General features: G+C 39.1%; 2 protein-coding genes across 5 annotated transcripts; one reads left to right on the top strand and one right to left on the bottom strand.

Annotated features, from left to right (window-relative positions):
• Positions 1-17,808: 17,808 nt before the first annotated feature.
• Positions 17,809-44,260, bottom strand: plekha1b (pleckstrin homology domain containing, family A (phosphoinositide binding specific) member 1b). Of its 4 annotated transcripts, none has more exons than XM_044337319.1 (13): positions 44,172-44,260; positions 38,711-38,896; positions 34,560-34,616; positions 34,398-34,443; positions 33,063-33,160; positions 31,623-31,748; positions 30,777-30,914; positions 29,675-29,743; positions 27,298-27,362; positions 27,125-27,188; positions 26,060-26,149; positions 24,063-24,136; positions 18,920-19,277 (listed from the first exon to the last, which is right to left on the bottom strand). In XM_044337319.1, exons 2-13 carry the CDS (start codon positions 38,849-38,851, stop codon positions 19,016-19,018), a joined length of 1,230 nt encoding a protein of 409 aa, XP_044193254.1. In that variant the 5' UTR covers positions 38,852-38,896; positions 44,172-44,260; the 3' UTR covers positions 18,920-19,015. The 4 variants fall into 4 exon arrangements, 3 of the variants coding, with proteins under 3 accessions (XP_044193253.1, XP_044193254.1, XP_044193255.1); XM_044337320.1 differs by having other exon boundaries at positions 24,096-24,136; XR_006399362.1 differs by lacking the exon at positions 24,063-24,136 and adding an exon at positions 21,602-21,780 and having other exon boundaries at positions 19,188-19,277.
• A 6,606-nt stretch (positions 44,261-50,866) lies between these two features.
• Positions 50,867-52,327, top strand: LOC122971639 (E3 ubiquitin-protein ligase TRIM39-like). The gene has a single exon (XM_044338373.1). It carries the CDS (start codon positions 50,933-50,935, stop codon positions 52,325-52,327), a length of 1,395 nt encoding a protein of 464 aa, XP_044194308.1. The 5' UTR covers positions 50,867-50,932.
• Positions 52,328-52,831: the final 504 nt, after the last annotated feature.

Raw genomic sequence — 52,831 nt, 5'->3', positions numbered from 1 at the left:
AGCTGCTGGGATCAATTTCTTTAAGTTTTGTCATGTTAACATCATATGTTCGGTTTTGGGATGTTATAATTGGATAGAATAGAAACATATTATCATAACATAATGAGCTATTTAAGTCATAATCATGACTGGTGTGTTTAGATGACTTGATAACTAAGATAATCTTGAGGTAACAGGCGTAGAAACACAATTTATTAGTTGTTAGAAAGATTGAGATAATTAATAATGATGCTATAAAATGTTATCATCTCGCTGCTTTTGTCTTCCATATATGAAACTTCTCTGAGAACATGAATATGTATACTGTAGGTAACGCTTTAAATCAAGGTCCTTATAATAAGCGTGAATTAATACGTAATGTATAGGATGTTTATTAACATAATTATGTGTTAAAAAGACCATATAAGAGTTAATAATAGCATCATAAACACATTTATTGTTAGATTATAAGACATTTATAAGCACTTACCTGTTAACAGTTTATATGCTGCTTAATAAAAGCCTTATAAGCTTCTTATAATTGTATATAATAGCATTAAAAACACATTTATTGAGTTTATGTCATTATTATGTCATTATTAAACCTTTACTAAGCTTTTTTGTTGCTTTATTAAGATTAAAACATACTTTATTATGCATTTATTAACAGTTAACTATGCTTTTTTGCAGCTCTAAAGCGAGAAGAATTACTCATTAAGGTTAATAAATCCTTTATTATACACTTATTAACAGTAAAGAAGAGCCTTATTATCTATTAACTAATGCTTATTACAAAGACCTTTAATATAAACTGTTACCACATCATATATTGAGGGAGATACCTTATTTAAACACCAGACATCGTTATTTTTGAGGCGACACAGTGAGACTTCAAAATGAAACATGTCAGAGTCCAGGCTACTCTCCATGTCACATTTGTTTCTTTCACCTAGTTAATTCAGATAATTTACAAGATTGATAAAACATCTGTAAAGTTTTTATGGCTCCTTATGTTTCTTCAAGATGAGAAAAATCTACCTCAGAGCTCAGAGTGCTTTACCTGACTTCAAACTGGAGACTCATCACTGGAAAAAACCCCTAATAACAGGTCAGATTCAGGTGCAGAGTTTATGTATCTTTAAGCATAAAAAGCAAAACTTTCCCTCATTCTTAGTCAGCTTAATCTGGACGTTTGCTATTATTAATCTGAACTACTTCTGATTCTGTTTGGTCTGATCATTTAGGATGTTAACGAGGCTCTCTGTGTAATTTCCACGTTTCTTCTTCAGTCCGACTGTTTCGTGATTCTCCATGCTGCTGCTGGCTGTGCTTTCCCGCTGACCTCCAGTCGTCGTTCAGTGCTGGTGTACAACAATTGATTTTTCCAATGAGAGAAACAATTCAGTACAGTCATCGAAAAGTTCAACTCGTTTTTAGGACTCGTCTGTTTCGAACACGTCTGTAGAAGCTGAGTTGTTTTTCAATTAAACACTTTTTTAACGGATGATAAATTGTTTAAGTGTGTTTACTGACTATGTTCTTTATGTGTGTGTTAAACTCACTTTGTCTTGTGCTTTGTGTTGTTTGCTTCCTTTAAAGTGGATGCCACCATCTAGTTTTCAACCAACTCAATACAATATCTAGAAATTAAATTTATTAACTATAATTATTTCATGATTTCATTATGAAACTCACAATTTCATCTGAATACCACACTTACACCAGGAAGTTATGCAACTCATTTTCACGTTATTGTGAACATGAAACAAAGAATAGTTTAAAATAGTTAAAACAAAACTAACAGAGTTTGAATCCGGGCTTGTCAAAAGATTCCTAAGAACTGACAAAAAAAAGCTGAAGATGCCAAAAGAATCAATTTATTTCACTTGAAATGAAACGTGCGTAAACATCCTGCAGAGTGAGACGTCATTCATCTCGTTTATCTTCCCTCAGAACGAGCCGTCTTGCCTTTTATCAAATGATTATTTTAATAATAAAAAAGGTAAAAAGTATTGTTGTTTCAGCTGTGTTTCTGCCTCTCATAATGCTCACAGTTCTCTAAATGTTCAGTCTCGTTTACGACTCACAAACGTGCAAATTAGTGACTTCACGTCAGCGAAGTGAATCGTTCGAAATGACCGAATCGTCCGTGAGTCTCACACTCAGTCGTCACTTCAATAAACTTAATGTAGCGGAAAGCAGAGTTACATCATTAGTAGGATGATGCAAAAGCTCTGTTTTGGAAACTATCAATTGTTCTGAACCCTTGTCACATTTAAATGATATCATATGATTATTATGTCATTATTTAAGTAATTTGTCTCCCTGTCGTGGAAAAGCTTTTAGTTGTTTTTTTTAACAAGAATCTTGTAACAGGAAAACACATTTGTCATAACTAGAAACAATTCATCACTTTAACGGTTATTTATTTAGAGTTATTTTTAATGTCCTCAATAAAATTTTGCATTTATTTCCTAATAAATTTTGTTCTCCAAACTTTTGGCAACGCAGCTTCACTGTTAGACTGTTCACTCTGACTGTAAACTTGACTTCTCTGCTCTCTGTTTCTAGTCTGTTGGTAAATATTTACATACGATTAACAAACAACCAGCTCTTCCTCCTCGCTGTGTTATATGTGTTCAGCCTCTGCGCTGGGCTCATTTCCTTCCCGTCCAGCTTGACTCACCACAGATCTGCTGCTGCTGCTGTTGTGTTTGGGTCAGACGGCTGCAGAGTTTTAAGGGTTATTGATGCAGGAGGAAGCCGAGGAAAACCACCCAGTCTGATTCCTGAAATGTGTGTGTGTGTGTTCCAGTGTGGGTCTGAAATAGTAGAGACATAAATCTGAGTGAGACCGAGAGTTAGAGTCGTTATTTTCACCTGCAAATGTGACAAAGTGTAATGTTGAAACCAACAACAGAGAGGGTGTAATTTTAACGACTGCGGATGTGTTCGTTTGTGTTTACTGTACATGCATCTAAAGATGACAAGTTCCAGGTGACTGTGTGTTCATGTTGTGTCAGAAATATTTTCATGTTGTCCCGATGACTGAATGCTTAAGATGAACACCATATAACGCAATGTCCCTGGTTTGATTCCAGCCGGGAGCCTCTGTTGCATTTCATACCGCTCTCTCCCACCTCATCTCTCAACTATTAACTGGGAAAAGGGGGAAAAAATATATTAAATTTCATTACTAGATTTGCCGAATTGGTAACGTCTCGTAAAATTCTTGGCTGTAACAACTCTTACTATTGAAGAGTTTGCCTCATGTAGATATAAAAGTTCTTCATTTGTAAAGAATGAGGAATATTTCTATAACTCTGATGACCCTGATGAAAGCCACAATCCGAAACACGTTGTTCTGACGATAAAGTTGTTCTATATACTACAATAAAGTTGTTCTGTATACTATATATTACTTCTCAGTGCACTTTGGAAGTAGGTGAAGCTGTGCCAGAAAGCCCTACTCTGCTTTCACATACTGGTTTTCAGAGTTACTATAAAATGCAACGTACTCTAGTAGCGTTAGATTTATGCATTCTTACATTGCTGTGTCAAGATATGCCACCGTCCTGTTTCCCATCATTGTTGCTCCAGATTAGCAGTAGTTTTATTACAATCACTCACTGGATTTGCACATATCAGCCACCCTGACCACTTGATTTGTCTGCACACAAGTCAAATCCATCACTATTTACTTATAACTCATTTAAAAAGTTTCTATTTTTACTGCAGTACAAAAAATGTTTGTCATATGTGTGTTCTTTTCCAATGTAAAGACATTTTTATTTATTTAACCTTTATTTATACAGGATAAGCTGAGCATACTTTACAGCATCACGAAATGTTCATGTTTTGTCACATTTTTCTACTGTGTCACTTTTTGGACATGAAATAAATCAATTGTTTTGCATCTTAAGAGCCTCTTCTACTTTTTTTTTTTGTCAGAGGCAATGATTTTATGAAATGGGACACTTGAGTGTTTCCTTCCATTAGCAGTGAGCAAAATCAAGCACAAGAATTAAAAATAATAAAGGCACTCATAATTAATTTGTACAGTGTGTCAGGAGTTCAGTTAATGAATCTTATTTGAAATGAATCGTAGTAAAATTATAACTACATACAAGTTACTGAGGGGAAAAAGCTTTCCTCTGAGAGAGAGAGAGGGAGAAATTACTTTTTTAACATGATCATCGAACAACCTTTTGATGCATTTTGTTGATGTGATGTAATGATGTATGAGGATACAGCCATGCTATCTTTTGCATCATACAATTTCCATTGCTCCAATGGTGTTCAGTCACAAGATGTTCAACAAGACAAATGTTTAATGACAGGACATCCCAACGCTTCTAATGAAAAAAGTAGAGCTCACATGTGCTTTGTCATGAAAGGTACACATAGGAAATATAGTTCATAACTGTAGTTCCAAAGGTCAGAATACATCGGAAAATACAAAATATCAGAGGATGAATCAATGCAGAGAGCAATCAGGAAATGAAAATAATGGAAATATATATCAGAAGTAATCAAATCGAAAGAAATATTGTACAGACATTGAGAAAAATGTTATAAAGTGCAGTACAACCGTCAAACACATGAGTAACCCCCATTTAAAGCTTCATGCTTATGCCAGAATCTTCACATTTCCAATCCACCCATCCACAAATAAACTTTACAGCTTATGAAACTGTAAATTTGACTTTACCAGGTGAGGAGAAGGTTAAATTGGTTATCTTCAGTATAATGAAGAACATAGAGTTAAAGAGCACTGGTCTTTAAAGCACACTGGTCAGTACTGCTCAGTACAGTTTGGCGTAAGGAGCAACTTGGCCTCTGGAGGCCACTTGTCAGGCTTTTAGACCCTCAGTCGGGTTTTATAAATGTACTGTCAGATGATCTGATGACTGCACCCTCAGGGCCACTCAGCGGCCCCCGCTGCGTCCCATAAGTCCAAGAGAAGACGTGATGCAAAATGGATTTTCATCCATCTTTCTGTCTCTCTGTTTGTGTGTTTTGCCTTTGCCACCCCCATCACCATAGAGATGTACTCGAGAGGATCTGAGGGGGCGCGAACTGCGTCAATGATCTCAGGACTTGCTGACCTAAAAAAGGGGAAAATGTGTATGTGCATTGTAGCTTCTCAGGGTTTTTGAAAAGTTTCCAATGTTCTTTAAAGTGGCCTTTGAGGGGATTCAAATAGAGTGCCTTGAAAATATCCTAATGAGACTTAAATGTGATTCAGTGGTCCTTGAAGAGGTCTTGAAGGGATCTTTGAAGGGGTTGAAGTGATCCTTCAAGGGGTTCTGCTGCTTACTGAAGACTTTCCAGGATGTTTCAGGCACCCTGGAAGTGGTACTTCCATAGATCCCTGCAGGGGTTAGCACCTGAAGCGGCTCCACTGGTCTTTGGAGGCATTCAAGGGGTCTTGAAAGAGCTCCATGGATCCTTGAAATAGTTCCAATGATACTTGAAGATGATTCAGTTGCCTTTGAAGGGATACCTTAAAGGGGTTTCAGGGGGCTTTTAATGAGCTCCAAGGAACTTTGAAGCAGTTCAAAATGATTGAAGGGGCTCCAGTGGTCTTTGGAGAGGTCCACTGATCTTTAATTAGTTCTTTAATTCTCATGGTCACTGAAGGACTTCCAGGAGACTATTAAGGGGCACCACCATTGAATAAGTTCTATGGATTCTCACTGAAGGGGTTTAATTGGATCTTTCATGTGTTCAAGGCATTTTGAAAAAGTTACAAAGACCCTTGAAGGTGTTCCAGTAAACCCCAAGTGGTTTCCTTGAAGATGTCCTACTGGCTCTTGAATGGTCTTGACTCTTGAAGGAGTTTGTTGATCCTTGAATGAGGTCCAGTGACACTCAAAGGGCTCAATGGGTCATTTCAGTGACCATGAAGGGGTGTTACTGGTGACTGAAGAGGTCTTGAAGGGGTTTTATGGATAATTTAAGTGTTGTCAGTGGTCCTTGAAGGAGTTCACATGACCATATAAGGGGTTCTAGGGTTCACTGAAGATGTTCTACTGGCTCTTGAAGGGCTTTGACTGAAATTTGATGGGTTCAAGAGGTCCTGGTGGAGTTTCATGAATCATTTAAGTGTTTTCAGTCATCCTTGAAGGATTTCAGTTGACCATTCAAGGAGTTGCAGGGTTCCTTGAAGATCTACTGTCTCTTGAAGGGCTTCCACTGGTAATAAAAGGATTTCAAGGGGTCTTGGAGGAGTTTCATGGGTAATTTAAATGTTTTTACAGAGGTCCTTGAAGGGGTTCTAGCACTCCATGAAGGAGTTAAGTTGACCATTTAAGGAGTTCCAGGGGTCCTTGAAGATCTTCTACTGACTCTTGAAGGGCTATGACTGGCTTTTGAATGACTTCAAGGGGGTCTTGAAGGAGTCCCATGGATCACTGAAGTGTTTCCAGGGATCCCCTGCAACATAACATTCACATTTACATTTTGTCATTTGGAAGACACTTTTATCCAAAGCGACTTACGAATGAGGCAAGACAATCAAGCCTTAGAGGACAGTGACTCCGAAAGAACTGTGGTACAAACTGACAGGGTACAATGCAATGAGAGAGAGCGCTAGACAGAAGGGATTTTTAAAATATTTTGTATTTTTAATGTAAGAAATAATAGGAAGTAGACACGTGCATAAGAAATACCCTAAGCTACAAGAGCAAAGTGCTAAAAAGGTGTTCACCAAATGTGCTGAGGTGCTCATGGAAGAGCTGAATTAGGCTCTTAAGGAACAATTTAATGAGCGCAGACCTTTCCAAGAGTGCATGTGGTCTAATGTTCTGAAAAAACATGATTTAGATCTGTTATATAATAATAAATGCACTGGGGAAACGAGTATGATGTGATTCTTCTCCTCACACACTGGATGTTTAATTTCCTGTCACATGATACTGTACTGTGGTGTAAAAGTAAAGAACATTTATTGGAGAAAGTCTGGCTGCAAGAATCAAAAAACATTCCAGTTTGTTTAACTAAATTAAGAGCATTTGTGAAGAACAATCAGTTTTTTATGCAGGTCTCACAGGGAGCTGAGTAATAGAACAAAAAGAAAATGACTTTTCGCCTTGTTCGCCAGTTTCCCATGTTATCATTTGTGGTTATTTAACAGCATTTGCAATACATTTTATGTCCTTGTATTTTTAAACCAAATTCTTGTGAAACAGTGTCTCAAAATGTGTAAACGTCTGTCTTGTGTTATCCACAGTGATGGATTGAAATTGATATTGAGTTCATTGTTGACCTTGGAAACAGTATTTGACAGAATAATCATACAGTGTCAAGGTCAATGTAGTAGCTGTTCTGAAGCATTCAATCTTTCTTAGCAGAAGGATATTCAATGTTGGCTTTAAATCTGATATTTCCAAAACGTTTATTGTGAGTCATGCAAGTAAAATGCATCAGAATTAACATTACACAGATATAAGATGTAAAAAATGAGCAAAAGCTCCAGTCCCGGTGGATATGTCCTCTGCCTGCCTCTCCCCGGCTCCAGTCTCAGTTGGACAGCTCATCATTCCTGTTTATGATGTGAAGACTGCTGGATCCCAGTCAAACACTCTGCTCTGCTTTTCCTGGAAACCCATAGAGCGTATGCGTGTGAAATATCAATCAAATTCCACTCATGTTGAGTCAGTCAGCAATATTGATTTGATTTATGCACATGCGTGAGTTGGAGTGCGAGAGCTTAAAAAGACAAAAGAGAGGGCAAGCAACAAAATGAGAGTTGGCGTATGATAATGTGCAGCTGTCAGGCCTGTACTGAGTGTGCTTGTGTATACGTCTGAGTGTGTTTGTATATATGTGTGTGTTTGTCTCTCAGATTACTCAGGCCTCCTCCCATCCGTCCAAACTGTCCAGTGAATTTCTCATGTCAGAGTCACTTGGCAACATTTATTTTCCCGCTGCATCATGTTTGTAGATTCAGATATTGGCTGCGAGTGAGTAATCACAACATCAGATCTTTGATCCTCCTGTTGGCCAAAATTAAGGCAAACAATGATGAATCTGATGTTTCCAGATTGGACAATAAAATCAAGATAAGATCTACAATCTGAAACCGATTAACAAAAGAAACTGTTTATCTAAAATGTTGGTTATCAGTAGCAAAAACGCTGGTTCTGTTCTGTCAGGTTGTTGCATGTTTTTAACTGATTAAACCGCTGAAAATTAAGAATAACAATTAAGAACAACAAATGAGGAATGTTATTGTTTTTAAATAGTGAAAGTTTTAATCTTCCTCATGTCTTTTCCTGTTTTGTGATGTTAGATGGGATTTTGGTTAATTAATGACCTCATCATAATAGAGGCCGTGCCTTTCGGATTGTTTCTTTCAAAACAATGAACTTTGGCCAAGAGGCAGCAACTGCTGTTTATTGAATTTTCTCCTGATATCCACAATATCAGACAAAAATGACCCAATCTGACAGATGTGGAGCATCTGGGAACAAAATTGAGGATTGAGCATGAAGTTTTGTTCTTTCATTCCATGGAGGGATCCCAAGAGGAAGATATGCTGTCTACATTATTTCACCTTTGCTTTGGACAACATAGTCATTGACATTCCTGATCCAATCCCTCTTGCCTAATGTTGTGAAAGCTGTTGGTGTGTTTATCATATGATGTGTCTTGGCAAAGTCAAAGTATAGTTATAGTCACAGCTACAAACAAACATGATACGCTGTCAAATGTGTGCTAACCCCTTTTTCTTCACTTTACCTTTGGGTTCATTCGGCTTTGTGTCCAGTTGTTGTTGGATCTGATCGGATTCAGGTCAGTGTTGTACACATTTTCCAGGTTTTCCAGGTGTCCTTCTTTGGGGGAAGTTTTCAGGCTTCTCTCTTGAGCAGCCCTGCAACAAACAGCAGCTACCACGTCTTGATGCTGAAGTACCTTGAAGTGCTACTGATGACCGCTAGATGCTCCAACTGACTCCCACTCAAAAAGCATCAACTTCTCTCTAGAAATACTGAGTCAATCATTGTTTTCAACGAGTCATTCTGGTCTCAATCTCTAAATTCAGGCCCTCTAATATGAGTGCTGGTGGTCATTTTGGAAATAATTGCTCTGTTAATAAGATTTGAAGACCTATGGTGGCTTTGATGTCTGCTGTGTGGGCGTTTGACAGCCGTGATTTGTCAGTTGGTTAACCTGCTGCTTTCCCTGGCTCCGGGACTCTGACACTGAGTCAGACTAATGACCACACAGTATGTAATTTCTGCTGCTAGGGATCTCTCAATCAAAACAATAACAAAAGACAGATTTTTTTGATGTTGTGAACTAGTGTGGGATCATGGGAGTTGTTGTCTTTGTTGTTAAATAACCACAATTGTCCATGAAAATCAATCTGGCGTGACTGAGACAGAAGAAGAAAAGAAGAGAGGCGAAATCATGTTCACGGATGAGATAATTTATTAAAGTTATATTCACATTATGTCATTTCACTTGAACAATGAAATAGCCACAAGCAACATTAGCTAATGTTTGCTTCACGGGGACAGCTTCGCAATGAAGCAATGAATAATTATGCTCAATCATGAGTAAGCAATACAAACAATAGTAAACAATGGATTGGCTAGTTAGCTAGCTCGTCAGGTTCCTTCCCCACTTTCTGATGTATCATCTGGTCTCTCCTGTGTTTCCTTAAAGTTATAGCCAGTAAAGGTGGTAAAGGGGATATGACGCCATTGACAGGCGACCAAATGAAATGGACCATTACTTTGATTAAAATTACAGATTTCTCTGGGTTGATGGAAACATTTCGCATAATGTAAGTACACAACTCAACAAAATATAGAAAAAAGGTCTAGTCATTTTAATGCAGAAAACTTACATATTATGTCTTTAATGCAATATTTCAAAAAGTTTAATGTTACTTGATTTCAATAGGCCTACCTGCTGTGTTAGCATAATTTAGCGGGCCGTGTTTTCAGAACGTGAAAGGCAACACTCCACACTCCTTATTTGGAAGGTCCTGGCTCCAAACGGAAAAGATGTCGCCAACCATAAGCTGCAACTCTGGGATTCAAACCAGCTCCAATGTAAACCAACGGGTGACATCACACCTTGCTACATCCAGCTTTATATAAAGTCTATGGTCTGCATCCTTCAGACAGAGTAAACTCTCGCTGAGAAGATCTGTTACTGCAGATAAAAGCAAATAGAGCCCTTGTTTTGTTCTTATGTTATTCTTCCTGGCAGCATCACGGCCGTTTTAAAATCCTCAGCTGGCAGCACTGGTTGGTTTCTGTCTCTCTCTCTCTAAAGGAACACTTGGTCCTCTCCTCTGAAGTTTATTATCAGGAGCCCATTTAAAATATGAACTCAGAGCCAGCTCCTTCTTTACTCCCATTTGTCTTGCTAGATACTGAGTGGTGGTGGCTTCATCAGATTGATGAAAGGCGTTTGAGTCCAGTACTGATAAAGCCTACTGTTGAATGTAAATCACAGGGTGGAGATGGCAGGTTATGTAACAGGAGAAAAAGCAGCTTTCTTGTGTTTCAGCAGTGTGTTTGGTTAAAACTGAGTTCAGGACGATCTGACTGGAAGACTCATATGAGATAGAACCTGTAAGGAAAGACAGGTGCTGCCAAGACAAGGTGTTTTAGTTTAGCGTCACTCGTAGATAAATGAACATTTTATTTGTCTTGACTGAAACAGAATTCTTTAGTTTGAGCTGCATCACAATTCTTAGCCTGTCTTCCTGTTTGTCTTTGTTTGTTTGTCTGGCTATGTTTGTTTCTTTCTTTGTTGTACTTGGGTCTCTCTCGTACAAGAGATCTTGATCTCAATGAAAACAAATAAATAAAGGAGTTGTACCCCCAGAGCAGGAACTTTTTTGGGAGCTAAGAGCTACTGCCAAGAGACTAAATGTATCCTCTGGTTCTGCAGGTGAAGTTCAGAAAAAATGATTCCTGGAAAAGTTTGATGGGATAATGAGATATAACATGTTAATTAGTGAGCTCCAGAGTTGCTTGTAGTTCTTTTGGACTGAGCCAGGTAAGCTGTTTCCCCCTGTTTCCAGTCTTTGTGCTAAGATAACTTAGCCGGCTGCTGATGGTAGCTTCATATATTAACGTACATACATAAGGGTAGTAATGATCCTCTCATCTATCTCTCGATAAGAGAGCTGGTTTCCCTGTCGAACCAGTCCATTAAAGTGGACATATTCTGCGCATTTCCAGGTCTATATTTATATTCTGGGGTTCTACTGGAATATCTTTGTATGATTTCCAGTTAAAAACTCCTTCTTTATCTTCTATTGGTCCTCAGCCCCTCAGTTCAGCTTGTGTCTGAGACAGGCCGTTTTAGGTCCTGACTCTTTAAGGACAGTTTATAGGCATGCAGGAACGACATGATGACATCACAAGGAGGAAGTAGAGGTAAGTTTGCAAACAAAGCATTCAGAGCAGGTTGAAGGCCTCATTTTTGTTTTTCAGTTAGCATTTTTACATATGTTCACCTCAAGTTTCAGAACTTTGACTATGTTTAACATCCAACATCGTGACAGTATAAAAATAACAGAAAGTCGCAAAAAGCATGATATGTCCCCTTTAACAATGACTGATAACAGCTGGTGAGAAGTCTGGCTGCGAGTTCACACGCACTAAATGCAGCGACTGCAGTTTAAGTGTTTTGACTGAATGATTGACATAAAAAAAAGTACACAGCTGGCTTCATTTTATTCTGCTAAAGACATGCTGTTCTTGTTCCTTTATTAAAAGCTTGAACTATAGTTTGCTCCATATCGGCTCATGTTATGTTCATGTAGTCCTTTATTTTTGTAACATCTGAACATCTTGTTAAATTGTTAAATTAGAAAATGTTCAAAAATGACTGATGTATATGTACCAAGAATAAAAGAAAAGCTTATTTATAGCTTGTCCTGCTGGCTGATGAAAGATCACAACAGATAACGTGCGTCCTGTGTAAGTGTTCACAGTCAGCTAAATGCTAAACAGGCTCATGTAAATTTTCTTTGACATAAACTGACAAGCTCACATCCAAAAACTTTATCTTTTAGGGGGGGGGGGTAAACTTTCTGAGCCTTTATTAAAAAGGAGAAACAGGTGAAAAACCATCTGATTGTTCCAAAAGAGCCATTAACGGTGCTGCTCTGCAGTTTTGAGAAGCCGACCTGAAGTGAACCTCGGTCACATTAACCTTTGAACAGATTTGGTCTTAAAAGCATCTATACGTCATTTGAGAAAGTCACATCCTCTCTTACAAAACAGCATTAAATCGTCACAGAGCATGAAAAAGTTAGTCTTCAGCTAAATTTAGAGCTTTCGTCTGCAGCTGTTGGCTTATAAAATGGGAGATAAACATTTCCTTTCTCAGGATTTGTTGATATGGCTCTCACAGTGGAAACAGAAGGGTGATTCGTAGAAGTCAGTCAGATGATGTGATGTCGGTGTTGCCTTTCCACCGTGTTTTTTACATTCACTCGACTTATTTTGAACTGCAGATATTGTGTATTTCAGCAGCAAAAAACGAAAGGTGGAAAGATGGAGTTTTATTTTACAGGTACCCTAATTTTACAGTATTTCCATATAATTTGAAGGCATGTAACGGCCAATTTTCAGGATATTTGCAAAACTTTTTGGTGCAATTAGGTACAAATTTGTTTTTGGATTTATATGTCGTTCATAATTTCTCAAATTTCTTCCAGAAATTCTTGATTTCCATGAAAAGGTTATGTGATTAGGCAGTAAAGGAGAAATATGCTCATTAAAACTAATATGCTGATATTTAGTTTGACACACAAACTTAACTACACACTAAAAACTGAGTATTTCCTGTCAGTTGAGGAATATTGTCAAAAGTCTAATTTATTAAGATTTTTTTGCAAAAAAAAATATAATGAGTCAGCACTTATCAAATAAACCAACATAAAACTTTTTTTTTCCTTTCTGCAAAATGTCCCTAAAATTGACCATCACTTACTGGCAAATTACACAGAAACTTTCTGGGAAATTGGTATAAAATGAAAGGATCTGTTAAATAAAGTGTTATTGTTAATTTTCCAAATCCCACAACAAATTATGTCTGCAAACACACACAGACCCAACAAACAGATTACATGTTTGCTAGACATAAAAGTGAATATTGTGTTTTCCCAGGAACAATAAATATCAGGAGAATTACCTTAAATGTAAAACAGATTTATTTCAGTTTGATTGTTCAGCGCAATATGGCAGCTTTAAAGAGGAGCCAGCAGTCTTTGATCCCGAGGAACTGACGTTTACTGCTGATGTCACATGTTCTGATATCAAACTCTGATGTAGCTGCTGGAAACATCTGGATGTGACGTCACTTTATCTACATTTTTGGTCAGTTACCATCACAAATAAATCGCAGAGGGTCACTTAGGGGATTTCTCTTCAAGGCCTCAGCAGTCAACGTAAACCGAACCTGATTTGGAAACATTTTTGTAACAGCTGGCGTAGAACAGATGTTACGTAAGGAGGTGAAGGCAGTGTTTAGACGTATGCATCCTGGTTACACACACACACATGCAGAGAAATTACTGTAACAATGACGTCTTAATTCAGTTTTAGCTTTACATACAGTAAGTAACTTCCATATCTAGCATGCAGGCATACTTACACACATGCACAAACATAAATAACATTTAAATCGATTGTTTTATTTGACACTCTTTCTCTCACTTATATTTTTTTCGTTCTTCTTTGGGTCCCTTTTATGTTCACACGTTACTCTTTAAATGGCTTTATCGAACAGTGTACATTGTAGATACATTACTTATTTACAACGTATAATGTCAATCAGTAGGTTGTGATATGTAGCACAACAAGCAAGTAAGTAACCAAGTAAACAGACGTGCATTCTTGCACATGCTCAGTAGCGTCGGCCTTACACAGAACTACTCTCCGGAGACTGTAAACGTGATCGCTGTTATTAGTCTTTGGATCCGTTTCCAAACAAACTAACGCGACCAAAACTTTCCCATTTTGCTCCTCACCAGGGGCCTCATCTATAAATCGTGTGACAGTTTTGTGCTTTAACTTTAACTGCTCGTTTCTGAATCTAATTGATCAATTTCTTCTTGTGCTACACACAGTGGTACACAGGTATAACTGCAGGCAAATTCCTAAATTACAGACACACAAATCAACTCTACTGTCAATCATGTGATCATGAACAGCTTTTAAACTATAATTCCTGATGATGTACATTTGTATTATTTAGAAAACAAGGTAGTCAAGCCAAGAATATATAAAAGCAAGTAGAATTTTTTGAAGATCAACAACAGATGAAAATGACCTGATTTTAGAGATGATCTTCAAGTGGAGGAAAAACAACTTGACCTGGTTATCAGAACAGAGGAGGTCGACGAACTCAGTGAATGAACTCAGACCACCACATTCATGTGATTTACACCCTAAACGTTCAGGCTTTGAGGTCACTTATTGGGAAATGGATAAAAAAAATGCAACATGTTTGACAGTTTAAGCTCACAGGGAGCAATTCAGCAGTGATTCTGTGCATTGTGATTCATCGTTAAACCACTGAAGAAAAATTAATTAATGAAGGAAACTGCAAAAATCCTCCTACTAAACTAAACACAATGTAGAAACTGTACACAATCTGGTGTGCAACAGCTCAGATAAATGTCTTAATCACACCCGGCCTGGATAATGTTCATCTTGCACAACTCCTCAAGGTGTGGGATGTGACTGCTGCGGGACTTCCCATCCGCAGCCGTCGTCCAGAAATCACAATGACCTACAACCGCCTCAGAAGAGTTTATTTGGAGAGCCTACACCCGATGAGACAACGGCCTGAAGAATGAGGGGCTTCCAACAACTGTAAATCAGGACAAAACTGTCTGAAATGAGGGAAATATGTGAGGGAGAGAACATTTGGAAACAGGAACACCTAGTGGACATTCACAGATCTCCTCCTCACTGAAGGATATGGATCCACTAGATGGCAGCATTCTCACCTATTTATTAAGTAGTGTTTAGGAACATAGAAATGAATAGTGATCCTTGTTTTTTGAACAACAAATAATGATGGAATTGGTGTCTTTTTCTTTTCTTCACTAGGTTTGATCAAGTTTGCATTTCCTCTGCTGCCAAAAGGAAGCTGGACATTTCTATGGCAGAGGGAAAGTGCCAAAATTAAGACTACAGTTTATCTATCGCATATTTATTCATCAATTGCAGCTGCTTGTAATGTGTTACAACTGTCTCAGATGTCAGGTATGTCATGTGCAGTCCTGTATTTGTATTTATATGCTTTTTTACAGTACTGTGCAAAGGTTTTAGGCACTAAAGTAATAAATAATGCCGTGAATAGTTTTTATTTATCCGTTAACTTGATACAAACTTGATTCAACAGAGGAAACATAAATGATATTTGCAGCTTCGCCTTTAAAACAGCAGCAGTTCCCTTCAGTACACCTGCACAGCTGCTTATGTCTCTTCATGTTATCTCTCTTCCCTCTTGTGTTTCTCTCTTCCCTCTCTTTCCTCCTTCTTTCTCTCTCTCAACCCAACCGGTCCAGGCAGATGGCCGCCCACCTACAGTCCGGTTCCGCTCGAGGTTTCTTCCCGTTAAAGGGGAGTTTTTCCTCACCGCTGTCGCCAAGTGCTTGCTCATGCGGGGGAAATGTTGGGTCTCTGTAAAATAAAGGTCTTGACCTGCTTTATGTGAAAAATGCCCTGAGATAACTTCTGTTATCCTATAAATGAAATTGAATTGAACTGAATGTAACCCCAGACTGACTCCATGATGGTGAGATCAGGGTTCTGTGTGGGGCCAAACCATCTGTTGCAGGACTCCTTGTACTTCTTGTTGTTGAAGATAGTTCTTTATGACTCTGGCTGGATGTTTTGGGCTCGTTATCATGCTGCGGAATAAAGTTTGGGACTGATCAAACGCTTCCCTGATGGTATTGCATAATGGATAAGTATCTAAACATCTAGAGTGCCTAAAACTTTTGCACAATACTACATTTTTTCCTACCAAATCATCGCTACGATAGAGCACCAAATGTGCAATAATCTGCTGCAACAAATGCACAATTTACTCCTGTTTGTGAGATGTTTTCTAAAACCTACGAGTCAGCTCTTGTAGAAAATTACTGAGACTTTTTTGAAAATAATAAACTAGATCTTCAATACATCTCCAGTAGGATCCAGTGGGCTTGAGACTTGAGTAACAGTATTAACACATCATTGGTTTTGGTCTTTTTAAGAGATTTGTTGACAATAACAAACATTATTTCTGCAGAAAAAGACACAGAATCCAGTTACAATTATGTTCAAATTTCTTTTAATAAATAGAGCACATGGTCTTAGATCAAGTACACACTAAAAAGGGTCAAAACAGCTCATCATTTTTTTTTTTTATCAACTCTTTAGAAAGAACAATGCAGGCACTTTACCCAGCTTATGTTCAACAGGGAACAATACAGGGGTTTGGGGGGGACGGAGGGGGTGGGGTGGGGGGGTGGGGGTTGTGTGCATGCAGCCATGTACACGTGTTTATAAAAGTCAGTAAACAACATATATATGTAGACTTTTTTTTTCTCTCTCTCTCAAAAGCATCTCATCACTGTGAGTAATAAAATCAAACTAAAAAGCACATCAGAACAGAAAAAAATAAGAAAACACCCTCAACCAACCGGTCTCTCCAACACAAAACAAAAACCGGGAAAAAGTGGCTGCTAAACTCTGCAGCTCCCAAAAGTCCAAAAAGCAACATTTACACATCAACAAATCCAACAACATGAGTTAGGTTTCATATCTCACCATTCATATCTTTTAATTAAAAACATTAAAAACAAATACATCAACATCCGACGGAGTTTGAAAGGAACAGTAACGTGAACGTTCAGCGTGAGAGAGACATCAGCTCCTCGACACTTCAGTCCGCAGCAGCGACTCCTTTTTTTATTTCTGCTGCTTTAACTCGTTTTTTTTTGTTTTTGTTTGTTTGTTTGTTTGTATTATAACCGGAAACATGTAAAAACCTTAAAATGTTTGACTTTAAGCACTTCAAGCACAGATTCTCTGGAGGTTTGCACAGTGACGAGAGCACATCATGTCACATCATTTATCAAAGTCATACGGACCCGTATTGCTTCTTTAGACAATTACATTTTGAATTGATGTTGGTTCTTCTAAAAAAAAATCTATTTTCATGTTTTTGTACCTGTTCTCTGATAAATAAATGTAATAAAATAACTCACAGATTGCTGCTGGAGATAATTTTTGTACAAAGATATTAAGATTTTGTGTAAATCTGTCCAATCAGAGCGGCTGCTGTCGTCATTCTATCGACAACACAGCGGGAGGTTTTCAGTCCTGAATTCATATCAAAAAATCATCCAACTGATAAAAAAAGCTTTAAGGTTAAAAGTTTTAGCCTTTATGAGTTAAGTTTCAATATAAGGTTGCTCCCAACTGGTCATGTTGGCAGTAAGTAGAATAATCAATCCTGCTAGTTTCTAATAGCAGAAACTATTGATTGAGAAAGGTTAAAGGGTTTTTTTCTGTGACAAAACAGCTAGATTTGCACGATGCTGCTGTTGGATGAAACCCTCCAAACTTAAATCTTTATGTTTAGATTACAGACAGAAAGTGGCATCGTGAAATTATAAACTTGTTCACGCAAAATAAACGGTGCTGGAAGCTCGGTGACGTAGACATTACACCGGCAGCCAACATTGTTCTCCAAGCTACCAGCAAGCTAACTTCCTCTTAGCCGGCTAGCTAGCACAACCACTGTGGTCTACCTCTTACTGTTAGATTATCCAGAACTGAGATTTACGTTATTATTTCTGTATTGTAACAATTTTATTTTCCACTCTGTGAACATAAATCTTTTGCTTTGCTTGATGCTTTTAATGCGAAGTGCTTTGTAACTTTTGTTTTGAGAGTTGCTCTATAAAGAAATCTTTACAAACCACACAATATGTGAAGAGTCACTCTGACCACCAGAGCAGTTTATACTCAGCAGGTTATATAAAAATCAATGGTGTGACAGAGCAAACATGATTTCTCTATTTTGAACTCTCCAGCTTTCCGTTCCCTCAAAGGTCAGCGACGTCTCCACCAGTGAATCCACTGATCTCAGCAATTACAGTGAAATTAACCTATTTAGGTATGAAAATTTGGTTTGCACAAAAGCTGCTGTGAGCAGGACCTTCGGTCTGGTAAATCATATGACTCCTTGGTGTATAAGCTGAAAACTGGAGGATGTGCAGACTTTACTATCGAATTCAACCTCAGTGAATCTGGACACGAGTGCTCTACAGCACTAAAAACAGCATCTGTTTGACAGGATGACGTTTTCTACAAGAGATGACAGACAAGAGGGAATACGACGGTTCTCCAGAGGAAATTCAGGAATCAAAAGTTCATAATATCAAGCGAGATTTTCTAAAAAAATAAACAGTCTTTCAGCTCTTCTTTGACAGCCTGTAACGTCTGAGCTGCTGCTTTAGAAAAACCACACGACCGCAAACTTTGGTTTGTCTGTTTCTTACTTGAACCATGAAACCCGCTCATGGCGGCGACGGGACGGGTTTCATGGTTCTTGCGCTGCTTTTAACAAAGCTCAAGATACTTTTTTTTCTCTTTGCATGACAACATGGTTTCTGTTTGCCAGCAGCCCTTTCTTGTAAATAATAACCGGGAAGACAAAAGTGAAGGAAAAAAAAAAAACACAGCAGAGGAAGAAGTCTTATCCAACATGTACACACATACATAAAACTGGTCCCAGGAAGTTTTGCGGGGGGATAATTTGGACAGTCAGGATGTTTTCTGTCACAGCACATAAAGAACTTTGTGTAGAAGTGTGTATTAAGAGATTGTCAGTCACCATCATCATCACCATCATCGTCACGTCCGTCAAATCAGGGACATCTGCAGGTCTGAATTCTCAGTGGTGCGACTGCTCAGCTCGCCTCCGCTGCTGTCGGATCCCAGCCGGGCGATTTCGCTGCGGCGTTTCCACGGCGACTCCTCCTCCCTCGTTACTTTGACGACCGCACCGTCTCTTGTAGCGACAGGCGGGAGCGAGCCGTGGGGAGGGGCATCATCACCGACTGGACACCGCTCAGCCTCCACGGAAGCAGACCCAGGAAGTTGTCCTGGTGGTGGTGCGAGTCCAGTGTGAGGCTGAGCGCCCGCGGTGGCGGAGCTGGGGGAAGATTGTGGGTAGTGTAGTTCCTGGTCGAGGGAGTAGTAGAAGGTGGAGGAGGATGTTGGGGAGGGAGAGGAGTGGTCACTGCGCTCCTGGAAAGAGAGAAGGAAGGAGGAGAGGAAGTGAGAGGCAGAAAGATAAACGTTGGAGGGATGGATGGATGGATGCACGGAGAGAACACAGTGGTGACTCGATGGATGGATGACGGATGGATAAGTGAATGGTCATGGAGGACAGGAGAAAATAAAAGATAAAAAGGGAAAACTGTGAAAGATTCCTCCTCTTTGTTCAAACAAGAGCATCAAACTGCAGGTTAAAATCTTTCACCTTGTTCACCAGTAAATTCACTTTTTGTCATGAGAAGCTTGACGCCAAAAATCACCTGTTTCTACGGAAGACAAAACACGCCAGAATTTTAATAGTAAAGGTCATTTGATTTTTGATTGTTTTTATTGATTTAAAAATGTATGTCTGAGAGGTTGTCTACTAGTACATGATGGTCTTTTCTCTATTCCATTAAAATCTGCTGGGAATATTTGCTAAAACTGTTGTATTTATTAATTTATGTATTTCTTCATGGTTTTTTTTTAGCCTAAACTTTTAAACCTGCAGTGCGGAGCTTCTGTGTCTACCTTCTGGCAGTGAGAGTAAATACAAGTTACCTGGATGTGACACCAGTTCTATGAATACATGTGTGAGCTGGTCCCAGTCACTACTGGATAAAAAATCAGAATTTGATAGATTTGGTTCTAAACATTTGGAAAGTTTAGACGAGCCACACGATTTAATTATTTTATCCCTCAAGTTAGCGGATGGCGGCATGCTCTATGGATGCCCTTCAGCTCTGGCAAACCAGTCATCACTGATAAAATGCATTACTACCAGTGCGTCAGTGTGGGAGTGTCACCACAGACACCAGATTAAAAAGTCTGATATGCTGTGAAATATAGAGATTTATCTGGCAGCGATGGGCTTTATCAGTATTGTGTGAACTCGTTTGGCAAGAGCTTGAATGTAACGGATGTTCATTTATATGTAAACTTTAAAACTTTTATTAGCTTCATGACACCTCTGTCATGTAGAGGAAAGACAGAAAAAACAATTAGCAGTGCAAGAATCTGTAGCATTTTTGGCATTTCTAGTTAAAGAGAGGATCCTGATGTAACACATAGATGAAAGTTTAGCTGAGATAATTTGCACCTAAGCACATTATTGTAGGTGCTTTAATCCACTTTTTAAGCACCTAAACTAAATTGCAGACGTCCTGAATTGGGAAGGCTCTTTATTGTGAAGAGGAAAGATGTGTGACACCTTAACCTTTGTTGCATTAGTTCAATGGTATAAACATAAGGACGTTTTTGTGTGAAGGACGGCGTGTAGAGTTGCAAAGTGTGAGGAGCTGCAGGTTCTGGAAGTGTTTGTCTTCCCACCTCAGCGTTTTCTTACAGTAGAAATACAAGAGTCTCCTGAATAATTTATCAATACGTTTATGTTATAGTTTCAATTATATCAGCTTTGTTTCTGATTAATCATATTTTTATCTGGTCAGTTTGGTTAGCCAATCAGAAGAGGTGTGATTGTTAAAGGTGTTATTGCAATCTGAACTGCTGAATGTTTCATGAAGTTTCTACAAAGTCGGATCAACATCGTCCAACAGAATTTGAAGTTCTGTGATTGGCTGATTTTCTTACATCGACATTTCAAAAAAGTTCCTGCTGTGACAGGTGTGTAGGATCAAAACCAAAGAATCCTGCACACTGTTCTTCACTTGAACTCACTTTAATAATAATACAAGAATGTTTTGGTCCTCAAACCTTCATCAGGCAAGACTGAAACGTCTTGTTATTACAGCCAGTTCGAGTGATGGACGGGCTTCTTTTGGATGTTCTGTTGGCTGTTTTTCTCCTTAAATTTGCCCACAGGGTTTGACTTTTTTATCAAAGAATCAGATATTTTTCTAACAGCTGTTAACCTTTTCTACTAATGTTTCAACCAGGAGCTCCAACTGTCAGTCACGTAACACTGTTTATACAGAAAATGAACTGAACTTCTTCCAGAACCCCGGAAACCCAAATCACTGCTCCCACTTTGCAACTTTATTGCACAGCAACAGTAAAGATCATAATCCATTTTGTAATAAAATGCAATAACTGTGTAATGCAGCCTCTGCTTAAGATTAAAGGATAGGTTCACAATTATTCAAGTTTGTCTTAAAATAACAACAAGGCACATGTGGACCAGATCAATATGGACTTTTCCACCTGGGTCTTATTTTCATAGTTTTGGCCATTATTTTGGTTAAGATAACTTCCTGCTGGCTTAATGCTGAGATACGGGGTCACACAGTGTCTGTTCAAAAGGAAAAGTGAATGGTGACGGTAACACATGGGTCCATGCAGTTACAAGCAACACATACGAACGAAGTGATGCTGCAGTTGCCAAGGAGCAGGACAGGATCGAGCGGCAGTTGCTAAGGAAGCGGAGAGGCAGCGGGGCTTGGTGATTGGACGATGAGCAGCGGTGGGAGAGACAGGAAGTACAGGGCAGCAGGGCTCATTTGGGGAGGGTTAGTACTTCACTGTCACACCTCACTCTCTGAAAAGCAGACACACACACACACGCGCGCGCGCACGCACACGCATACATAAACACGTAGAGGGGAAACAGAGAGACAACATGACAGAGGGTTAGCGGGGAGGAGAAAAGAAGAAGCTCGTGATGAACTCCCGGCTCGTGAAGTCCTGCCGGGAGTCAGGAACGCTGTAAATGTTATTAAGACGTCAACATGGAAAACAACACAGCTGACAAAAGGGAAGAAAAGAGTGACGACAGATAGGAGACGTTCAGAAGTGATCGGTCAGCATGAATGATTTGGTGAAAAAGATTTGATCTATGAGCTTTCATTTTGCTGCGCGCACGTCAACATAACATGTACAAAAAATATTAAAAATGAAAGTTGAATGATGAGAAGCTGGGATGCCAATGAAACGATATGTTTTGATGGCAGATCGATAAGAAGACGATGAAGCCTTGGGTGGGAGGAGTTATGGTGGAGGACGAAAACAGCATTCAGGCATGAAATGGTCATCAGTGTTGAGGCAGCACATCACAAGTCTACAAGCATGGGTCAAACACCTGGACTCAAAGGGTCAAAGGTCAGCTACCAGGTCTGTTTCATGCAACACTCCTACACACACACGTTTAGATGCGTGTTTGGATGTTCTTGAACCACTTTCCACCTACACCAACCTGCGTCATGTGTGATCAGATTGCGATTGCATAACATCACGATGCATCAAACCCAGCTGCACACGCATGTTATGAACACGTAACAAACACTGAATTATAAGAAGTTTTTCTGCGGTTGGTCTGATACTCGAGTCACAGGAATAAAATGGGACTTTAATGGGAGGCCAATCATAATCACAGTTATCAGTAATCTTGAAAAACTTTACTGGAAAATGGGCAACATTACTGGAAAGAAAAAAAAATAATAACACGCAAGCCTGCTTAAATATATCTTATTTTAACAAGAAACAGATTCAGTGAAATGTCGACTTGTGAATTAAATCAAACTGAATTGTTATTGTGTTTCAACTTCAAAACGAAACGTAAATTAAACAAAATATGAGGAATCTAGGAGTTGTTTTGTTCTTTAAGTCGACTGACAACAACCTGTAAAGCTGCATTAATCTCATCCACGTTCGTCTCGATGTTCAGAGACATTTTTCTGTCATCATTTTTCTGGCTCTGGCACAGGAAGTCGACATCCTCATTCTTAAAACTCTGATTAGCTCAGTTTTATCCAACCAGGGAAACAGTCAGTCATTAAGAGCTGCAACTAACTCATCATCGTTTCATCTGCAGATTATTTTTGCAATTAATCATCTATTTAATGTTGATTTGTTTAGTTTGCTTGTATTGTTCGACTAAAAGTCCAAAACCAAAATATTTTTAATTCACTGTCTTGTATGACAGAGTAAAACAGAAAGTCATCATCACATTGGAGGAGCTGAAACCAGCAAATATTTGGCCTTTTTATTTGAAAAATGACATAAATAATTTTATGTCGACTGACTAATCAATTAATCAACTAATCTTTGCAGCGCTGCACCTATTTGAATGATGCGGGAGACAATTCAAAGGTCTTAAAAGTATACGGTATATATAACTGAAGAAATGTATTGTCATATTTATGTACGAAGACGATCCTCTTTTGTGATGCAATTTTCTAAATTAACTGTAAAGATTCATGTTAACTATGAATAAATCCAAACACGAGGTGCAGCAGCTTTCAGAGGATTATAAGTATTTTCATAAGTGACTGATGGAGACGTTACTGTCAGTTTTAAAGGAAGGATCCAAAGTGATGTTTGTGAGAATTAACATTTTCTTGAGGTAAAGAGAAAAGCTTTTACAAAATGTATTCCAGGAGATAAATGCAGAAATTTGCATACAAGACGCTCATTAATGCAGGTGGGAAGCAAACTAAAGTGTCCTAAACATTCAGGTTTTGCCTGAAGCAAACTCTGAACTGTATTTGAAAAGAATTTAAAATACAATTCAGAGAAGAATCTCAGATAAAGTTCAAAGTACAAACTGTCTGCCTGCTGTTATCTCTCAGACTCCAGCTGTGATTTTAAAGGTTTATTCTGCTGTTTTATCAGCAGGTGGAGAGACTATTCAAACTATGCAGCTATTAGTAGTTTTAGGATGGAAGCACAGTACAGGGTTCACTTTGTGCTGCTAGATTAAAAAAAAAAAAAAAAACACAAAGAGCTCAGCTGGATACTCTGTAGTGTGCAGAGTAAATGGCGGGTGAGGGGAGGCTGGTAGCTGGTGGGTGAATGAGGGGGAGGGGGCACAGGATCACATACGTGCTGCATTCACCACTGCAGAATGGCGTATACCTCTGTATACAAGGGCTGGACAGCCTTCTGGCCTGACGGATCTGAAAACAACAGTTTACAGCACAGCTCAGTTACAGTAATGTGAAGAGCTTCTTTCCAAAATACCACATGTTCATCCACCTTAGAGAGACCTTACTGCCATGAAGATAATACAAAGGTCGAACGTTTTTGCCAAATAACATTCATGTGCAATTATTCCAACTACATCTAAGTCTGTTTAAAGGTGTTGGGGAGTAGTAGTATGAAGCCTTTTGTGCTTCCAGAGTCTAATAAATTGCCTCAAGTGATGTCAGCGTCTGTTGGGGTCGAAAATAAAAAAAAACTCTGCCAGTGTGGAGTTAGACAGAAGTGAGGTTACCAGTCGTCTGTCCTCATCTATGCTGGAGGCTAGCAGCTCCAGGCTACATTAGCTGCTATCAACATCAAGTTGCATTGTGGGTAATGTAGTCAACAGGTTTCAAAAACAAAGAAAATTTTGATACTTTCTTTTAAAAAATAGTAAAAAACTAGTCCAAAAATGTGTAATTTTTAATAGGTAGAGCTAAGTTAGCTTGTGTTTTCTGGGGAAATGTAATGCCAACAAGATTATTTTTTTTTTAAATATAACAGAGCGAACATTTATATTATACATGTCTACAAAAAGTTGCCTGGAAACACTATTGTTCCATATCATATCAGCACAAAGTTTCCTTATAAAGTTATAGTAATTGCTAAAAAAATGCAGAAAATTTGTAATCCACAGTCAAACCTGAAACCAGTTTCATTTAAAACTGCTCAAAATAGAGAGATGGAATGATTTCCCCCCAAAATTCAAGTCTCACTGCTGTTAAAATAAAAAAAAACTATAACTGAGATTAACGCATATTCACTGAAACCTGTGAACGCCTTCTTAAGAGATCCTGAAAACTAACAGACAAACAAACAAAAAACCAAACTGCCTCATAAACTTCACTAAAACTGTCAAAGCAGGCTTGTTGTCTATGAATGTCATTCATTTTGATTCATATTAGCTTATTTAAGCTAATTTTATTTTTCTTACTATTACCATCTGGTGGATAATTACGTGGTTTTGGAAACAAACTCTTCAAACAGTCAGAAGAAATCGAGGGGGAGTGAGAACGGAGAAGGACAGGAAGTACTGGGAGCTGTGTGAGAGTGTGTGTGTGTGTGTGTTTGTGTGTGTGTGTGTGGTGCAGTTGAGAGTTTGTGCAAAAGAAATTACACTTTTCAGGGTGTGAAAACAGACGTCAACCATCATAATCATCATCATCATCATCATCATCATCAGGCTGTGTAAGAATGTATAAAACAAGCTCTGAACCTGTACAATATGAACATTGTACTAAAACAATTAACAGACACATTACCTGCTCACCATCTGTCTCCTAATGACTGATTTACAATGATCTTATTCCTGCACATTCACAACAAATGAGATGAAATTTTCCATGTTTTAATCCTCTGTGAGCTGAATGTTTGTCTCGTGTGGTGACGTCTTTCTGCCACAAGATGGAGCCACTTCATCTCATTAGATATAAACATGTTCAAAAACAACAGAATTCAGAGTGACACCTATCTATCTATCTCTCTATCTCTCTCTCTATCTATCTATCTAGCTATCTCATATATGTTTACACATGTTGTTCTTGTGAATGTGTTTTGTTGTTATATTAAAGAGAATAGAACAAAAGTGCAGCCACTCATATTTTAACCAGGACAAATAAACACGGTCAATTTCAGAACTGAGTGCAAGGTTTCACTCCTGGTTTATAAAAAGATCAATGTCAAATGTTTTTCAGCATCAACGACACTTTGATACTCTGCACAAATACCAAAATCAAATTTATTTCACGTCTTATTTTGCTAAGAATAAATTATTCCACCAAGATTTTACCAAATATACTTTAAATCCTTGACAAACTTTGGGTGTTTTCGACATTAGTGCAACATGACGGGATACCTACAGTGTTAGCTGAGCGTCCGGGGCCGCGCTGAGCCACGATCGCCCCTGAGATGGCCTTTATCCAGCTGTGCATGTCCTCTGGACTGTCAGCCTGACACAGAGAGAAAGACAATTTGTTTTATAGTTTTTAAATGCTGCATCTTAACAAGACAAGTATAAGTACAATCATTGAAAATATAGAAAGATCTTAATATTGTAGAAGTTAGATAATATAGTGACTTTGTAAATATGGATAAAACATTGTGGCTTTTTACTGCCATTGTTTCAGCCTTTAACTCAAATAATGAAAACACATTCTTCTACAACCACCTACATGTATGTATACACATAAAACATATATGAGATATAAGATATAGGAGACAATTTTCTTGAAGTTGTCTTTTTGTCTCAATGCAAAGGCTTCTCTTAAATTTTTAGCCATTTTAGCAAAAAATTAGGACATTTCAGAAAAGATATTAAGATTACTGATGCTACATCCTAGTTGGAGAATAGTGTATTCTTATTTTTTTTTCTTTCCTGGTTATAATACTGATGTCTTTACCGCACCGTCTGTTTTCAAAGTGTTTTAATTCAACACAGCTGACTGTTGTCTTTTATTTCAGCAACTTGCGCATCATTGTTGGCCTCTGGACTACAGATGGAAATGAGCTTTTATCTATATCTGATACAACAAATGTATTGTGCATTGTCTCTGTTAAATGAATGATAAATAAATAAATACGTGTTTGATGATCTGTAGGAGTCATGCGTGAAGCTGCTGCGGGAAGCTTTGACTTACAGTGACTGACAGCAGTTCATCATAGTTTAGTTTTAATCCACTGCAGCTGACAGTTAAAGAAGACAACTAAAGAAGTCGGTCTAAATCTATGTTTGAGCATTTGTTTTTGTTGGTGACTCATTTTTTTCCACATGGGAACTAATCAGGCAAAGAACTAAAGGCTTTAAGGTTTTAGTGAACCTCAAACGACACAACCTTAACCCGCATGTTGACCTGCGAAAACCCCTCTGGATTGTGAATTAGTTCGCCTGAATTTGTTGCTATTTCCATCCTGTTCATGTGTGTTACCTGCATGTAGAAGGTTCTGGAGCTGGTGACCATCTCAAACAGGTTGTCTCTCATCATCAGCTCACTACAGAGACAGAGAAACAGCAGCAGCATTTTTTTTTTTTTTTTTTTAATGATCTGTCATGTGGGATCCTGAATCGACCTTTTATCTGCTAAAAAGGAAGCTAACTGACCTCTGTTTGCACTCCTGAACTTTGTGAATCTCCTTCAGTGGAATGACTCTCAGTGCTTCCCTCTCCTGTGAGGAGGAAGAGAGTAGAACAATTACACCTCTGCAACAGCTAAAACATGTATAACCACAGGTACAGTATGTTTCTACTATGTAATTCTGCTTCATCTCGACTTTGTTCTTTTCTGGCTCAACAGGAAACCTTCAGTTAATTTGTTTGTGCCTGCATCAGACTTCATCTTGTTGAGAATAACAGGAAACAAAAATCTGCGCGAGATGAGGCGCGGTTGGTTGTGTTCACATCGAATCTTATATTAAAGGTAAATACAGGAATTTATAAACATTCACAAGTAAATTTCACGTTTCAGAGACTCAAGCTGGTCTGGCAGAAACAGGCCTAAAGATAGTTGAGTTGGGGGAAGAGCCAGATGGCAAAAGTCAGACAAAGGATCCGCACACTGCAATTGAGAGCTCCCAGCAAATCTAATTTAACAGAGCAGCTAGCTGAAAATGACTCTGCACACTGATCTGTGCTCTCGGTTTGTGTTTGTTCACGAGGTTTCATCTCTGGTTACCAGAGTTGAAGCGTCGGGAGTCGACTGAACAGTTTCCCAGATCCTCTTTTGTTCAGTTTGTCTCTACTTGTCATGATATCTAATGATAGCTAGCAGCAGTCTGCAGACATCAGGCTGATGCCTTATGAAGAAACATGAACAACAGCAGATCCATTAGTGAGGACTTTCTGTATCATTACATATAATATTATTACACTGCGCCTGCTCTAGTTGAAGCATCTGGTAGCTGTGTGGGAAAACCTGTATTTAACAGGTTTACTGACAGTCTTGCAGGTGGTGCAGGTCTTTTATTATTCTTGTACAACTGTCCAGAAGAATTTTCGATCTTGCATTTTGCAGGCAAACAAAAATTAATTCAAATTGTGAAACGACCCCGAGCTTGAAAAATGAGATTTCATTTTTTGGTAGATCTGATGAACAAATGCAGGCTAGACTGGCAGCGGACATGAAACTCATCAAAACAAAACTTCAACAAATTCTTTGATAACATGTCAAAGGTACAAGCCTCTCATAAAAATGAGTCCAGCCAATCAGAGAGCTTAAACTTGTGATACATGTGCCACTAACAGCAAGCAGAAGCTAAAGATAACGCTTAAAACAACACATGAAAACTGAAACTAAACAGCAGTTTAGATCAGTTCATTTTTTGGATGAATTCAGCAGAAATGGTTTGTTCTCTTAACCCTTATTGCAACAAAACAAACAAGAAAACCCTCTGACAGCAACAACAGCCGCTGAGGCTCATGGGTATCGTAGTATTTAGATCCATCCACCATATCAATCTGACAGAAAAAAACATGATTCATCAGGAATTAAGTTGAAATAATTAAAACTGAAACCTATAGTTCTGTTAAAAAGTACTGCTAAATGTATGGTTATGTCTCTGGTGTTGACTTGTAATGTTTCAAGTGTTCCTCTTTCTGCAGTTGCACTCATTACATCACTCTACAGTTGTGGTTAAAACCAACAATGGAAAATATAAAGGTATGCACACACACACACACACACACACACACACACACACACACACACACACACACACACACACACTGGGTGTGTCCATATATGAGCAGAGAGACAATGTGGTATAGGACTCGCTAATCTTGCCACACGTGGATCATACAAAGAGGTATTTAGGGCGCATGCCGCTGCGTGCAGAGACACACAACCTCCCTCGAGGGCAGAACAAGCCTCACTGCCCACACACACACACACACACACACACACACACACGTGCACACACACAACACTTTTCTACAGCTTCCCGTCTTTCACTTTTACAACCTGCGCTGGTTCTGCTTCATTGTTAAGGGAGGTTAAACATTTCTAATATTATATGAAGTTATAATGAGCTGTGTTTGTGTGTTCATGGTTGAATCTAATGTAAACTAGCAGTCAGTCAGTGTGTGCACATGTACTTTAGTAACCCGGTCACACACATCTCTCTGCTGCAACATGAATTTTTAAAAAGGATTTGTTCACTCATATCACTAAATGTTTTGTTCCACTCGGATGGAACAGACTGTAACGGGATTCAGAACTCATTTCTTTGGCTGATTTTGAAGATCTGAGTGAAGTGCAGCTCTTTCAGCTTGTTTTTTTTTTTATCCCTTATTGTTGCATTCAACTGTATTTACTGCTTATTTACAGCTTTTACCACTGTGCCCCATGAACAGAGTATGAACAGATTCCCCAAGCAAAAGAGAGTGTTTCTGCTCTCATTGCAACACTCTATATAAAAATACATATCTATAAATATCTATACAAAAGGGTTGAATGAAAAAACAAACAAACATGTTTTCTCACCAAGTCAGATTTGAAGTAGCTGACAGCGTTTTCATCCAGCATGAAGTATCTTCTCTTCCAGTTCTTCATCTGAGGAAGAGGAGTTGAGCAGCATCAGTGTATTAGTTAGTTAACCCCCCCAAGCTAAAAAAAAAAAAAAAGCAGCTGTTCATGGAGCAAAGGACCTTTAATATGACAACCACTCAATTCCTTTTGTTTTATTTTCTTTACTGTGGGTCATAAAAACAGCATTTGACAATATTATTGACATTTTAAAGACTAAATGATGAATTAAGTGGATAAAAAAGTCCTGGTTGTTTCCCCAAAGGCTGCAAATGTCAATTACATCCCAGAAAATGAAAGTATTGGACAAACAAACATACTGAAGATTTAGCTATCTTTATAGTCTTCCAGTGGCAGAGATTAAAATGTAAAGTCTGCTAGAGAAAAGGTCATAGTGTCATTAAAATCAAAAGGGTTCATCCTCTAAGCAGCGGGAATGTGCTCAGTACATTTTATACAACTCGTGTTATTACTGACAGAATGTGAAGCAATTTTTAGATGCGGCGAGATTACATATAAAGTCAGATCAAAGACATGGATTGACACATTGAAACGTGTCTGCGCGAGTTGAAAATGTTTCAACTTGAGAGAAGAATTTTCATGTATCCTGGAGCTTTATGAACCTGCTTCATAAAGTTAAAGAGATGAGAAGGGAAAAAAAGGAAGCTGGAGGGAAATAACAGAAAGAAGCGGAGTTTCTGGTGAGTTCTGAGTTCAGTCAGAGGCCGAACACAAACACACAGTATGTTGCTAGCCAGCTTACTGCTAACATACAGCTGTTGGTACTTTGGGTGTTTGGGGTGAATAAACACAGACTTTCATATTACTTGTGTACAAGTTGATCATTTATCTCGATGATTTAGCTGAAGAAAAAAGGGTCAGGGGGTCACCGATAACATCAGGAGTTATCTTGAGAACATTAATATCCACAGTCATGAGAATCTGGTTAGTAAATGTCATGAAACTATCTTTCTCTGGACCTCAGTGTTGGTGTGTGTGTGTGTGTGTGTGTGTGTGTGTGTGTGTGTGTGTGTGCGTGTGTGTGTGTGTGTTCTCTCACCACAGCTCCCTGTTTAACACAGTATCCGGCCTTGATGACGGCCTGGTCCTGAGCTCCCCTGGACAGGAAGTAGGGCAGGTGATTCTGACCCCGCCTCAAACCTCCACGCTCCGCCCCATTCTGCCCCTCCCCCTGCTCCTAAAACACACATGAATATATGGAACAAAATATTCATCAAACAAACAAACAAACAAACAAACAAACAAACAAAAAAACAGTTTATTTCCACATCCAGTAGTTACGGAGCAACATTATCATGTGGAGTCGTGTTTCTGTCCACCTGGTGAATGTAAGTCAATATTCGCTCTCTTTTATCTCTGTTTTTACTCTCTACCAACTCCTTTATCTGCTAAACGCTCCACTATGTTCACCAGCTAGTCTACAGCTAACTGTGTCTGTTTGCTGTTTGGTGCTGAGCAGGTAGTGTACAGTGGCTTTTTACAGCTTTTTCTCTTAAAACAGCTGCCTGCTGTGGCCAAAAACGACACTATGAGAGCTCTGAGAGTGAACCAAAACAGTAAAATTGCAAAGAAAATGAGCTGAAAGATGCTTAAACGCTCTGTAGTCTGATCCAGTCATGTGATTGTTCATCTAAATAATATTGATTATTGCTGCTTTAAAGTCATTTTTATTAAACCTTCCATTGCCTCACTTCTTTGTACTTTATTTCACTGGACATTTTGAAAAGTGGAGGTCTCTCAGTCACTCGTCTGTGTTGATGCATGTTGAGTCACGTGCTTGTAGTTGCATACCAACACAGACAGGACCGGACCTGCTGAGCCGCTGCCCCCAATCGCTGCTAATACAACACACATGACACTGTGTGTGTGTGTGTGTGTGTGTTACCTGTGTAGTGGTGATGATAGGGACTCCTCCTACGATCTCAGTCTTGTAGGAGACCTGTTTCATGGCTCCCAGTATTTCCTGGGGAGTCTCTGCGTTAGCAGCATGGCCTTCACCTGGCTTTGGCACCTAAAAACATAACGAGAGATTAACAACAAGTATAAGGTTAACACCCAAAGATTTAGGTCAGGTCTATATTTATATTCTGGGGCTCTACTGGAATATCTTTGATTGGTTTACAGTTAAAAACTTCTTATTTATCTTCTACTGCTCCTTTATGCAGCCCCTCAGTTCAGCCTCTGTCTGAAACAGGCCGTTTTAGCTCCTGTCTCTTTAAGGCCCTCCTCTGTTCTGATTGGTCAGCTTTCAGGAAGCTTCCTCCGGCTCCGGAGGCTACGTAAACAAACTATAGTAGCAGGATTTCACTTCTTTTTCTCCTTCTCTACATGTCGGAGCCTGAATCTGATCAGAAATATGTGAGCGGAGGCCATGCACAACCTCGGCAGCAGAGATTACAGAACGGACGGTTGTTTACGGACGCACACGACAAACTGATGTCATCTCGCCAGGAAAGTACAAAAAAACATTGTAAACGAAGCGTTCAGAGCAGGTTGAAACTTGGGCTCTGACGTTCAGGGAGCATTTTTACATAAATTCACCTCAAGTTTTGGAACTCTGACCATGTTTAACATCCGACATTATAACAGTATATAAATGACAGAAAATCACAAAAATAGAATATGTTCCCTTTAAGGTTTAAACAACTTTCTAATTTCAGAGGACATTTCAGTTTTTTTTTAATTTTTCTGCAGTGATAGCACTCACTAATTTCTGTTTTTGGTAGTTTTTTTGTTACATTTTCTTATTCTTATTCTATTCATTGTACTGGCTTTTTGTCTTGAACAGTGCAAATCACCTCTTAAATGAAACGGTCCATCTAAGCTGTTATATCTATAAAGTCCCTGAAGGGCTGGGGGATGTGTGTGTGTGTGCTTATTGAAAAAAGGAAAAAATTATGTGCTCAAATGTTAGTCAACAGTTGCCATGGGAAACAGGGGTTTTAATCTTAGAAGCTGTTCACAAAAAAAATGTCATCTTTTGAAAAAAAATGGAAAAAACACGCAGTATTAGAGCTACAGTATTACAATAATGTGTATTTCCTAACACAAAAAGTGAGGTTTAGACATTAAAATATAACGTTACGCTATAAAAAAACACGACCACTGAACATAAAGCGCTGCAGCTGCAGGTGGATATTTAAACGCCCGGCTTTCCTGTCCCCCCCCCCCCCTTTTACACTCTGTTTAAACTGAATCTCTCTGGCCTGATGGGTAATTTTCCATCTGCTGTAGCCTGAGGCAGAAGACAGAGCGGCCCACAACAACAGGAGAAACAAGGTCACCTATCGATCCATCTGTGTGTGTGTGTGTGTGTGAGGCTCACAGTTATCTTGGTGGCGTTGTTGAGAACAGTGATCCATTCCACCAAATCCTGCTGGTCGTTAGCCTGCAGATAAAACTTCCTCATTCCTGCATTTATAACTACAGGGAGAAAGAGAGAGAGGGAGAGAGAGAGAGATGTAACATAAATGTGTCTCCATACTTTGAATCATTAGATGAGAAAACATAAGAGGAAGAAGAGAAATTCACTGAGCTTCATGCAAATCACAATCTAAAAATATCAGTTTGTTTCTGGTTTCTCAGAGGATGTGTGTGTGTGTGTGTGTGTGTGTGTGCGTATGTTAACATCCCATCCAGATGCAAATACACACACACACACACACACACACACACACACACACACACACAGAGAGAGAGAGGTCAGGTCGGAGTCATTGTACAGTTTCCTCCTATTGAGCGACAAAGAGCTACTGTTGGCCGCCAGAGGAACAACAACAAGCTGCAAGGGACAAAAGAGAGGAAATAAACCTAACGAGAGAGGAAAAGAGGGAGGGGGGCGGAGTGAGAAATAAAAGGACGAAAAGGGAAAAAGGGGAGAGACGAGGAAGGAAGGAAACAAGGAAGGAGTGGGGATGGAGGAGATGCGGAAGGAAGAGGGGAGGGAGGGTAAAAGTTGGTGGGAAAGAAAAGCTGCGAGCTGCATGGCCAAAAGTATGTGGACACCTAAACGGTGTTGGAGGATGAGGTCTTCCACACCAAACTGGGAAAACCATTTCTTGATGGCGCTGGCTTTGTGTAAACGGGAGCATCGTCATGTTGAAGCAGGAAAGAGCTTCCACAGACTGTACCGGAAGCAGGCTGTCTTGTAAAATATCGTTCCTTTACTGGAGTTATACTGGTGCCTGGACAAAACCATTAAAAAACAACCCCAGACCAAAACAGACTTTCTGCAGGTTTCTCAATTTAAGACTTTTAAAGACATGTTTAATACCACCTTGAATGCAATTTGATGCTTGTTTCACAATAACACCAGATTAAAGCTGCATTCAGCCCTGCGTTAAAACAACGTGAGGGGCTGCGTTGGTGGTTGCGTGTTAATGCTTTTAAAGGTTTACTAGACACCAAAAGACTCTGCAGCGGAGGAAACATTAAGCACTCAATTCGATGCTTTTTAAGACTTTTCAAGACCGGCAGATACCCTGCAAAACTACACAACAGTGCGTGGACTAGTGTAGGCTGCTGTAGGTAAAGAGGGAGGGAGTGGAGAGACAAGGGATAAAAGGGATAAAAGGGAAGAAGGAAGAAGGGAGGAAACATTGGAGGGAGGAGAGGTGAGGAAGGGAAGAAAGACAGAAGAAGAAAATGAGGGTGAACTTACCAAAGCAGAACTCTGCCTTTGGTCTGAGTTTGGTGGCATCACTGACCTGCAAGAGAAAGATGCAGTGAAGCAGCTGAACTCACACAGAAGTGTGTGTGTGTGAGTGTGTGTGTGTGTGTGTGTGTGTGTGTGTGTGTGTGTGTGTGTGTGTGTGTAACTAACCTTGGAGATGTAGGTCAGATTGAGAGATCCCACCTGCTCTGCTCCTTCAGGCAGATTCTGAGCAAAAGAAAACACAAAAAATATTAATAATCATCATCATATCATTAATATTATTGGTAGTAATAGTAGTAATAATAGTACAAGTAGAAGTAATAGTACTAAAAGTAGTATTATTGGAAAACAAGGGTTGAGTTTGTGTTTCAGTCCCTCAAAAAAAAAACGCCGGTAAACACCAGAGACGGGAGATCCTGAAATAAATGATCAAGGAGTGATACGATATGTAAAATCACATAGTAAATATTCAACTGTGTTCCACTGTTATTAAATAAAACTGATAATTATTTTCATTGTCAATTAATCTGTCAATTATTTTCTCAATTAATTGATTATTCATTTGGTTTATAAAACATCAGAAAACAGTGAACAATGTCCAGCACAATATCCTAGAGGACAACATGGCATCATTAAATGTCTTGTTTTGTCCAATAAACAGTTCAAAACTCAAAACTATTCCATTTTCTAGGGCTGTAGTCTGCTGGTCGACTAGTTGGTTGATATGCTCTCGTCTGACTAAATTCTCATTGGTCGAATAATCTCCGTATTATTTTCATAAGGAGAAAAGTGCTACATCAATAGCTTTCCAGGAGTATCATATTATATATTACATATATATATTATTTCCTGCGGCGCGAGGGACAGACTAACAAATTATTCAAAACACCCCCGTTGTTTTCACAACTTTGAACTCGCCCAACCTGATGGAGACCGCTGGGTCTAACTGTACTCAACGTTTACTGAATCTGTGTTTCTCCATAATGACACAACGAGAATCCCCGCCAGGCCAAAAAAAAATTAAATATTAAATATTTGTTTAATATTTAACATTTCGACAGCGTTTGGGAGTCTCTGTGCAGCGCTGTTCCGGTACGTGAGTCAACCTCCGTGTCGTTGCCTGGGAAACCACTGGTCGCGTGGCTCCGTTAAGGAGTATGTTTGCGTAGCGAGCGGGAAAAGAGCGAGGGACAGAGAAGCGATGGTGGATGCGAGCGGAGCAGAGGAAAAGGTTAGTAGTAAGTTGTTAGTCTGGCGGTAAATGTACAGTTCAGACTTCAGTGTGTCACGTCTGTTGTTTCCCCAAATGCTGGAAAAATAAAGGGGGTTAGCTCCAAAGTTAGCAACAGTGGGTTAGCATAACCCGAAGACACAAAACAAGAAGATTATGTATCATTTTAGTCGACCAAGATTTTCTTTGGCTGACTACAGCCCTACCATTTACTACCAAGAAAAGCAGCAGATTTTCCACATTTAAGAACCTGGAATCAAATTTTTGGCATTTTTCATCAATTAATCAAATAATCTTTGCAGCTCTGATAGAAAGAAAGAACTTATGTAACTCGTTTGGTTCATGATTGCTCTGATTTTGGTCAGAAATATTTGATCAACAGAAAAACGACAACACAAAATGTTCATTTCATCTTCGCTGTATGACTTCACTAAACATTTTCTGACAATTTAAACCCCTGAATCCAAATCACATCTTAAACCAGATCAGCTGATCAACCAACAGCGATCCGACTTCTAATGAAGGTTTGAAATTTAGAGCATCAATTAGATACTGTATCTTTTAACATTTAATAAACAGTAGGAGGCAAATACTGGAAACTCTGAGTGAAAAAATAATCCTACAATAAAAACATAATCGACTGAACAACCGATTTGCATCAATCAAAAGGCAGCAGATTGATTTTATGAGTAGAATGACATAAAAGCAGTCAAAACATAACTTCTTTTTGTTATTGTTGTGTTTTTAAATCGTTTTACGGGGTCTGAAGCAGCGGTGGATTCACACATGATATTGATCTGACGGGGAATGAGAACAACAGGAGACAAAAGCAGGAAAAAAAAAACATATTTCTACTACATTTTTTTCCACTAGATTTGCCTCTTGTGCATTAAAGGAATCAATTTTACCTCTTCATGCCTCTAAAAATGATTCAAACAAAACAAGAAAAATGAAAACTGACACCTTAAAACAAAGTCGTTCACAAGTTAAGAAGGTTGGGGAAACTTTTCCGCTGTCACGAGAAGACAAAGCTAGAAAAAGAAACGATTATTAAAAGAAGCTTTTAGGCATGAAAATGATCTATCTGAAAAGAAAATATTAATACCAGCAGCAGATATTAGTTATCAGCAGCCTCAGGCAGGTTTCTGGCAGCAGCAGCAGCAGCTGTGTGAGGCTGAAGCTGCGACGTTTGAGGAAATCCCCTCTGTGGGAAATATAAATAATACAACTACTAACCTTTTCAATTTCTGTTCTGGTTCCTGTTTGTCAGCTTGGTTTGACGAGAAAGGATCAATCACGTGTGTTTGATAAGGGATGATCCAGCTTTTATTCAGAGTAGTTCTGTTTTCTAAACCCACAAAACTCCTCTTAACATCTTATTTCTCCAAACTGTTTGAGGCTCTTCAACCTGTCATTTTGTTAACGAATCACTTTCCTCTAATGGGATAACCTTCTGCCTTGTATTTGAGTTGATTCTTTTTACTGTGAAGACAGTCGATGATACAAAAAGACATAAAAGTAAAATCTAAAAGACTCATATCATGGATTTAAGCTTTGATCGACACATCACTGTTATCCATAAATGATTCCAGTAGAGTCTCCACGTCATCCGCAACCTCAGAGCACTTTCTGTCACCCCTCCGCCTCCCCCCCCCCCCCACCTCCCTCCGCTTCCTGTTGCTTTACAAAAGCATCAATCCAACCCATCCTGTTGTACTGTTCCCCCTCTTTCTTAACCATGTCGGCCATCTCCAACAAAAACAAACTTATCAGTATTTCACACACCGCTTCCAAAATCATCTGCCTCCCATCTGACCCCCCCCCCCCATCATAAACAGACACGAAGCGAGAGCCGTCGCACGCCTCGCCGCCGCTCACAATAGCCAATGACACGACGATCACCCCGACGATCCACACGTCACGTTGGTGGCGTCAGGACGTAGGTGTATCGTGTGTTGGGATGCAGGCGGAGGAACGAATGTTATGTGTTTTATGTTTATCAGTATGTTTGTGGTTCAGTTATCTTTAGTTTTTTTGTTAAGGCTGTTGTGTTGACGTGTTCCTTCATCTCCATCGACACATACTGTTGTTTATTTTGGCTCGATCCCACACGCACCGTGCTGCTGCCAGAAATACTCGCCGGAGCGCCAAACGTGGATTCATCCGCGAATGAAAATAGTTCCCGAACAAACACAGTTTTTCCTCTTGTTTGAGTGACGTTCGCTGAGAGCTACAGCGCCCAGCTGTCTTTTGAAAATTACTGAGTTCTTCTTCAAAATAAAACTATATATTTGTGAGCTGTTCTTAAAGATTTACGTCTTCAGTACGAACCGATCGTCTTGAGGCTGAGCGCAGGAGTAGGGAGGTCAGAAAGTTTTTTGGTGTTTTCATTGGATTTGTTGAAAGATAAAAATAAAGAATATTACGACACTTCAGACACTTCACAGCTGTTATTGTGTGTAGTTGCAAGTAGGGGCTTTTTAACAGCTGTTGCCTTCAGGGACACTTCAGGAGATTAGATCGTCGCCAGCTAGAGCAAATTTAGAACACTAAAAAAAGCTGTAAAATCAATAACAATCTGCATATTTGGTAATTATTTGACTGATATTATAGCTCATAAATTAAACCCCTTGTCAGCAGCCAACTGTCAGATATCGGGAGTGTCTTCGAAAGCAGCAACAACACCATAACTTTACCAAAAAAGGTGAGTAAAATGTGGTGGATTATCTCCCTGACGCACATTTCAAGTCTCTGCAAGTTGATTTTTCGATGGAACTGAGATGAACTGGAGATAAGAGTTACATGGAAGGAAGGAAATCAGTCTGTTAACTGATGCTGTGCAGTAAGTGTAGCTTCTAAACAGGCTCAAATTCATTTTCCTCATTAAAATTAAAAAAAAAAAAAAAAAAGGCACCAGATCTGCTACTAAAACTCTACATAAGCACAAAGATATTAGAGCAGCAGATGTTTTAAGCGCTGACTAATCAGAGAGGACTTTATACAAATGTCATCAATATGAGAGAAGTGCTCAATCATGCACACAAATATTTATCTGCACGCATTCACACACACACACACGCAGCCTTACCTGAGGGTTATCCATGTACCACAGCAGCTTGCCCAGCTGAGTGTTCAGGATGAAGTATCGGCGCAGGAACCTGCCGCTGCTCTCGTTCTCCTCGATGTCCAGGAAGCCGCAGATGCGATTCTGTCGGTCCACGTAAGGCATCGCGACCCCGGCCAGCTCAGCCCGCCCTGGGGCATCACAGGAACGCTGCCAGGAGGTCGAGACAGGTTGACGTTTAGTCGATGAGCTCACTCAGAGCAATTTACAGTAAGTGCTAAACTCAGGTTAAAGGCGCTATAGGAGAGGATTTTAAAGCTGCATTGCAGTTTTTATTTTTGTGTAATAAAATATACAGCGCTGTGAGAAAAATATGACTACTGAAACGTACTTTGCTGTGTAGTCATCAGATCTGAAACAAAACAATGACTATATGGTTGAAGGTCTGAGTTTACATCCACATCTGATGAACAGTGTTGACAGGCAGTGTTGGAAAAAAGTACTCAGATCCTAAAAGTACCAATACAGAAATGTCAAAATACTCCTTTACAAGTAAAAGTCCTGCATGAAAAATCCTACTTAGTAAAAGTACATAAGTATTATGAGCTTGATGTAGTTAAAGTATTGCAGTAGAAGTACATAAGTATTATGAGCTTGATGTAGTTAAAGTATTGCAGTAAAAGTACATAAGTATTATGAGCTTGATGTAGTTAAAGTATTGCAGTAAAAGTACATAAGTATTATGAGCTTGATGTAGTTAAAGTATTGCAGTAAAAGTAGTGGTTTGGTCCCTCTGACTGATATATTATTATATATGACATCATTAGATTATTAATAGTGAAGCATCAGTGTTAGAGCAGCATGTTACTGTTGTAGCTGCTGGAGGTGGAGCTAGTTTACACTACTTTATATACAGTTAGCTAGTTTAGTCCAGTGGTTCCCAACCTAGGGGTCGGGCCCCTCCAAAGGGTCAGCAGATAAATCTGAGGGGTGGTGAGATGATTAATGGGAGAGGAAAGAAGAAAAAACAAAGTTCTGATACACAAATCTGTTTTCAGTTTTTGGACTTTTTCTCTAATCTTTGATTTTTGCTGAAATATTGGATCATTTGAACATTTATTGAAATGAAAGCATGTGAGAAGTTTAGAGGGAAAAATCACTATTTGGTGGAGCTGTTAACAACTCATAGACATGTGAAATGTGACCCCGACTACACACTGCTTTTTGTAAGACGTCAAAAGCCAAAAAGGTTGGAAACCACTGGTTTCATCTTTAACAATGTGTTGTATTTTAAAAGCTTGTTATATTATCCATTGTGTCAAATCTTCATCTGAAAAGTAACTAAAGCTGTCAAATAAATGTAGTGGAGTAGAAATGGACATACTTAAGTAAAGTACCTCAAATTTTACTTAAGTGCAGTACTTGAGTAAATGTACGTAGTTCATTTACTCAAGTACTGCTTAAGTGGCTGGCTGACAGAAAGTATGTGGACATTTTGGGAAATCTGCTTATTGACTTTCTTTATAAGACTTAGATTGATGTCTTTCTCAATGCAACAACTGTACGTGAAGTAAAGAGCTGCAAGATGTGATTAGCTAAGCTTAGAATAAAGACCGAGGCAGGGAGGGAAAACACTAGCCTGGCTCTGTCCAAAGGTTAAAAATACACAACACCTCTTACGCTCGCCAGTTTACAAGTTGTATCCTGTTAGCTTAATACTCGAACAAACAGAGATGTAAAATAAAATGTGTGGTTTAAGGCGTAGTTAACTGTTAGAACTCTTTCTTGGCAAACATGCAACTTCCTGGAGTTTTGTCATCACAGTGAGGCTGCCAGGTGTGGTACCTTTATGCATGTACAGAGATCAAAACTAAAACCTGTGCTCACCGATGTTATCTGGCAATCTTTTGACAAATTGTTCGCCCGAAAAAGGCTGTCGGCCCTCGATACTCTTCACTCAGGTATCGATGTTAGTATAAAAACAAACAAACGATACCAACAAATATTTCTGGGTCAGGTTTGTGTTCCTGTAATCTGGTTGATCAGTCACAGTTTCTATCAAAGCAGCCAGTGTTGCAGCCAGCGATACTATGAGCCAATCAGTAGCTGATGAGTAATGATATTTGTTAACGAGCTCCTCAAACAGTCCAGTCAGACACGGAGGCATTCAGTAGTACTCACCGGCCTTGACACGCTTACGCCCGTTACACGTGGAAATAAAAAGACAACAATGGAGAAAGAGGAGATCTGGATAGAACGGCCATGTTTGAAAATTCCATTGTTGTGACTTCTGCATCTGTTTCCCTCGTTGGCTCGGCTCTGATTGGCCGTTTACTCCCACACACTACAGGATGCGCTGTGGTTTTTAATCAAACACGGAGGACCGCTGATCGATCGTATCTCCCTACATGAATGTTGCTTCTTTACACCGCGAGCTGTGTCATTCTGATGGAGAATTCTGTATTGTTATGAAGATGGAGATATATATATATATGTATATCCATCAAAACTTCAGCCTGTGTATCATACTCATCATTGTTCTCTGTATCACAAGGTCGGATGGATTCTTCATCTATAAAACTCACTTCTCTCATTTAAATCTACCAACTACAGAAACATGATGCAGTAACTACTGAACCTCAGATATAGAAATATGTTTGCACTAATGTTGGCAGAACTGGTTTCAGGTACGATGCACCTTTTAAACTTGAGTCTTACTTCCCTCTTGGAGATTTTAAAGCTTTATTATCTAATGTTTTTTATGATTCTTGTAACTGTTTTTAATAAATTTCGTGTTTATTGTGTAGTTGTGTTGTTTCTGTCTGCTGATTGTGTTCTTGTCTTGTTCTCAGGTCTCTCTTGACTGTCTGATTAAATAACAATTAAAAAAAATATAGAATATTCAATCTTTTTATTTGTAAATTATTTGTTTCTTTGATTTTACCTCAAAACAGACTAAAAGTGATGTGAAACTGCCTGATATATGTAATGTGTATAGCCTAATTGTTGTCATGCAACTCCCCAAAGTCCTGGAACTGTTATTGATGAGTGGATTTATTGATTAGCTGATCGACAGAAAACTAATTATCAACTGTTTTAGTAATTGCATCATCATTATTGTCCTTTTTTATGACATAATGTCAAATATTTGCTGGTTCCAGCTTCTCAGATGAAAGGATTTAATGTTTTGCACTACCATACATGATAGTGAACTGAATACCTTTTGGTTTTGGACTCTGGGTCGAACAAAACAAAACATTTAAAGATGTAACCTTGGACTGGGAGAGATTATAATGGGCATTTTCACTATTTTCTAACATTAAATAGACAAAACAATTACTAGAATAATTGAGAAAATAAACAGCAAATGAATTGATAATGAAAATAATGGTTAGTTGCAGCCTTAAACATGTCTTCAGTGTCCTTACTCGCAGTTATGTCACTCGCAATACAAAACTACACTGATCATATACATGATTCAAGAGAGATATTATAGCTCCTGAAACATACAGTCAGATCAGTATAAACTTACTGAGTGATACTTTTAACACCTATAATATAATATAATATAAACAGCATATTCAGGTTAAAACAGTTACCTATTCTGCTATAGAGAATATACATTAGAATTACCAATCATAGGTGCACTATAAATCCTTATGTAGGGCTGCAACTAACCATTATTTTCATTATCAATTATTTTCTTAATTAATCGATAAGTTGTTTGGAAATTTTAGAAAATGGTGAAAAATGTCCATTACAATAACCAAGAGCACAAAGTGGACTCATTAAATGACTTGTTGTGTCCATGAAACAGTCCAAAACTCAAAACTATTCCATTTACTACCAAGAAAAGCAGCAAATTTTCACATTCAAGAACCTGGAACCATCAAATCTTTGGCATTTGAGAAGCTGGAATCAGGGAATTTCTTAAAAAATTACTCAAAATGATTAATTGATCATCAAAATAGTTAGTGATTCATTAATTGATGATCGACCCAACACAAAATATGTAATTTTCTGCTGCTAGGGGTCTCTCAATGAAAACAGTAACAACAGACAGAATTTGATGACATTGTGAAGTAGCATGGGATCATGGGAGTTGTTGTCATTATTGTTAAACAACCAACATTGCCGTCATTGCAGTCAGCTTCTCCCGGTTAGGATTCCCTCACTGTTCATCATTCATCAAGACTTTTACCAGAGATGAATTATCGACAGAGGTCTACTCCTCTCCAAAACAACCTGACCCGGTGATTAAAACCAGTAAAAACACTGAATAAAGCAGTTTCACCTTAAAAATCAGTGTTTCACCAACGCTGTTTGGCGAACACAGAACATCTGGAGGGGCTGCCAGCCAAGCATGACTGTATAAATGAAGCCTAAATATCTCAATCGCCCCCTGGTGGCTGGCTGCAGTATAGGTCATAAGTTCCGCCCCCTTCGTGTTAACGAATTGGACATGAGCCAATGGCTGAGGGGGCGTGTCCTGCAGGCCGCTGACTTGGTAGGAAGTGGAGACTTAGCTGCCCGCTAATGTTTGCTCAGCTTGTTTCTCTGATTACTTAAGATCCAGACGTCTGGTGACTAAAATCCTTCATCCGGTTAAGAGATATCTACAAACGATCGAAATCTTAAAAGTGTATCATACAGATGTGGCTAAAAACTGGATAAAAAGTCAATTCATGACAGCTTCTGGCGGACAACCACAACGCTGACGCATGCGCAAAGAGGATATAACGTCACTGACAGGCGGCCAAATGAAAACGGACCGTTACCTTGATTAAAGTTTTCTCTGGGTTTGAACATTGGTAGAAACATTTGGTATAATGTCAGTAGACAATTCAACAAAATATGTAACATAGGTCTAGTCGTTCTTAGACATTTTAATTGTTAATTGTTATTTAATTGCAGAAAAAGTTACCTTTAATCGACTAATATTGCAGCTTTACCCCTATATTATATTTGTGACATTTAAAATATCATCAAGCATGTAAATCACTGACTCACTGAAGACCACAGACACACAATAAATATAATACTGAATGAATATTATGGTGTTTCTTTAACTTACACGAGGAAAGCAAATGAAAGCCCATGACATTATACGTTGCTCCATCATACACTGTTTTATCTCATTTAATTACAGTATTTTTGCATGTAATTACAGTGTTGTAACTCCACTGCTAACGCATTTAGCTTGTATATAGATACCATCAGTCCATACAGGTAAACGTATGTATACACGTATAATATCCACTGTAGTAAATATACATTTAAACAGCCAGCAGGGCGGTGATCAAACTGTTGTCACAGGCCTAAAAACATCGACTGATTTCCTCTCCCGCCTCCATTATCCGTCTCTTCGACACTTCTTACTACTGAATTATTATTCTGTGGGGAGTATATTTGGTTGTGTACGAACACAGTCAGTCCTTGTGGCGGCACACAGGCTGTAAAAGCGGCGTATTGAGGGTTTACTTACACAGTTCGACTCAGTCCGGGTCCAGTGTGGCAGCTGTCCGGCACCAGCGTCACGCAGCGTCAAGCGGCGTCAAGCCACGTCAAGCACCGTCACGCAGCACGAAACAAAACATACAGCTTCCGGTTTCTGCTTTCAAGGTAAAAGCAAGAATGGAGGTACTTCCGTATAGACTTCAGTGTAAGAGCAGTGGTGGAAATAAGTACATTTAAGTACTGTAACTAAGTACAATTTTGAGTGTGTTAAGAAAAGTTGTACAATTTCACAAAAACATGATTGGTTCAATTAAATATCTGTTATAAAAGTGCCCTGGTGCATTTACCAAAAAGTGATCCACTTTTGCTGAACCTACCCAATAAGATTGATTGGCACAATTTTTTTTTACAAACAGTCGCGATGTACCTTGGAGATCCTGACTTTTCCTCTTGTGCCATCATGAAGTTAACATTTGTGTTTTTGAGTGAAATATCTCAACAACTATTCAATAGATTGCCATGACATTTGGTACAGACATTCTCCTCCAGATGAATTGTAATCTGGGAAGAGAAATTATTTAGGAAATATATAAACAGAATCTGTCAATCAGTGGTTCCCAACCTTTTCTGAATTTTGATACCTTAAAACAAAGTAATGCCTACTTCTGACCCATCACCAGTCATATATGTACATGATTTATGATCAAGTGAACTAATGGTGATTTTCCCTCTGTTTCAATCATATTTAGAGACCTGAAGTGCTTAAATTATCCAGTAATCTACTGCTTTCCCATCTCATTAATTGTCTCATGGCTCTTCAGATTTATTGTGACTCCTTAGGAAGTCCTGACCTCCAGTTTGGGAACCAATTAGACCCAATAATTTAAAGTATATCCTACAAATGGGAGAAGGTTAATTCATTTTAAAATGATCAATAGATTATACTTGGTCTCTTCTAGACTGTGCTTAAATCCAGGATTTTAAATGTATTTAGGACAGTGGTCAGGAGGATTACATGGCTTTATTTCTGGAATTGGTCCAAACTGCCGTCGTGTCACCATAGGCATTTTATGTGCCACGATACCCGGCCGACAGGTAGCTCTTAAAATGGAAACTCTTTCTCTCTCTAGCTCAGCCTACTTTAATGAAACTCTATAATTTTCAAGTGATACATTTTTGCTTTTATGAAACATGTCCTTTTCCAACCAACTGCTTTTCATTCTCTTTGCAAAGGCTGATGGTAAATGCATACGAGGAACACCTATAGAGTGCTGAACACACAGCAAACTGGGATTTTGTGCCACTGCAATAGGATATTTATATTCTCTTAGAGCCACCTGAACAGGAAGCCATGCAGTCACTTCAGCCTGCACGAAACCTTTAAAGGCGTGCAGTGCTATTTTTATATTTTTGCGGCACTGAAAATCTGCAGATATGATGACACCAGCTTTTTATTTAAGGGAACAATTTATCACAAAATCTGCAAAGCAAATACACACCTGACTGATTTTAAAGTGAAACACCCTCAGAGAAGGAAACAACATCTGGTATTTCATACAAAACCAGGGGACTTCCTGCAGGCAATAACTGGCCATACGTGTGTGTGTGTGTGTGTGTGTGTGTGTGTGTGTGTGTGTGTGTGTGTGTGTGTTAAAGGCTACTTTCAGGGACAAATTTAAGACTCAAGACCAGCAAACTGAGAACAGCTTATCCAATTGCGGACAAAAGCCGTGTCCCCCATTGGTAGAACGCTGATTTTTGGGTCAGTGGTTAAGGTTAGGGTGTCCAGGAAATTAATGTAAGTCTATGCAATGTCCCCAAAGGTGACTTAGGTCAACATGTCTGTGTGTGTGTATGGCTGTGTGTTGTTTCTGAGAGTGAACCTGAATTAATTTCAATGAGAAGGCATTGTGGATTGTGGCTCTTTGTGAAGGATAATTATGGAGGAAAGAAAAGTAAGAGAAAATAACACGGTGCAGAGCAGAATAAACAGGTGGACTGACTGACTGACTGACAGGTAGGAATTTCAGACAGACATACAGGTTGTGTTCACAAGTTAGCACCTTCTGTTTGGTTTCTGTGAATGCCGCAATGTTTCCACCTTCAGTTTCCACTCAGGAGACACGAATGGAGGCGAAAATGAGTCAAAATAGTTTCAGCTTTAGAAAAATGTTAGTTTTTCTGGATAAACGATTATAAGAAACTCGAGCTGTGATTCAGGAGGGGAAACTTTTGTGTTGCTGACTTTATTTGTAGAGCTTGGTACGGAAGACAAAGTTATTTGTTTGCACTGTAACGTAAGACATTTTATTCTTCTCCTCTATGTTTGACAAATATTTCACCACTACAGTTGTATTTTGGTGTCTTGTGAGCTGGGCACTTGTATGTGCATGACACAATAAGTAGCTAACAAATGGAGTAATATGACATTATCACAGCCTGAGTTGTTCACACCCACCTGATACTGATTTTGTTCACTGAAATATTCTTTTTTTTCCTTTCATAGCCCTGGATGGACAATCTGGACGGTCTGGATTAGGTGAAAGTAAGCTGATGGCAAAAACAGATATCATTAAGAAGAGCTGCAAAAGTGTTGGAAGAGAGTCCAGGAAAGGCTTAAGATTTAAGATGATTGAAGCAGAAATGGATTATGTGTAAATTCTGACATCTAGTGGTGAGAGATAAAAATTACACCAGTGTATCTGTGTTGCGTTGTATGAGTGTTATCTGCTCACAATATTCTTTATCTAGTTTCCAGTGGCATGTCAGGTCAGTAACTTGGTGTTTGTATAAAGAAACAGTTGTCTGACTTTGTTACTATGGAAAATGTGAAGTCCCATCATGCTGCAGTGCAGCGGTTTTTTGATATCCTTCCAAGGATATCAAAGGTCTCCCTGCCGAAGTGCAAAATTGTGCAAACATCAATCTCATATTCAGGTTCATCCAAGGGTGGATTTGTCTCACAAAGCATTTTTGTCCAAGGTGTCTGATCAGGGAGAATATTACAGTGTGTGAAGTACATCAGGGTCCTTACTCAGCGGTTTTAAAAAAGTGTAATCTTCATGACAAAAGTGGCTGTCCACTTAAAGCCCCCATCCACAGTTTTTCTTCTTGTTCCTATAGTTGAAAGTTTGAGCTTCACTGTGCAGAATGATGTAGGTAGGATTTTAACAAGATAATTGAACTTTTTTTGTGGAAAAACCATATCCGACACAAATTATTATTCAAATTAGACTATTTTCCTACATCTTAAAACAAGTCTGGAGGGGATTATATATATATATATGTCATATGAAGTGTTGCCCACATCTAAAGCAGCCCAGTTTTCCTATGAATTGTGTACATATTGGAGGACATCGCACCTCATGATTTTGTTTAATGCCATTTTAGAAAGTAGTGTTCCCAATATGTAGTGAGGCTTTAAGTAAGGGCGTGGAGGTCGGGGTAGTGGTGGATGGACCTGCACTGAGTCTGGCTTTCATTCAGTCGACTGAAGTTTGTGTCCTGCCACAGACCTGCATTTAATGTTCACATAACAGTATCTGCTATCTTTCCCTTAACCAAGTGTTTTAATTTCCTAACATTAACAATGTTTTAACCTGATATTTTTGTTGCCCTAACCATGATTTATTTGCTGTAACCACAATCTTTCCCCAACTATAACCAGTAGAATTTTAATGATCCCCTCCAGACATGTTTTAAGACATACAGTATTAAACTCCTCTGCTTGGAATAATAAAGTGTATGACATGTTATTTCCACCAAAAAAAAAAGTTCAATTACCTTTTTAAAAATACTTAAAATGTCATCCACTGCTTCTCCCTCACTGAAAAATCCAGATTCTCTCACTATGTAAATAATGTTCATTTCAAAAGTTTAACTGCTGGACACAAGATGTCTCCTACTTCACCGTAAAGTCCATTCTCAGTGTTTGTGCACTCGAGGCTTCAAGTTTCCACATCACACTTGTATAAGTTGCATACTGGACCACGATTGGCTTCCAACAAGTTGTGTTTACACAAATCATTCTTGTGGGTTCGCACCTTAAACTCAGATTTAAGGAGAGCACAGAGAAACTTTCCTTCTTTGGCAGATGAATGTGAAAACAAACTCCGCACATACATCATTCTGCACAGAGAAGCTCAAACATCGGCCTGAAGGAACAAAAAGAAAAACATATTTCAGTGGAGGGGGACTTTAAAAATATTGGCATTGAACGTAATTCAGGGTTTTTGCAGAATTGTTCTGGTTTGGCAGTGGGGCTGATCTAAAGTTACAGTGACATTAGTCTTTCATTCAACAAAATTGGCCCACACTCAACCCAAACAAACTGTCTGCCTCGATACATAAAGGGCAGAAATGTCCAATATGGATATAATTACTAGGGATTCTGGGCTGTTTTTGTATTAGCCTAGCCCTTGTAGACTTTAGCAAGGTGGAACCAACTGATTGATGGATTCAGACTCAAAATTTTATGTGTCTCAGGGACCCAAACTCAATAATGCATAAGCATCATAATATCTACATCAACCTTCTATCAAAAAAGGCAGAAACATTTACTACAACTAAAACTAATAATCTGATGCTGAACTCCAGCCTCCAGTTTTTAGCTCCATGGGGGCACCAGACAGTGGTGCCCTCTTCCCCCTCTTCTGGCACTCAAACACCTTGCAATATACACAGTGTCACAATTGTCAATGATGTTCATAAGACTGTTTTTGTATACAGATTATGTTTTTTTTTGTTCTTCACAAAGCCACAACAGTCAATCAAGAGAGTCTTTAGAACGATAGAGAACTTCTGTTCCTTCTTAGAATAAAATCAAAGGGCCCTCTTCTCTCTGAACCATCATCGCCAAAAAAGTGAGTTGATAGTGGTGGTAAGTCACTTGGCCTCCATCCTCTCTGTCTCTGATCCTATGGCTGCTATCTGCTGAATGTCAAAGGCCTAATTGTTTTTAAAGATGGCTCTGCCAGCACCGATGCCAGCCCCTGTGCTGGTCTATTCTTTAAAACTGTGTGATGCCTGAACACTCCAGGTGCCACCGCCAAGCTCTGCCAGGTTCTCAACAACCAACGCCTGCTCGGGCAGCTTTTGGCACCCTTTGGAAAAACTCAGATCTGTTCTTTATTGTCAGGATATTGAACCCCTCCTGGTACAGTAACGTCAGTCTGTTGGCTGGCAGGAAGGCTGATGCTGGCACAGGGGCCGCAGCATGCCACGCAGGGATTTCAGCCAGGCTTAGCGCTCCGCGGTAACTTCTGGAGAGGTTCTCGAGGTTTGAAGAAGCGAGGCTCGATGCCAAGACGACCTGGCTGCCCTGAAGAAATAGACAGCCATCACAGGGTGCATGTCAACAAGCAGTAGGATCATTTCAGGTCCTGTGGCAAGATGGCAAAGGCCAGTCATCCAGCTCTGGTGTAGTCTTCCCGTTTCTCCTCAAAAACAAACAGAAGGACGCACAGTTTTCCACAGAAACAGTGTTTGTGTCACAAGTTCAGTTTTATCCAGACCTTCTCCTTTTTGAAGCGGAGTTGACTCAACTTGACTGCAAGTTTTTTGTCAAAGTTAAAACATTTTCAAGTGGTACAGATGAGTCTTACCTTCAGTTTGTGCCACTTAGAGCAACATCCTTTAGGGATGTGCAGGCAGGGTATCATTTTGAGAGTATTTCATGAAATCATTCAGGGATTTGGTTTGATCACTAAAAGAAATTCTACATGTTTAACAAGATAGGACGAGACAATATAGAGATTTTGATGGTTCAAGTTTATTGTTATATCCATGAGAAGCAGTACATTCCAGTGCAATGAAAAACTTCTACTGATCTAAATCTTATTTAAATGGAGATAATATACATAGATAATACAAAATACAAAAACAAAAAGTCGACTGACTGACTTCATCATTTTACCATAAGTAATAATAATAATAATAATAATAATAAGCTGTGACAAAACATAATATGAATTTTGTGGTTTACATAAACATACCAACAGGTATGAGAGATTTAGTTATTACTATATTTACAGTATATTTAAAAGGACATTACACCAATTTCCCACACAAAGGTTAGTCATATGGAGCACTACTCAGGCTGTGAAAATAATCTCTGGTGATGTCATCAGGGTTATCTCAGCATCGGCAAAGGGATTTTTAATGAAAAACCTGCATTAAAAGGTGCTGGTGTAGAGTTTGTTTTCTACAAGCTGCATCATGAGAAATGTAGGGTCCAGCATGCCCACTTGAAGTCCGGATATTTCTGCCATTATTGCATGGATTTTCACGATTCTTTTTTTAAATCTGTTTCTTGTGAGTCTCCCGACTTTATCAAAGTATTACACTAAATCACTGGAGTGCCCCTTTAAACCACTGATTATTCAGTATGAAATAAGTTCTGTATATTAAAATAATAAGTATCAAGAAACAACAACCCTGGTACAGCACCTGTTTTATTGGCCTGTTTGTGAGCTGTATGCAGATGGGGTGTGAACAGTTAATAGTTTTGCTTTTGGGAGAAATAGTTAACCAGGGCTCCACCCATTGTATGACTCACCTGAGTCAAACAAGGAAACACAGAAACACGTAGTCAGTAAAGATTTACCTTCAGACTCCCACTGAAAAAGGAGAGAGACAACAGGAAATGTTTGGAGCTCTGGGATATACTGCCGCTTACACCAGCAGCTGACTCCACGAATGAAACAAGTGTTTTAGAAAAGCTTACTGGAGGAAGGAGTGGCACCATCTCCTGTCTGCAAGCTGTGTTTTGGGCTTCTATCGTAGAGGAAAATGGCTTCACGATCAGAGAAGGATTTCTGCTGTCCTGCCTGCTATGACATCTTCAAAGATCCTGTCCTCCTGTCATGCAGCCACAGCTTCTGTAAAGTCTGCCTGGAGAACTGGTGGAGAGGTAAACAAACCCATGAATGTCCAGTATGTAGAGCCAAATCTGAATGGAGCGATCCACGTTGCAACCTGGCGTTAAAAAACCTGTGTGAGGCCTTTTTACAAGAGAGATGTCAGAGAGCTTCTCTAGAGTCTGAGGCGCTCTGCGGTCTGCACGCCGAGAAACTCAAACTCTTTTGTCTGAACCATCAGCAGCCAGCGTGTCTCGTCTGCCGAGATGCGAAAATACACACCGACCACAGATTCAGACCCATCGATGAAGCTGCACAAGATCACAGAGAGGAGGTCCAGAAATCCCTGAAGCCCTTACAGGAGAAGTTAATGGTATTTAATCAGGTTAAAGGAAACTGTGATCAAACGGCAGAGCACATTAAGGCGCAGGCTCGACACACAGAGTGGCAGATTAAGGAGCAGTTTAGGAAGCTTCACCAGTTTCTACAAGAGGAAGAGGAGGCCAGGCTGGCCAATCTGAGGGAGGAAGAGAAGCAGAAGAGTCAGATGATGAAGGAGAAGTCTGAAGCTCTGAGCAAAGAGATAGCAGCGCTTTCACACACAGTCAGAGCCACAGAGGAGGAGCTGAGAGCTGAAGACTTATCGTTCCTGAAGAACTACAAGACCGCGGTAGAAAGAATCCAGCGGTGCCCCCTGCTGGATGATCCAAAGCCGGGGTCAGGAGCTCTGATCGATGTGGCCAAACACTTGGGCAACCTGACCTTCAACATCTGGAACAAGATGAAGGACATGATCTCCTACACTCCTGTGATTCTGGATCCAAATACTGCTCATCCAGAACTCATCCTGTCTGAAGATTTGACCAGCATGAGACACGGAAAGAGGAAGCAGCTCCCTGAAAACCCGGAGAGGTTTGAGTACTGGGATTCTGTCCTGGGCTTAGGCTTCAATTCAGGGACTCACAGTTGGGATGTTGAGATTGGAGACAACACGGACTGGGAACTGGGAGTGTTAGCAGAGTCTGTTTGCAGGCAGGTATTCACGGGATCTACAGTATGGAGCGTAGAACACAGTGATGCTGGTTACAGAGCTTTCTCCCCAACACATAAATACACCGCTCTCCCAATCAGAGAGAAGCTCCAAAGCATCCGAGTTCATCTGGACTGGGACAAAGGAGAGCTTTCATTCAGTGATCCTCATACTAACACACACATACACACCTTCACACACACTTTCACTGAGCGACTGTGTCCGTACCTTTGCACCATGAATACACTCCCTCTGAAAATATTGCCTGTAAAGATAACAGTGGAAAGGCACAACTGAAAATCTATCTATCTATGTGTACATACTCCTAAATTGACTTCTAATGACTTAGTTATGAAGGTCTGTGTGATGTAACTATTGTTATTTTTGCTCATGTTTGTGAGTATAAGAACTCTTAATACATTCACAGAGTCTGCGCAGATGTTTTCTGTATGTGGGACATATCTGCTCATGGAGAAACCAAATATACACTGCAAAAAAAAATCGTAAAAAAAAAAAAAAAATGGTAAAAAGTCTGGCGGCAAAAGTTGCCAAACACTTATTGTCAAATAACAGTGAAAAACTGTTAGTTATTCTACAGAGATTTATTTTGAAAATATGGATATTTACTTTGGACATTGTCTGCATTTTTACAGTCCAATCATTGTAAAATAAAAATAAAATCTCATTGTAAAACATTGCTAGAATGTTGCTAGAATAAATTTATTTATAATTGTGACACATTCATATACTAACATTACATTAAAACATACATATTTGGAGTTTTTCTATTATTTTCCAAGT

Source organism: Thunnus albacares, chromosome 20 (assembly GCF_914725855.1).
Source record: "Thunnus albacares chromosome 20, fThuAlb1.1, whole genome shotgun sequence".
In the NCBI taxonomy this organism is placed as follows: Eukaryota; Metazoa; Chordata; class Actinopteri; order Scombriformes; family Scombridae; genus Thunnus; species Thunnus albacares.
This window is presented reverse-complemented; position numbering and strand designations above follow the sequence as displayed.

Coding starts and splice junctions, on each gene's coding strand:
- plekha1b (XM_044337318.1), bottom strand. CDS start 38,851: ATGCCTTACGTGGACCGACAGAATCGCATCTGCGGCTTCCTGGACATC. Junction 34,617..38,710: donor GGTACATGGATAACCCTCAG/GTAAGGCTGCGT, acceptor TCTTTTGCTCAG/AATCTGCCTGAAGGAGCAGA. Junction 27,189..27,297: donor GTTCAGGAGTGCAAACAGAG/GTCAGTTAGCTT, acceptor CTGTCTCTGTAG/TGAGCTGATGATGAGAGACA.
- LOC122971639 (XM_044338373.1), top strand. CDS start 50,933: ATGGCTTCACGATCAGAGAAGGATTTCTGCTGTCCTGCCTGCTATGAC.